The 72,089-nt window shown below is 44.1% G+C and overlaps 1 protein-coding gene across 6 annotated transcripts; it reads left to right on the forward strand.

The window, feature by feature from the left end:
• Positions 1-19,325: 19,325 nt before the first annotated feature.
• On the forward strand, positions 19,326-36,075 carry rbpms2a (RNA binding protein, mRNA processing factor 2a). 6 transcript variants are annotated; one of them, XR_001318671.3, is made up of 9 exons: positions 19,333-19,534; positions 29,411-29,488; positions 29,658-29,696; positions 29,962-30,024; positions 30,532-30,682; positions 31,432-31,580; positions 34,727-34,799; positions 35,008-35,058; positions 35,139-36,075. XR_001318671.3 is itself a non-coding variant. In XM_082957139.1 (8 exons), the coding sequence occupies exons 5-7, from the start codon at positions 30,598-30,600 to the stop codon at positions 34,790-34,792; spliced, it is 300 nt and encodes a 99-aa protein (XP_082813265.1). In that variant the 5' UTR covers positions 19,326-19,482; positions 29,411-29,488; positions 29,658-29,696; positions 29,962-30,024; positions 30,532-30,597; the 3' UTR covers positions 34,793-34,799; positions 35,008-36,075. The 6 variants fall into 6 exon arrangements, 5 of the variants coding, with proteins under 5 accessions (XP_082813265.1, XP_013979508.1, XP_013979509.1 ...); XM_082957139.1 differs by having other exon boundaries at positions 19,326-19,482; positions 35,008-36,075; XM_014124033.3 differs by having other exon boundaries at positions 35,008-36,075.
• Positions 36,076-72,089: the final 36,014 nt, after the last annotated feature.

Consider the following 72,089-nt stretch of genomic DNA (forward strand, 5'->3'; position numbering starts at 1 on the left):
AGACAGGTAGAGTGGCGAATGAGGTGAGACTCTCACGTCTATAAAAGGAATCTCCCGCCCTCTGGTTCTTCTAGCTTCTCTTCCTCATGAAGAGTGTCTACTCTAGCTCTCACAGAGTGCGAATTATAAATCAAATAAATTCAAATTGTATTGGTCACATACACGTGATTAGCAGATGTTATTGCGGGTGTAGCAAAATGCTTGTGCTTCTAGTTCCAACAGTGCAGTAATATCTAACAAGTAATATCTAACAAATGACACAACATATACAGTTGAAGTCAGAAGTTTACATACACCTTAGCCAAATACATTTTAACTCAGTTTTTCACAATGCCTGACATTTAATCCTAATAAAACTTCCCTGTCTTAGGTCAGTTAGGATCACCACTTTATGTTAAGAATGTGAAATGTCAGAATAATAGTAGAGAGAATGATTTATTTCAGTTTTTATTTCTTTCATCACATTCCCAGTGGGTCAGAAGTTTACATACACTCAATTAGTGCTTGGTAACATTGCCTTTAAATTGTTTAACTTGGGTCAAATGTTTTGGGTAGCCTTCCACAAGCTTCCCACAATAAGTTGGGTGAATTGTAGCCCATTCCTCCTGACAGAGCTGGTGTAACTGAGTCAGGTTTGTAGGCCTTCTTGCTCGCACACACTTTTTCAGTTCTGCCCACAAATTTTCTATAGGACTGAGGTCAGGGCTTTGGAATGGCCACTCCAATACCTTGACTTTGTTGTCCTTAAGCAATTTTGCCACAACTTTGGAAGTATGCTTGGGGTCATTGTCCATTTGGGAGACCTATTTGCGACCAAGTTTTACCTTCCTGACTGATGTCTTGAGATGTTGCTTCAATATATCCACATAATTTTCCTACCTCATGATGCCATCAATTTTGTGATTTGTAAAAGCAAAAGTGGGGGGGGGGGGGGCATCAATGCAAATAGTCCGGGTGGCCATTTGATTAATTGTTCAGCAGTCTTATGGCTTGGGGGTAGAAGCTGTTAAGGAGCCTTTTAGACCTAGAATTGGCGCTCCGGTACCACTTGCCGTGCGGTAGCAGAGAAAACAGTCTATAACTTGGGTGACTGGAGTCTTTGACAGTTTTTGGGACCTCTAACACCGCCTAGTAAGAAGCTTGGCCCTAGTGATGTACTGGGCCATACGCACTACCCTCTGTAGCGCCTTCTGGTCGGATGCCGATCAGTTGCCATACCAGGCGGTGATGCAACCGGTCAGGATGCTCTCGATGGTATTGTTGTGTTATTTGTTCACTCATGTTCCCTTTATCTAATATTAGGTTTTGGTTGAAGATCTGATAACATTCTGTATAAAAACTATGCAAAAGTAGGGATAATTAGAAAGGGGGAAAATATCTTCTCATGGCACTGTATGTCTAACTTTATGGCCCTGCCTTCCACTGAACTAGCCTAGGTCCTCTTTCAGAGTGTTGGGAGAAGTGACACGACAAGGGCTGTTATCTAAAAGCCCTGAGCGGCTGATAGAGGAGAGGTGCTTGGAGACATCTTTATCACAGAGATTTACCCAGTGGGAAGGACAGGATACATGCCAAGCATTGTGCCAGAGGTTGGCCTTGTGGTCAACACAGCTGACTCTAAACCACATATAGCTCCCTACAGCACTGGGTTTGAATCCCTGGTGTGCCACCTTCTATGCTGTCCATTACTTTCTATTTAGTTTAGCACGGTCTTAAAATAGAGAAAAATGCAAAATGGGAGTTTGGTTCCATTCCCCTTTATTAAATAAATAGTTAATCCCCCCCCAGCATTGGATGTTGGTTCAGCCCTGTTGGTCACCCTTTGTTATTCTGACAGCCTTTATAGGACTATTGTCTGACTTCGATGATATACTAACTCTGAACCAATGCCTGGCCAGCCAAAGTAGGATGGGCTCAACTTCTAAGGCAGGGGTCCTCAAGTACTATTTGAGAAGGTCCGGTCACAAAAACTTCCTTGGTGGCAAAGGTCCGGAAGGATATTGTCATTTATTGGCGTAGTAACAAACCCGCACCTCGCAACCCATGTGATCCCAAACTATTCAAAATGTTCACACCCCTTTTGTTGGCAGAGAATACAATTTGCATTTTGAAGGCTTATTTCCTGCGATTCTACAGATTTTGCATTGGTGCGGAGACAAAATTTAGCATTTTAAAGCTCATTTCCAGCAATTCTACATTTGACCATGTCTTATGTGTGTTCATATGATATCAGCGGTTGAGGCCCGATAGTTCCTTTTTGTCGGGACCAGCGGTCCATATTGACCCTGTTCTGGGTCCAGATCTGGACCGCAGTCCGCCTGTTGAGTACAGCTGTTCTATGGCTTGCTTCCTCTCAAGTACTTGGTCAGAAAAATGTCATAGAAATGGGATGGGATGGCTCCTCTCTCCCGGGTCCAGTGTCCGTATCCTTCCTACAGGTCTCTTGGCACACTGGTAGGGCTGAAGCCTTCGATTAGAGGGAGGGAGGGGCAGGCAAAGCTTCCGGAAGCCCTTCAGGAATTAAGGGATCAGGCTTGGCAAACAGTTGCCTCAGGGGAAAAAGGTAACTCTTTCACTCGTGTTGACTCCATCGTATCACATCAGAGAAAACAGATTGTGGCCTGAATATTAATTTGCTGCAGTGGGCAAAATCAGGGTCACACAGAGTGTTTCTTGGTAGTCTTAAATAAATCTATTTTGAAACAAAAGTATACACCTCACACATGTGGTTATGAGCTTAAAAAAATAAGACACCTGTACCATGTCAGATATACTGTGCATTTGGAAAGTATTCAGACCACTTGACTTTAAAAAAAAATGTCATTTCAAAAAATGTGCCCTTATCAATCTACACACAATACAATACACACAATATACACACAATGTGTATATATATTTTTTTAACCTGAAATATCACATTTACATAAGTATTCACACCCTTTACTCAGTACTTTGTTGAAGCACCTTTGGCAGTGATTTCAGCCTTGAGTATTCTTGGGTATTACGCTACAAGCTTGGCACATCTGTATTTGGGGAGTTTCTCTCATTATGCTCTGCGTATCCTTTCAAGCTCTGTCAGGTTGGATGGGGAGCATCGCTGCACAGCTATTTTCAGGTCTCTCCAGAGATGTTTGATCGGGTTCAAGTCCGGGCTCTGGCTGAGCAACTCAAGGACATTCAGAGACCTGTACCAAACCCACTGCTGCATTGTCTTGGTTGTGTGCTTAGGGTCGTTGTCCGGTTGGAAGAAGAACCTTCACCCCAGTATGAGGTCCTGAGTGCTCCATTCATCTTTCCCTTGATCCTGACTAGTTTCCCAGTCCCTGCCGCTGAAAAACATCCCCACAGCATGCTTTACGGTAGGGATGGTGCCAGGTTTCGTCCAGACGTGACACATGGCATTCAGGCCAAAGAGTTCAATCTTGGTTTCATCAAATAAGAGAATCTTGTTTCTCATGGTCTGAGAGTCCATTAGGTGCTTTTTGGCAAATTCCGAGCGTGCTGTGTCTGGCCACTCTAACATAAAGACCTGATTGGTGGAGTGCTGCAGAGATGGTGGTCCTTCTCGAAGGTTCTCCCAACTCCACAGAGGAACTCTGGAGCTCTGACAGAGCGACAATTGGGTTCTTGCTCACCTCCCTGAACAAGGCCCTTCTCCCCTGATTGCTCAGTTTGTCCGGGCAGCCAGCTCTTGGAAGAGTCTTGGTGGTTCCAATCTACTTCCATTTAAGAATGATGGAAGCCACTGTGTTCTTGGGGACCTTCAATGCTGCAGAAATGTTTTGGTACCCTTCCCCAGATCTGTGCCACAATCCTGTCTCAGAGCTCTACGGACAATTCCTTCGACCTCGTGGCTTGGTTTTTGCTCTGACATGCACTGTCAACTGTGGGACCTAATATAGACGTGTGTGCGCCTTTCCAAATCATGTCCAATCAATTTAATTTACTACAGGTGGAAACATCTCAAGGATGATCAATGGAAACAGGATGTACCTGAGCACAATTTCGAGTCTCATAGCAAAGGGTCTGAATACCTATGTAAATACACACACACATATATATATATATATATATATATATACTGCTCAAAAAAATAAAGGGAACACTTAAACAACACAATGTAACTCCAAGTCAATCACACTTCTGTGAAATCAAACTGTCCACTTAGGAAGCAATACTGATTGACAATAAATTTCACATGCTGTTGTGCAAATGGAATAGACAACAGGTGGAAATTATAGGCAATTAGCAAGACACCCCCAATAAAGGAGTGGTTCTGCAGGTGGGGACCACAGACCACTTCTCAGTTCCTATGCTTCCTGGCTGATGTTTTGGTCACTTTTGAATGCTGGCGGTGCTTTCACTCTAGTGGTAGCATGAGACGGAGTCTACAACCCACACAAGTGGCTCAGGTAGTGCAGCTCATCCAGGATGGCACATCAACGCGAGCTGTGGCAAGAAGGTTTGCTGTGTCTGTCAGCGTAGTGTCCAGAGCATGGAGGCGCTACCAGGAGACAGGCCAGTACATCAGGAGACGTGGAGGAGGCCGTAGGAGGGCAACAACCCAGCAGCAGGACCGCTACCTCCGCCTTTGTGCAAGGAGGAGCAGGAGAAGCACTGCCAGAGCCCTGCAAAATGACCTCCAGCAGGCCACAAATGTGCATGTGTCTGCTCAAACGGTCAGAAACAGACTCCATGAGGGTGGTATGAGGGCCCGACATCCACAGGTGGGGGTTGTGCTTACAGCCCAACACCGTGCAGGACATTTGGCATTTGCCAGAGAACACCAAGATTGGCAAATTCGCCACTGGCGCCCTGTGCTCTTCACAGATGAAAGCAGGTTCACACTGAGCACGTGACAGATGTGACAGAGTCTGGAGATGCCGTGGAGAACGTTCTGCTGCCTGCAACATCCTTCAGCATGACTGGTTTGGCGGTGTGTCAGTCATGGTGTAGGGTGGCATTTCTTTGGGGGGCCGCACAGCCCTCCATGTGCTCGCCAGAGGTAGCCTGACTGCCATTAGGTACCGAGATGAGATCCTCAGACCCCTTGTGAGACCATATGCTGGTGCAGTTGGCCCTGGGTTCCTCCTAATGCAAGACAATGCTAGACCTCATGTGGCTGGAGTGTGTCAGCAGTTCCTGCAAGAGGAAGGCATTGATGCTATGGACTGGCCCGCCCGTTCCCCAGACCTGAATCCAATTGAGCACATCTGGGACATCATGTCTCGCTCCATCCACCAACGCCACGTTGCACCACAGACTGTCCAGGAGTTGGCGGATGCTTTAGTCAAGGTCTGGGAGGAGATCCCTCAGGAGACCATCCACCACCTCATCAGGAGCATGCCCAGGCGTTGTAGGGAGGTCATACAGGCACGTGGAGGCCACACACACTACTGAGCCTCATTTTGACTTGTTTTAAGGACATTTCATCAAAGTTGAATCAGCCTGTAGTGTGGTTTTCCACTTTACTTTTGAGTGTGACTCCAAATCCAGACCTCCATGGGTTGATAAATTGGATTTCCATTGATTATTTTTGTGTGATTTTGTTGTCAGCCCCTTCAACTATGTAAAGAAAAAAGTATTTAATAAGATTATTTCTTTCATTCAGATCTAGGATGTGTTGTTTAAGCGTTCCCTTTATTTTTTGGAGCAGTATATATATTTTATAGATTTGCAAACATTTCTATAAAACTGTTTTCACTTTGTCATTTTAGGGTGTTGTGTGTAGATTGTTGAGGTGGAAAAATGATTGTATCAATTTTAGAATAAGGCTGTAATGTAACAAAATGTGGAAAAAGGGAAGAGGTCTGAATAATTTCCGAATGCACTGTAGAGTTGAAATGTATTCAATTTTGAGTTTGCATCCCAATATTACTCTTATACGTCACAGAAGCCTGAACTATAACAAAACCGTTTGACATAGAAATACCGGATTTTCTGCGTCTCTTTTAAAATAATGTTTATTATTAACTGCCTGAAACGGCTACCAAAGAGGCCAAGCCTCTGCAATAACAACTGTGTAGAGGTTGAACATTGACATCTATGAAACAATACCCAGCTTTGGGTTGTACAAGTATTTTCAGCCTGGTATCAGCATATAAGTGTCAATCTGATATGATTTTCAAAAAATATATAATTCAAGGAACATGACGTTTATGTTAATACATTGCATTCAGTGTTTAGGGAGATTAGCCTCACACTGTGGATGCCTAGCCTCACACTGATCCAAAAGATATTGTCATGGTTCTACCTGTCACCAGAGGGCGGCAGAGACCGTCCTAGAGACATTAACGACACTCAGGTGTGTCCTATTTTCTCGTTATGATTTCCCTTTAAAAGAGGTGTGTTTTCTGTTGTGCTTTGCAGAAGCTTGAATTGTTTGCTGCCTGCCTGCCTGCCTGCCTGCCTGCCTGCCTGCCTGCCTGCCTGCCTGCCTGCCTGCCTGCCTGCCTGCCTGCCTGCCTGCCTGCCTGCCTGCCTGCCTGCCTGCCTGCCTGCCTGCCTGCCTTGTCGAGACTTAGTGTTTTCCCAGTGTTACTATGATCCTTTGTTTACTGTTTCTCAGTAAAGTATTATGTTTATCCTTAACCACTGATTTCTCATCTGGTACCTTCTCTGCACCTGGGTCCAACCTCATCACGTCACAGCAAGCTTCTGCCTCAACATAGACCCAGCAGAGATCTCCCATATATCAAGAATGTTGTAACCCAACACGGAGTACTGCTGGGTGCTGCAGCAAGAACAACTCTCCAGAGACCTTCCGGGCACTTACCGACTTCCTCCAACCACAGTCCAACCCTAACCCAGGAGGAGCCAATGCCCAAGTCTCATTGCCCAGTGCTACAGGCATCGCCGTAGATCCTCCAGGGAACCTGCACCGGGAACCCAAGATCCCAGCCCCTGATAGGCATGACGGCCACCCGGGAGGATGCAAGGAGTTCCTCACTCAGTGCTCTCTGGTGTTCGAGCTACAGTCCTCCTCATTCCACACTGATCGGGCCATGATCGCCTACATCATCTCTCTACTCTCGGGCAAGGCCTTGGCATGGGCAACAGCAGTGTGGGAACAGCAGCCACCATCCTGCAGCTCCATATTAGCCTTCACTGCTGACCATCGACTGCTGAGCTTCAACCACCCAGTTGGCAGAGGAGAAGCGGGAAGCCGACTGTTTAACCTCCGCCAAGGGGCCAGACCAGTGGCTGACTTCGCCATTGAGTTCCACACCCTCACCGCCGAGAGTGGGTGGGATACTGAGGCACTGGTCACCGCTTTCTACAAGGCTCTGTCTAACTCCATCAAGGATGAACTGGCCGCTCGGGAACTGGGAGAGGACCTCGATGATAATGCTGGCCATCAGGCTTGACAACCGCATCCAAGAATGTGTAAGACAGCACCTTTTTGACACCATCCCGGTTTCTGAAGCACCCCGAGCCCAGCATTGAGGAGCCCAGGCAGCTGGGACACACATCTGATCTCACAAGAATGTGATAGGCGCATGCGCGACGGCTGCTGCCTCTACTGTGGAGGTCTCAGCATTCTACTGCAGGTTGGGGTGATCCCCTCAAGACTCTTCGTTTTCTTTTGATCACTGCTCCCGAGAACCCCCTTATGCTAGGGTACCCCTGGCTAGTGCTACATAACCCACTATTATCCTGGTCCACAGGTTACCTACTAGAACTGTCAGATTAAATGCCTAAGACCCCCACCACGAGACTTGCCGTGTTCCCCGGCATCCATTGAAGACCAAAACTTTTCCGCTCTCTCCACTGAGTACTTCGACCTCCGGGAGGCCTTCGGTAAGAGGTAATCCGCCACCCTCCCTCCTCATCGTCCATACGACTGTGCCATAGAACTCCTACCCGGCTCCACCTCTCCCTGGGGCCGTCTGTACTCCCTCTCGACCCCTGAAGCAGCAATCATGGACAATTACATCCGGGAGTCGCTGGAGGCATGTTACATTTCCTCCTCTACATTTCTTTCCTGGGCCACATCTCTACAGCCGGCATCCAAATGGACCCTGTAAAGGTGAGGGCGGTCACTGACTGGCCCCGTTCCGCTTCTCAAGTCCAGCGGTTCCTCGGGTTTGCCAATTTTTACAGGCATTTTATACCAAACTTTGGTGAGGTGGCAGCACCTCTCACGGCCCTAACCCACAAGTCCCAGAACCATCTTTTGCTGGACCCCGAGGCTGACAGGGCATTCGGGGAGCTCAAGGGACATTTCACCTCCAGACACATCCTGATCCTACCTGTCCCTTCGTGGTAGAGTTGGACGCCTCAGACACCGGAGCAGGGCCAGTCCTTTCACAGCAGAATGAGTGGGGCAAGAAACTGCACCAATGTGCCTTTCTCTCCAAGCAGTTCTCGCCAACAGAACGCAACTACGATGTAGGCAACTGGGAGCTCTTGGCAGTTAAGTGGGGCCTTGAGGGGTGAAGACACTGGCACCTCATCCTTTCGTGATCTGGACGGACCATAAGAACTTGGTCTCCATTCAAGAAGCCAAGAGGTTGAACGCTCGCCAGGCTAGGTGGGCTCTGTTCTTTAACAGGTTCAACTTCACACTAGCCTATTGCCCGGGATCCAAGAATCAGAAAGCAGACGCCCTGTCCCGCCAACATGATGTCTCTAACGAGGACAGGGACTCTGAGCCCATCATCCCCAGCTCCTGCATTGTGGACACTCCTCTAAATTAACTGGACATTGTTTTCCGTGTGCTTTTGTCTCCTGGGTGAGTTTTCGAGACTTAGTGTTTGTTGTTTTCCCAGTGATACTGTGATCCTTAGCTTACCGTTTCTCAGTAAAGTATTATGTTTATCCTTAACCACTGATTCCTCGTCTGGTTTCTTCTCTGTGCCTGTGTCCAACCTTACCACATCACAGATATGGATGAAGGAATATGATGCTTATGTGAATACATTGCATTCAATGGGGGGAGATTAGCGTCACACTGTGGAATGCTAGAGAAAGCCTTCACGGACATAACACCTAAGTGAATACCTTGCATTCAATGGGGTGAAGATAAGCCTCACACTATTGATGCCTAGAGAAAGGCCTCATGGACATGATACTTAAATTAATACATTGCATTCAATGGGAGGAGATAAGTGTCTAGGTCAGGGCTATTCAACTGGCGGCCCGTGGGCCTGATCTGGCTCGTTCATTAATTTATATAGGCCCTTTGAACAATTCTGACAAAAGATCTGAAAAAAAAATCCTGCCAAAGTCCAATGTTCAGTGCAAAAATGACAAGCACTTCTCTCCTCATTACTTTTGGCAACATTTCATTTTAAGAAAAGTGCTTTTTTTTGGAGGCTGTGTGGTTTTTGATATTTTTTTTAATATATATATATATCGCATGTGGAAATAGTCTGTCCCCCTTTTTTTCTTTTTTTTTACATCTGGCCCCCGTAATAATATAGTTAATTAGCCCTGGTCTAGGTCAATACATTACACTGCTACTGACCCCAGGGTTGGGGTCAATTCTGAATTGAGTTGCGTATTTGTTTTTAATTCCAATTCTTGAATTTTTATTGAATTTGCCACACCCCACATGAAGCAGAATTTTTATTAAAGAAAGTATTCAATAAAATTCAATAAAATTCAAATTGTTCATTTATTTCATACCTCATTATTTACATGTTTATTTTGACAATGTATGGTTACCAATACTATGTTTAACATGTTCTGGAAACATTTCATTTTTAAAACACATCCTCCTAAAAAAATGTTTTATAATTACAGTGGTCTGGAAATATTCTAAGATAAATTTGTAGGTCTCTAATAATTTGTACTTCACTTACATGTTATTAAATATTAGGGGGAAAATACATTTCTCAGAATGCATTAGATGAAACACTCCAGAATGCAAGGGAGCAGCCTAACATATCATGGCAAAAATACAAATAATATACTGTTTGACATTTTTTTATTATAATCAAGCTAATTTTAAATGGTGTCTATTCGTTGCATTAATAAGTGGCAGATGCTTTTGGCAAAATGTTTGAGACTCATGTTTCATGTCTCAGTTTAATTTATTTGAATTAAATTCTGCTTCCTTCAAATTCTGCTTCCTGTGGAGTGTGGCCAATTAGAATTTCAATTCATGGGCTGAATTGAATTAAAATCCGAATTGACCTCAAACCTGACTGATGTCTAGAAATTGTGTCTACGTCGAGGTGGGGTTATAAGGGGTGATGCATATGATAATACATTGCATTCAAGCCAAAAAAGTTGTTGATAAAGCTGCAACGGGTAAACAGACAGGCTGACAGTTTCAAGTCAATAAAAAAAAATAGTCACCAACACCTTCAGAATTCATTTTAACAAGGCTCTTTAGTTTCTTGAACTGTATAATGGAGGTTAAAAATGTTTTTGGGCCGCTTGACGTCAAATGTGATACACCATGTCATGATGGTCCTCCAGGCACAACTCCAGTTGAAGTCAGAAGTTTACATGCACCTTAGCCAAATACACTTAAACTCCATTTTTCAAAATTCCTGACATTTAATTATAGTAAAAATTCCCTGTCTTAGGTCAGTTAGGATCACCACTTTATTTTAAGAATGTGAAATGTCAGAATAATAGTAGACAGTGATTTATTTCAGCTTTTATTTCTTTCATCACATTCCCAGTGGGTCTGAAGTTTACATACACTCAATTAGTACTTGGTAGCATTGCCTTTAAATTGTTTAACTTGGGTCAAATGTTTTCGGTAGCCTTCCACAAGCTTCCCACAATACATTGGGTGAATTTTGGCCCATTCCTCCTGACAGAGCTGGTGTAATGGAGTCAGGTTTGTAGGCCTCCTTGCTCACACACACTTTTTCAGTTCTGCCCACACATTTTCTATAGGATTGAGCTCAGGGCTTTGTGATGGCCACTCCAATACCTTGACATTGTTGTCCTTAAGCCATTTTGCCACAAATTTGGAAGTATACTTGGGGTCATTGTCCATTTGGAAGACCCATTTGCGACCAAGCTTTACCTTCCTGACTGATGTTGCTTCAATATATCCACATAATTCTCCCTCTTCATGATGTCATCTATTTTGTGAAGTGCACCAGTCCCTCTTGCAGCAAAGCACCCCCACAACATGATGCTGCCCCGCCATGCTTCATGATTGGGATGGTGTCCTTCGGCTTGCAAGCCTCACCCTTTTTCCTCCAAACCTAGCGATGGTCATCATGGCCAAACAATTCTATTTTTGTTTACTCAGACCAGAGGACATTTCTCCAAAAAGTATGATCTTTGTACCCATGTGCAGTTGCAAACTGTAGTCTGGAATTTTTATGGTGGTTTTGGAGCAGTGGCTTCTTCCTTGCTGAGCGGCCTTTCAGGTTATGTCAATATAGGACTCTTTTTACTGTGGATATAGATACTTTGTTACCTGTTTCCTCCACATCTTTCGCACCAAAGTACGTTAATCTCTAGGAGACAGAACGCGTCTACTTCCTGAGCGGTGTGACGATTGTCGTAAGGAGAAGACCAAGGTGCAGCGTGGTAAGTGTTCATATTTCTATTTTATTAAACTCAGAACACTAAATCAAAATAATAAACAACGAAAAACGAATGTCACGTTCTGCAGGCTTACTGAGCTGTACAAAAACAAGATCCCACACAGAAGGAGGGAAAAGGGGCTGCCTAAGTATGATTCACAATCAGAGACAACGATAGACAGCTGCCTCTGATTAGGAACCATACTAAGGCCAAAACAAAGAAATACAACACATAGAATGCCCACCCCACACCCTGACCTAACAAAATAGAGAAATAAAATGTCTCTCTCAGGTCAGGGCGTGACAGTACCCCCCCCAAAGGTGCGGACCTGAACCTATAGGGGAGGGTCCGGGTGGGCATCTACCCTTGGTGGCAACTCCGGTTCGGGGCGTAGCCCCCCGCTCCGCCCACTGATCCCTCCGCTTTTGTGCCACCGGACCGTGGATCGTTGTTGGAGGAACCAGACCGTAGATCATTGCCGGAGGCTCTGGGCTGCCGGCTGCCGCTGGAGGCTCTGGGCTGCGGGCCGCCGCTGCAGGATCTGGGCTGCGGGCCGCCGCTGGAGGCTCTGGGCTGCGGACCGCCGCTGGAGACTCTGGACTGCGGACCGCCGCTGGAGACTCTGGACTACGGACCGCCGCTGGAGACTGGACTGCGGACCGCCGCTGGGGACTCTGGACTGCGGACCGCCGCTGGGGACTCTGGACTGCGGACCGCCGCTGGGGACTCTGGACTGCGGACCGCCGCTGGAGACTCTGGACTACGGACCGCCGCTGGAGACTGGACTGCGGACCGCCGCTGGGGACTCTGGACTGCGGACCGCCGCTGGGGACTCTGGACTGCGGACCGCCGCTGGGGACTCTGGACTGCGGACCGCCGCTGGAGACTCTGGACTGCGGACCGCCGCTGGAGACTCTGGACTGCGGACCGCCGCTGGAGACTCTGGACTGCGGACCGCCGCTGGAGACTCTGGACTGCGGACCGTCGCAGGAGGTTCCGGACTGCGGGCCGTCTCAGGAGGTTCCGGACTGCGGGCCGTGTCAGGAGGTTCCGGACTGCGGGCCGTCTCAGGAGGTTCCGGACTGTGGGCCGTCTCAGGAGACCGTTGCTGCAGGCTCTGCGCCATGGATCACCACTGGAGGCTCCGGGCCATGGATTATCACTGGAGGCTTCGTGCCATGGATCATCCCTACAGGCTCCGGGCCATGGCTCATCCCTACAGGCTTTTTGCCATGGATTATCACTGGAGGCTCCGGGCCATGGATTATCACTGGAGGCTTCGTGCCATGGATCATCACTGGAGGCTTCGGACCATGGATCATCACTGGAGGCTTCTTACGTGGAGCCGGAACAGGTCTCACCGGACTGGGGAACGTCGCTGGAGGCTCCAGACTGGGGGACATCGCCGGAAGCTCTGGACTGGGAAGGCGCACTGGAGGCCTGATGCGTGGGGCTGGCACAGGTGGCGCCAGACTGGTAACACGCACCTCAGGGCGAGTGCGAGGAGCAGGAACAGGATATACTGGGCCGTGGAGGCGCACTGGAGGTCTCGAGCATAGAGCTGGCACAACCCGTCCTGGCTGGATGCTTACTTTCGCCCGGCAAATGCGGGGAGCTTTCACAGGACGCACTGGGTTGTGAATGCGCACTGGCGACACAGTGCGCGGAGCCGGCGCAGGATATCCTGGACCGAGGAGGCGAACTGGAGACCAGGAGCGCTGAGCTGACACCACCCTTCCTGGCTGAATGCTAACTCTAGCCCTGCAAATGCGGGACGCTGGCACAGAGCGCACCGGGCTGTGAATGCGCACTGGCAACACCGTGCGCATCACCGCATAACATGGTGCTTGCTCAGTCACTCGCTCCCCAGTTGGCTCAGGTCTCCACCCTGAAACCCTGCCAATCTCCCCGTGAGCCCCCCCCCCCCCCCAAAGAATAATTGGGGGCTGCCTCTCGTGCTTCCGTCGTTGCCGTGCTAGTTCCTCGTCTCGTGCTCTCGCTGCCTCCACCTGTTCCCATGGGAGGCGATGCCATCCAACCTGGATCTCCTCCCACGTCCAGGATCCTTTTCCGTCCAGGATGTCTTCCCAGGTCCATTGCTCCGGACCACGCTGCTTGGTCTTTTTGTGGTGGGATCTTCTGTGACGATCGTCGTACAGAGAAAAACAAGGTGCAGCATGGTAAGTGTTCATATTTCTATTTTATTTAACTCAGAACACTAAATCAAAATAATAAATAACAAAAAACGAATGTCACGTTCTGCTGGCTTACTGAGCTGTACAAAAACAAGATCCCACACAGAAGGAGGGAAAAAAGGGCTGCCTAAGTATGATTCCCAATCAGAGACAACGATAGACAGCTGCCTCTGATTAGGAACCATACTCGGCCAAAACAAATAAATACAACACATAGAATGCCCACCCCACACCCTGACCTAACAAAATAGAGAAATAAAACATCTCTCTCAGGTCAGGGCGTGACAAGCGGTATGACGGCTGCGTGGTCCCATGGTGTTTATACTTGCGTACTATTGTTTGTACAGATGAACGTGGTACCTTCAGGCGTTTGGAAATTGCTCCCAAGGATGAACCAGACTTGTGGAGGTCTACAATTATTTTTCTGAGGTCTTGGCTGATTTCTTTTGATTTTCCCATTATGTCAAGCAAAGAGTCACTGCGTTTGAAGGTAGGCCTTGAAATACATCCACAGGTACTCCTCCAATTGACTCAAATGATGTCAATTAGCCTATCAGAAGCTTCTAAAACCATGACATAATTTTCTAGAATTTTCCAAGCTGTTTAAAGGGACAGTCAACTTAGTGTATGTAAACTTCTGACCCACTGGAATTGTGATATAGTGAATTCTAAGTGAAATAATCTGTCTGTAAACAATTGTTGGAAAAATTACTTGTGTCATGCACAAAGTAGATGTCCTAACCGACTTGCCAAAACCTTCGTTAACAAGATATTTGTGGAGTGGTTGAAAAAGGAGTTTTAATGACTCCAACCTAAGTGTATGTAAACTTCCGACTTCAACTCTATATATAATTTGGGAAGATTCAACCTTTTCAACCCATCCAAATCGCCCCCATGACCCTTAATTCAACGTACAGCCTCCCGGGGACACTTTTTAACGATGCTCTGTCTTTACATTAAGAATTGACTATTCTACAGAGGATGGAAGCCAGTGTTTTTGTGTAACTGCAGGGAGAGAATGAAGGACCATGTTGAGGACGAATTAAGCCACTTCCTTTTGCCACAGGAAGCTGAACCTCAACACATGGCAGCCTATAAGGTCACGATGGGTTTGTGGAAGGATGGTTAGCTAGCTCAATGGAGTTCACGGGCGTAAGGGTTATGTAAGGGTTGTAGGTAATGCTTTTCTATGGAAGAATGTTCGCTGTGGGACCAAGTTTTCACTGTGAAGAGTTAATTTCACATGGTGACGTGTAGGTTTGCGTTCATCCAGAGTGTCTGCTAAAATATTTAATACGTGAATTATTTCTAGCCTCAATCGTTCTGCCGATGTCTCTAGCTTCATGCCCGCATCCCGGGTCAACCCTAAACCTAGCCTTAACCCTGTTCCTAGCTTCAAATCCACATTCCGGCTCAACCCTCACCTAAGACTCAACACTAACCAGAGCAGGAAGTTGCAATAGGCCCGTGCAACCCAAGGCTTGATACCAGCACAAACAGAAACCCTCTTAAACCTAACCATAACCATAACCATAACCCTAGCTTCACATCCACTCCTGGTTCAACCCTAAACCTCAACCCTCGCTTCATCTTCACATCTTGGCTCAACCCTAGCTATAACACTAAACCTAAATTATTGTCCACATCCCAGCTCATCTCTAACTCCAAACTCAACACTTAACCTATGGCTAGGGTTAGGGTTGAGCCAGAATTTGGACATGAAGCTAGGGTTAGGGTAGGTTTAGGGTTGAGATTAGAGTCTGCCTGCCTGTCTGTCTGAGTCTTTCATCAATTTACCCATTGCGGGAGAATGAGAGAAGGGGGAGATTGAGGAAGGTGGGGAGAGGGTGAAGGAAGGAGGGGGATAGAGGACAGAGGAGAGAGAGAGATGGGGAGAGGTGGGAAGAGGGGTGAAATAAGAGGGAGGGAGAGAGAAGAGAAGGAGGAGAGGATAAAGAGGAGTTAGAGAGAGAGATAGGGAGAGGAAGGGATTAGAAAAGAGAGAGAGTTGTCTGTCTGTCTGTAAATGTACAGTATATGTCTGTCTGTGACTTTCTACAATTTATCCATTGCAGCTTTAACACCAACTTTTTTTGCATTGAATATAATGTATTGACTTAATTTAGGCATTTCATAACAGTAATCCTAGTGAAACTGATGTCATGAATTTGAAATGTTGTGTAACATTTGTGTAAAGGTTATTACAGAATGTGTACGAGTTTTTGTGCAACATTTGTGTAAAGTTTATGTGTAAAGTTTCAACTGCAGTAGAATGTGGTTTTATGTTTCTTGAGTAATATCTCACACCACTGGGAGAATATGACCATTCCTAATATGAACAGCAACATAAACCGTAACATAAACAGCACATCAAACCAAATAGAGAAAATAGGTAATGAATTAACAGCAAGAATAACTGAGGAGTTGTAACATTCCACAAGTATTATATCATATCACTATAACACCGACTCCTTTCCTCAACTAGCAAGGTTTTCACACCGAGATATAACATCACTGCAGCAGTTACTAAGGAGTGCTAATATTTTGCATCCCTGCCAAGTTTGATAGAAAGCTAGGGAGGGAAAAACGAAAGAGGCCCTGGTGTCTATTTATAGCCCTGGCTGTAAGAAACAACATTGGGTCAATGATTACAAAAGAACCAAATATTTCCAGAGCCCCCCCCCACCCCCCCAGAGAGCCCGGCCTTTCCCTAATTGTGTTCCCACACAAAGTCAGGAAACGGTATGCTCGTGGAGACACAAGCTAGCTCCACACTTCTGAGGAGAGGAACACTGTTTAATATATCAACGGACAGCCTCCAACGGGGTCTCACACACTAAAACAAGGCCCCCCACTTCTCTGATGCTGAAAACCTAGACTAATCTCCCCTTTTAATTAAATATCCACTCCTTCTCCGAAGCGTTTTATTCGACTGCATGTTTCTATAACATTCTGTGACATTCTTCTTTAATTGAGTAAATAGGGCAGTTTGGGATGAGCACCCACGCTTGCGTCAGAGATTGCAGAGATAGAGCGGGCCAGGCAGAGCTCTGTGCAAAACATTTTCCCCGACACCTGAGGGATTTGATGCAGGACCATAGACTTACATCATTGTATCTGTCCTATTATGGTGTTTGTGAGAGCCTGGCCTCCATTGAGGCCCTTTCCATTTTTAAGTAGTCCATTTTCTTCTTCTACTACTACTACTATGAGTTGTCAAACAAACTGAAAGGGTTCACACTGCCACCTATTGTGTGTTGGTTGAACAGGTATAAAGCCATGGTTGGCGACTTACTGCCACATGCGGTTATGGAATGTTTCCTCACAAGTATAATTAACTGTCTGATCCCCCTGGTGACCTGGATGGAATCATGTGATCCTTCCTTAACCCATAGGAAGTTGACTACTTCAAAATGGTGAAAGTCCTTAATGGCACTGGCCATGCTAAAACAGGCTTTTGGGCACTAGAGTCGTCAATCTATCTCTATGGGCAGGACCAGGGTCCATCATTGGGGAGAAATTCAGATTAGTACAGGGAGGGAGGGCAGGGCACAAGTTTCCGCCCTCTCCCCCCTTTTGGCTGAACTGGTGCTGGGGTGTTAGCTGTTGTTTTGCTCCGTATCAAGGCCTCTGGAGGTCTGGGATTCATCATCAGAGATGGAGCCTCCCCTTGATAGCTGCTAATGAAGCGAATTCTGCACCACACAGCATGCAGGGCACAGCCCAGGATAGGGTTAATCACAGGCAAAGAAAACATGAGGCACTAATTGTAACCTCTTAACTGATATGATGCATTGTCGAGATGGAAAACTTGGGAGGTCCTTATTTTGTTTTTTAGAACGTGTTTTTAATAAATGGGGGAAAAATCATACAATTATTCTTATAGAATGTATTATTCAACCAATTTGTTTTATTCCTTTTCATCCCCTGTTATATATTCTGCAAATAAAACATGTACATGAAATAAAATCTCAAAATGCATATAGAGCATTATATTATTCTATATTGTTTTCTTTCTGTATTGATATTCTTGGGCAAATTCGTCTTAACCTATAGAATTAGACAATAAAGCAATGCAACCATCTTTGAAGACTTTTTGTGAATAGAATTAAAAACAAATTGAAAAACATAAAACTTACATTTATACAGTATTCTCTAAACCTAAGCACTATTATTTTTAAGAGGTACACATAAAGATATTACATAGGCCTACTCTGCCATCAGAAAGGGGGAGCTCTTACAGTTTATTGTCTAAACTATTAATATCGACATTATAATAATCACTATTTACAGTAAATATTTTTGTTTGTTATAATATTTGTAATAGTATTCAATAATATATGAGAGTTTCTCATTATTTTCCCGTTAATCAATTATGTGCAAAGAAGCATTTTATTAACCCTCATACTGGGGTCATTTTGACGCCAAACAAAAACACCTAATTCCATCTATAGCAATTTGATAAATAGGACCTTTATTTTAATCTAGGGTTCCCTGGAGACATAATGACAAGTTATCCATACCACCAGAGGGTGGAGGGAGACCTGTATCAGTGATTTTGACCTGATCGTATGACTGTCTGCAAAACCAAAATTATCTTATTTTTGTGCATATAAAAATCTGCCAATGGTAGACAAAGTTGATACAACTGAATATACATAGAGAGCTGTATTAGTGTGTAATTCTCAGAAAAGTAGTTTTTCTAGGGTAAATATTTTAAAAAGCATATATTATAATCCAGGTTTCTCTGGAGACATACTATTAAATTATACATATCCTCAGAAGGTGGAGGGGGACATGTATCAGTGATTTTGACTAGATATACAGTCTGGCTCCCCAGTGGGTGGACCTATACCCTCCCAGGCCCACCATGGCTGCGCCCCTGTCCAGCCATGTGAAATCCATAGATTAGGGCCTAATGAATTTATTTCAATGGACTGATTTCCTTATATGAATTCTAACTCACTTGAAATTATTGCATGTTGCGTTTAGATTGTTGTTCAGTATATAAATACCAGAATTTCGATAATATCCTCCAATATTCTATATGTGCAACTTGTTGTGGTATTTGGGTTGCTATAACATTTGGTTTGAAGCGACTGGGGATTTGGGTATAATGTTTTAAGCATCCTGCCATAGACCCTACCGCTCCTGATGGTTCACTACTAGTGGCACTAAAGCTGGCTGTGGAGTAGGTAAAGAATGGAAACTGAGCCACATTTTTGGTAATGTCTCTTAGGATCAATGGATGAATCGCTTTTTTCTCTCAATAAAATTCAGTACATTTCAAATGTTGATGTACTGCCCCTTTTTACCACATAAATGTGACGAAATTAGTATGTACTTCAAAGTATGTTAAACGAAATAAGCTACTAAAATCAAATGATGCTAAATCGGATTTTTTGTAATAATGTGGATTGTACTTTGAAAAAAGAAAGTCTAGACACTCCTAGCAAAATTATTGCTTGAAAAATTGCTATTGCTAAAAATCTATTTTTGTTTATTTTTGACCAATTGAAAACAGTCGCAGTAAGGTACTTAATTGTTACACAGAAATGATTTGATGTCGAGATAAAAACGCCTGCATTGGACCTTTCATTTTCCTTTTTGAAGTAGCCCAATGATTGACCGTGGTGGAGTGGGTTGGGCTTTGTTGGACAAGCTGAGAGCCATCAGAGATGAGTGCAAGTCATTCGCTTTGGCTTTTAATGTAATTGATGAGCAAATTGCAAAGCAGAGGACAAGGGACAACGGCGTGGACACCTCACCTTAAAGATTTTCCTAGGTCGACTTTTTTTTTTTCTCCCTTATTTCATTTTGACGCAAACGAGCTTGATGTGAGCAAGGGGGAAACAAGGGCACTTGTTTTTTTTTTAACCTTTCTCTCACCTTCACAGTGCACCTATCCACTATTTCACCTCTAGTTTAACTTATTTTGTGGTTCCTCGGATACTTTTGGCTTTACAGCACGGCTTCACCTGGTCACCCTTTTACTGCAGTCTCACGAAACGGCACCAAGATTTCTTCCGCAACTTTAAAGCACTTCAGAGAAAAATCCACCAACAGGGAAAACCTACTTTTGTCTTACACAAAGAAGCGCAAAAGTCACACAATGAGTCTCAAATCCGATTCTGAGCCGAACAACAATGTTGTATCCTTGGAAGAGGAGGTAAGGGGAAGATTAGTCATTGTTTTGTTGCGCACATTTTTATTGAGCGTGTCAGTGGCGTTTATCGCTTTTTTTCCAGGTCTGAGGATTCCAAGAAGTCTTATTACATATTTAAGACTGATTTGCATAGTGTGTAAACTTGTAGCGCATGTATCTTCCTTTGTAGCCTAGGTTAGTTGTATCTTACACTTCTGTAGGCCTTGCAAATTGCGCCATATACATCCAAATGTTGGATTTGATAGTAGGAATGAGACTGCTTATTTATTTTTACTCCGAATTCACTGTTCTTTTCACACTTCAACATAGTACTTTGTTTTATTTTTGACCGTGTCAATATATTGGATAAGGATATTATGGAGCAAGTAGGCAAACATGGTTACTTTTAGCATCACATTTGGGTCTTTCGGTGGATTGACACTATGCGACACACCTGTAACATAGCCTACCTTGTGGGAAAGCCAGCGTGCGGTCAAACTACAAATATTGTTTCGGTGTGAGTTAAATTTTTTTCGTCTTGTAAAGGCAAAGATATTTTACGGGAGTTCACTACTTGCAAACGAAAGGGAGGATCTCTTAAATCGAAATATTATTTACAAACAGTGGGGGGGCCTCTGGGAATCTCGTTTTATTTAGTCACCCTTGACCTTGATCATTTCAGGAAAAAGGGTATTTCGATTCTGTGTGGGATGCATGTTCAGCTTAGTCTTCCCTTCATAATTGAGACCTTAATTGCTGAACATTTGATTCCCCAAGATTTTTAAGGCATGAATTGGCTGCAACTGCGTTTTTATTAAATACAGCATGTTTGATGGGTTTTGGAGGCTACTTCACTACTATGGGGAGGGTAATGCATAATCAAAATGCACACTGCACATAATCTACAAGTAGGCCTACTGGAACAATCTGCAATTACTGCTATTCAATGGTCATTTAAGCAATAAGGCGCACGGGGTATGGCCTGTTTTTACACACGACGCAATGCGGAATGCCTGGATACAGCCCTTAGCCGTGGTATATTGGCGATATACCACAAACCCGCAAGGTGACTTATTGCTATTATAAACTGGTTACCAACATAAATGTTTTGTCATACATGTGGTATACCACGGCTGTCAGCCAATCAGCATTCAGGGCTCGTACTACCCAGTTTATAATTAAATATACCCATAGATTCTTGAAGAATATTATTTGTAGGCTATGCCTAATGAGCTTTAATAGTACAACTATTACCCCATGAAAAACTGAAATGTTGTTTTACTCCACTGTAAACCATTTATATTACTGTTTAGCTTCAATGTGTTAAACATGAAGTCATGGATTTTCATTCTTTGCATCCATAGCTCAATATGAATTTGAGTAGTTTCTCCAGCCCAATCTCTTAGCTTTATAGTACATACGTGGTGATACTGCTGTTTGGCTAAATGAATTAGAGATTGGCTTCAATGTGATATAGTGCCTTTGGAAAGTACTCAGACCCCTTGACTTTTTCATTTTTTTTACAACACTGCCTCATTGAAAAATTGATTAAAAAATATATATATAATATATATTTCATCAATCTACACAACACCCCATAATGACAAAGCGAAACAGGTTTTTAGACATTTTTGCAAATGTATAAAGAACATACCTTATTTACATCTGTATGCAAATCCTTTGCTATGACACAATTGTGCTCAGGTGCATCCTGTTTCCATTGATCATCCTTGATGTTTGTACAACTTGATTGGAGTCCACCTGTGGTAAATTCAATTGATTGGACATGATTTGGAAAGGCACACGCCTGTCTATATAAGGTCCCACCATTGACGGCGTCAGAGCAAAAACCAAGCCATGAGGTTGAAGGAATTGTCCGTAGAGCTCAGACAGGATTTTATTTTATTTAACTAGGCAAGTCAATTAAGAACAAATTCTTATTTTCAATGAAGGTCTAGGAACAGTGGGTTACTGCCTCGTTCAGGGGCAGAATGACAGATTTTTACCTTGTTAGCTCAGGGATTAGATCTTGCAACCTTTCGGTTACTAGTCCAATGCTCTAACAACTAGGCTACCTGCCGCCCCAGGATTGTGTCGAGGTACCCTTCCCCAGAACTGTGCCAAAACATTTCTGCAGTATTGATGGTCCCCAAGAACCGTGTCCTCCATCATTCTTAAATGGAAGAAGTTAAGGACCACCAATACTCTCCCTAGAGCTGGCCGCCCAGCCAAACTGAGCAATCGGGGGAGAAGGGCCTTGGTCAGGGAGGTGATTGTCACTGACAGAGCTCCAGAGTTCCTACATGGAGATGGGAGAACTTTCCAGAAGGACAACCATCTATGCAGCACTCCACCAGTTAGGCCTTCATGGTACTGGCCAGATGGCACCTAAAGACTCTTAGACCTTGAGAAACAAGATTCTCTGGTCTGATGAAACCAATATTGAACTCCTTTGCCTGAATGTCTGGAGGAAACCTGGCACCATCCCTACGGTGAAGCATGGTGGTGGTGGACACATGCTGTGGGGATGTTATTCAGCGACAGGGACTGGGAGACTAGTCAGGATCGAGGGAAAGATAAATGGAGCAAAGTACAGATCCTTGAAGTGAACCTGCTCAGGACCTCAGACTGGGGCGAAGGTTCACCTTCCAACAGGACAATGTCCTTGCTGTGTGCTTAGGGTCAACGCAGGAGTGGTTTCGGGACAAGTCTCTGAATGTCATTGAGTGGCCCAGCCAGAGCCCGGACTTGAACCTGATCGAACATCTCTGGAGAGACCTGAAAATAGCTGTGCAGCAATGCTCCACATCCAACCTGACAGAGCTTGAGAGGATCTGCAGAGAAGAATTTGGAGGAACTCCCCAAATACAGGTGTGCCAAGCTTGTAGCCTCGTACCCAAGAAGATTTGAGGCTGTAATCGCTGCCGAAGGTGGTTCAACAAAGTACTGAGTAAAGGGTTTGAATACATAAGTAAATGTGTTATTTCCATTTTTTTATTTCTAAAAATCGGTATTAGCTTTTTCATTATGGGGTATTGTGTGTAGATTGAGAGGGGGGGGGACAATTTAGTCAATTTTAGATTAAGGATGTAAAATAATGTGGAAAAAGTCAAAGGGTCTGAATACTTTCCGAATGCACTGTATGACATGTTCTGTGTGGCGTGGCTGGTAGAGCATGTCCAGGGTTGTGGGTTTGATTCACATGGGGGACCAGTATGAAAATGTATTCAGTCACTATGGTAAGTCCTGCTAAATGACAAATGTTAATGAGGGCTGTCTATTAGTGGGGAATCCTTTTAGATATACACTACTGTGCAAAAGTTTGGGGTCACTTTCAAATGTCCTTGTTTTTGAAAGAAAAGCACTTTTTTTTTTTTTTTGTCCATTAATATAACGTCAAATTGATCAGATATAGTGTAGACATTGTTAATGTTGTAAATGACTATTGTAGCTGGAAACAGCTGATTGTTTATGGAATATCTGCATAGGTGTACAATCAGCTGTTTCCAGCTGCAATAGTCATTTACAACATTAACAATGTCTACACTGTGTTTCTGATCAATTTGATGTTAATTAATGGACAAAATGTGCTTTCAGACATTTCTAAGTGAACGCAAACTTTTGAACGGTTGTGTACAGTACCAGTCAAAAGTTTGGACAGCTATTCATTCCAGGGTTTCTCTTTTTGTATTATTTTCTACATTGTAGAATAATATTGAGGACAAACTATGAAATAAACAAATCAAAATATATTTGAGGTTGTTCAAATAGCCACCCTTTGCCTTGATTAAAGCTTTGCACACTCTTGGCGTTCTGTCAGCCAGCTTTGAGGTAGTCACCTGCAATGCATTTCAATTAACTTTGCCTTGTTAATTTGTGGAATTTCTTTACTTAATGGATTTGAGCCAGTCAGTTGTGTTGTGACAAGGTAGATGTGGTATACAGAAGATAGCCCTATTTGATTAAAGACCAAGTCCATATTATGGCAAGAAGAGCACAAATAAGCAAAGAGAAACGACAGTCCATTACTTTAAGACATGAAGGTCAGTCAATCAGGAAAATGTAAAGAACTTTGAACATTTCTTCAAGTGCAATCACAAACCATCAAGCGCTATGATGAAACTGGCTCTCATGAGAAACTGGCTCTCATGAGGAAAGACCCAGAGTTGCCTCTGCTGCGGCGGATAAGTTAATTTGAGTTACGAGCCTCATTGCAGACCAAATAAATGCCTCAGAGTTCAAGTAACAGCCGCGTCTCAATATCAACTGTTTAGAGGAGACTGTGTGAATCAGGCCTTCATGGTTGAATTGCTGCAAAGAAACTACTACTAGGACACCAATAAGAGACTTGCTTGTGTCAAATGTGGGCAATGGACATTAGACTGGTGGAAATCTGTCATTTTTGGTTCCAACCGCTGTCTCTTTGTGAGACGCAGGGTAGATGAACGGAACTCCGCATGGAGCTGTCGGGGTGCTTTGCTGGTGACCCTGTCAGCGATTTATTTAGAATTCAAAGCACGCTTAACCAGCATGTCTGCCACCACATTCTGCAGCAATTCGCCATCCCATCTGGTTTGCGCTTAGTCCCACTATCATTTGTTTTTCAACAGGACAATGACCCAATGCACCTCCAGGCTGTGTAAGGGCTATTTGACCAAGAATTTGTGATGGAGTGCTGCATCAGATGACCTGGCCTCCACAATCCCTCAACCCAATTGAGATGGTTTGGATGAGTTGGAAAAGCAGCCAACGAGCTCAGCATATGTGTGAACTCCAAGACTGTTGGAAAAGCATTCCTCATGAAGCTGGTTGAGAGAACGCCAAGAGTGTGCAAAGCTGTCATTAATGCAAAGGGTGGCTACCTTTAACAAATCAAAATACATTTTAGATTCTTCAAACACTTTGTTTAGGTTACGACATGATTCCATGTGTTAATAGTTTTGATGCCTTCATTCTACCGTGTAGAAAATATACTGCTCAAAAAAATAAAGGGAACGCTTAAACAACACATCCTAGATCTGAATGAAAGAAATAATCTTATTAAATACTTTTTTCTTTACATAGTTGAATGTGCTGACAACAAAATCACACACAAATAATCAATGGAAATCCAATTTATCAACCCATGGAGGTCTGGATTTGGAGTCGCACTCAAAATTAAAGTGGAAAACCACACTACAGGCTGATCCAACTTTGATGTAATGTCCTTAAAACAAGTCAAAATGAGGCTCCGTAGTGTGTGTGGCATCCACGTGCCTGTATGACCTCCCTACAACGCCTGGGCATGCTCCTGATGAGGTGGTGGATGGTCTCCTGAGGGATCTCCTCCCAGACCTTGACTAAAGCATCCGCCAACTCTTGGACAGTCTGTGGTGCAACGTGGCGTTGGTGGATGGAGCGAGACATGATGTCCCAGATGTGCTCAATTGGATTCAGGTCTGGGGAACGGGCGGGCCAGTCCATAGGATCAATGCCTTCCTCTTGCAGGAACTGCTGACACACTCCAGCCACATGAGGTCTAGCATTGTCTTGCATTAGGAGGAACCCAGGGCCAACTGCACCAGCATATGGTCTCACAAGGGGTCTGAGGATCTCATCTCGGTACCTAATGGCAGTCAGGCTACCTCCGGCGAGCACATGAAGGGCTGTGCGGCCCCCCCAAAGAAATGCCACCCCACACCATGACTGACCCACCGCCAAACCGGTCATGCTGGAGGATGTTGCAGGCAGCAGAACGTTCTCCACGGCGTCTCCAGAGTCTGTCACGTGCTCAGTGTGAACCTGCTTTCATCTGTGAAGAGCACAGGGCGCCAGTGGCGAATTTGCCAATCTTGGTGTACTCTGGCAAATGCCAAACGTCCTGCACGGTGTTGGGCTGTAAGCACAACCCCCACCTGTGGATGTCGGGCCCTCATACCACCCTCATGGAGTCTGTTTCTGACCGTTTGAGCAGACACATGCACATTTGTGGCCTGCTGGAGGTCATTTTGCAGGGCTCTGGCAGTGCTTCTCCTGCTCCTCCTTGCACAAAGGTGGAGATAGCGGACCTGCTGCTGGGTTGTTGCCCTCCTACGGCCTCCTCCACGTCTCCTGATGTACTGGCCTGTCTCCTGGTAGCGCCTCCATGCTCTGGACACTACGCTGACAGACACAGCAAACCTTCTTGCCACAGCTCGCATTGATGTGCCATCCTGGATGAGCTGCACTACCTGAGCCACTTGTGTGGGTTGTAGACTCCGTCTCATGCTACCACTAGAGTGAAAGCACCGCCAGCATTCAAAAGTGACCAAAACATCAGCCAGGAAGCATAGGAACTGAGAAGTGGTCTGTGGTCCCCACCTGCAGAATCACTCCTTTATTGGGGGTGTCTTGCTAATTGCCTATAATTTCCACCTGTTGTCTATTCCATTTGCACAACAGCATGTGAAATATATTGTCAATCAGTGTTGCTTCCTAAGTGGACAGTTTGATTTCACAGAAGTGTGATTGACTTGGAGTTACATTGTGTTGTTTAATTGTTCCCTTTATTTTTTGAGCAGTGTATTTAAAATAAAGAAACCCTTGAATGAGTGTTTCCAAACTTGACTGGTACTGTATATTGTTTAATCTGCATGTTTACTGTCCAGCCTTGGCCCTTGGGTGTATAGCTACAGTGATGAAACTGCACAGCTTTGGGCCATTGGAAGCTCTTGAATGCACTGCCAGCCCTGTCAAGCAATTATGCCTACAAAAACCAATGTAAAATCCTCCAGTAGGAGGCAGTATAATTTGTTTTCCACTTGAGTTCAAGCCAACCATTGTGCTGAGGCTGTTGCGACCTTGCTCATGGAAATGTTACAGGCCCTGTATGCATTTTGGATCTTTGTCTCAAGCCAATGAAGTGACTGTAGAATAATTGGATGAATACGACTATTTGGTGAGTCATGATACTTCAAAGTTAAGACCTAGATTTTAGTTCATTATGCCTTGTCTTACCGGATAAACGAAATTCAGTAGTCATCTGTCATTATATCCTCAGACCTGTCCTCGGTGATCTGAAGTCGGCTTTTGGACTAGTGTTACTGTTCTTGTTTCATAGGGCTTACTGTTGTAAATGTCCTCCAGTGTACAGGTAGTCTCTAAGGCTTCAGTACCTGTAGCCTACAGCCCAATCCCAAATAGACAACTAAACCCTACACACTTGTGGAGATCTGAAAGGATGCAAGAAATATGGTAATAGCTCCCCCTGGTAGTTTAGGTTGAAGTTTCACCGTATTGCTCATACCAATCAAATCCTTTCTCCAAGTGTGTAGGCCCTAGGGGAAAAGTCAATTTCCTATTTTAATTGAGTAGAAAATGTGTACAAAATGTCACTTGTGAATTTCTTCACAAACTGCAGTGAGATCTGTATTTTAATTTACCATTGCACGCTTTAAAGCTGGAATCCACATTACGGGTAACTGTGCACTGTTCATCCCAGCACCTTGTTTTTTTGTTTATGGAACTGAGGCGAGAACCATTTTTTAGAATTGTTTAAAAAAATAAATAGAACAGCAGATTACGTATTCTATCGCTCACACAATGATTTCTGAGGGGAAAGTCTAAGCTTTCTTTGTTGTAATATCAGAAATGGGCGTGTCAGTTTCACCATTAGTGATTCCAGCTTTAAGGTTAACTTTTTTTTCTCTCTGAATTGCTAGATGGGTGTTAGTTACCGTGCTGCTATCGTAATTACCCTTGTTAGAAAGTCAATTGATTGTGTTCTCCCAGGAACGTGTTGAGTAATTTCCAGTGTATAGTGTATTGGTGGAAATTACCCTCTGTCCTGAATAAGGAAAACGCATCTCTTGATATTGCCATTTGTTAGTCTTTCGCGCATCCTTATCCTCCTTTTTAATGTCCATGAACCTCGACCATATGCTTGGCTAGCTTCTTCTGAAATAGGTTTTCTTGATTCCTCACATCCTCTGTCTGAAAAAGCTGTGATGCCCATTTGGTCTAAAATTAGATGCCATTCACCCTTGTGTTTAATCGGCAGGTTCAATTGAACAAGTATCAGTTCCCTTTGGCTGAAGTGGCCATAATTTTCCCAAAAGGCCTGTTAATATGAGCCCTAGGTGGTGTTCACATTTATTCCTTCGAAAGCCTGGCATTCACTTGTTCTCATCCGATCTAGTGCAAAAACATTCTCAGATTAGCTGTACATTGGCAGAAGTCTCAATACCTGTATATTAAGTGTTCTGATATTTGCACATTTTGCCAAAAGCCAAAGTTAGGAATGACATGTACGTATACCAGTGAAATTTTTATGAAATTGTCTTTTTTTTTTTTTTCTTAGAAAGTAAGCCTTAGTGAAAATGCTACAGAAGGTAAGAATAGCAAACCTGAAATTAAACAGCTGGGGTGACCTTCACACAAGGCAATATACACGCTTCTGTAGCCTTTTAAGGTGCCGAGTGAGTGTTAAAGGCTCAAAGCTGTACCCAAATTAACCCTGAAGTTACACTTTATATTCATTGTTGTGAATTGAAATGGTTGTATCAATGCTGATAGTTGAAATTGCCAGATTTTCGCTTTCAATATTAAATGTGCACATCTTCTGAGGCGTCTGTGCTTCAGCTAGTAAACTCTGCATTCTAATGTGCATTGGTTGGCTTCTTCACTCATTCTGACACAAGTTGTGTTATCTGGAATTTGAAGCTACATCAGAAATAGGCTACTCAACCTATTGAGCTAATAAAGAAAGGACATGGACAAATTATAACTATTGAATATATAAACTTAGCTCAAACAACCCAAAAGTAGGGTTGTTTCTGTAAGGGTGTCAAGTCTTGCTCTTTTCATTCTATTATCCCATTTTGCCTTACTTGGGGCGGCAGGGTAGCCTAGTGGTTAGAGCATTGAGGTTGAGGTTGCAAGATCAAATCCCCGCACTGACAAGGTAAAGATCTGTCGTTCTGCCCCTGAGCAAGGCAGTTAACCCACTGTTCCTAGGCTGTCATTGAAAATAAGAATTTGTTCTTAACTGACTTGCCTAGTTAAATAAAAGGTAAAAAAAATAAATGGGCAAGTCGGTTAAGAACAAATTCTTATTTTCAATAACAGCCTAGGAACAGTGGGTTAACTGTCCTTTTTTTTTAATTAGCTCAATAGGTCAAGTACATCAGAAATAGGCTAGGTTCAAATTCCAGATAACACAACTTATGTCAGAATGAGTGAAGAAGCCAACCAATTCACATTAGAATGCAGAACGACAGATTTGTACCTTGTCAGCTCGGGGATTTGATCTTGCAACCTTTCGGTTACTAGTCCAACACTAGGCTACGCTGCCACCCCAAGTTAAAGGTAAAATAAACTCAAACATTGGTTTTTGAACCCTAAAAACATTAGTCCTGTTGCCAGGACAAAATGTGTTCAAAATCAAAGCATAAAAAATAGCATAGCCAGGTTTTAAATTGGGGGTATGCATATTGCCTTAACACTCACTCTTGGATGATCTCTTGTGATTTTTTTTGTTTTATACCCTACTATGGCAACCTAATCTGACCTTTTTAGTAGCGTGTCTGAAGTTAGCATTTTGTGTTTCTAGGTACGAACTCTCTTTGTTAGCGGCCTTCCAGTTGATATCAAGCCACGGGAACTCTACCTGCTCTTCAGACCATTCAAGGTAGGCCAGAATATTTTGTTAAATGTCTGAACTATTCGTTTTTTTCCTGATTCACTTTATTGACATGCTTAATAAGTATGTCCAGCTTGTCAAGTTCGGTGTTCTTGTGTGACCTTGCCATTTCTATGGTGACTTACAAGGTGTTTGGGGGTTTTACTTGCATTTGCAGGGTTATGAAGGATCCCTTATTAAGTTGACTTCAAAGCAGGTGAGACTATGTCCATATCTGAGGTACAAAGGGAGCGAGGATGCTTGTAGTTGATTGTACTGTAGACTTGCAATTTTATACCTTCAAATGATGCGCTAGTAGCCTAAATATTCAATGTTTCCTTTGGTTCATTGCTTCATTATTACCGCTAACAGACACCATTGTTTGCATGTGGAAATGTAACAGTGTACCTTTTAGCCAATCTAAGGGCCATCAGTCTTTCCCTGTATTGTCTCTGATGCTCTGTTCTCTCACTCTCTTCCAGCCTGTCGGGTTTGTTACCTTTGACAACCGGACTGGTGCTGAAGCTGCGAAGAACGCATTAAACGTAAGCAGTCATTCAGCCATTAATAAGTAGACGTGAGGCTAGCCCTGAATTGAGTAATCCTCTTCAACCTTTGGGGATTTGTTTTTCATGCTGAACTGCAGGTTAACAACTTGACAGGAACTGAATGTTGACCTTGACTTCAATTCCAATATGCAAGATTGTTGGGTGACGACTGCCCACTACGGAAGAAAGACTCAATTGTCTAATTACCATAATGCAGTTGGAATGTGACAGGATGGCTGTTTTTACTGTGACATATTTGACCTCTATGGTTCAACTAATGTAGTTATGTATAACCAGTCAACTGAAAGGCCTCCTTTTCCATATTGGCCAGAAGCTCTACACCACCCTCCCTATGTAAGTGTTTTCCTCAATGGGCTCTTCTCTAGAGTTACCGTGGTACAGTAATTTGACCTGCATGCATGTGAGCAGACTAAAGAGCACTTTGCACCTCTTCGCAGAGTATAGTCCCTCCACCCCCTTACAGTGTTCACCATCTCTCCCTAGGGGATCCGTTTTGACCCCGAGAGTCCCCAGACCCTGCGCTTAGAGTTCGCTAAAGCCAACACGAAGATGGCAAAGAGTAAGCTGATGGCCACACCGAACCCCACAAATATCCACCCAGCTCTAGGAGCACACTTCATTGCACGGGACCCATGTAAGTGTGCGGCTCTACCCTAGAAACACTCACCACGCGGACATAGGCTTCCCCCAATCCTCCTTTCCCCCTCTCCTTTTCGAATATGCACTACAGACAATGCTGGATCAACTAACTCACCTCTACACCTCAAGTAGATTGTAGTTTTATCTCGGCTGGTCAGGCACAACTAGGTAGTGCACAAAGTTCCACTTCAATTAAATTCACCACGATTGTTGGAACCAGGACTTGGAGGGGTCCTCAGTGTTATTGATTAATCCGCAGCACCAGGGTTTTTAATCACACACACGCACCTGCGCTTTGCTCCCCCAACACTGTTAAATCCACACTTTAAATAGTCTCGGCTCTCATTCTTCATGACGGGTCCCCCAGAAGTAAGGCACGGGGAAAGATTGTTGTAGTCAGACTAGCAGGACATGGATCCAGTTTGACTACTTGACCAATACATCCTCCTGCCCTTATTCATGGATCACTGATCTAACATATTTACACAGGTGTAAACAATTTGGTTGGGAACTTGATTTCACACATATTTCGTTAAATCAAAAATCATCTGGAGGGCCAGTTACATTTTCCAACTTTTTAAACATGGCCATAGTCCTGAGTCATTTTTAGTAGGCACCAAAAGGGAGTAAATGGGGAGATGCTAACTGATATCTCCCTAAAGTTATCTTTCTGCCTCCCCCACAAGAAATTCCCAAATTGAGATCAGAACTACTACTATGCATTTGAGCATCTTTTTTTCATAGATGACCTAACGGGGGCAGCACTGATCCCGGCCTCTCCCGAGTCGTGGGCCCCTTACCCACTGTACACCACGGAGCTTCCCCCTGGGCTCCCCCATGCTGCCTTCACCTACCCGGCTGCTGCCGCTGCTGCCGCAGCCCTCCACGCACAGGTGAGGGACCAACCGGTGGGTCTACTGCCCCTTCAACATCTCTCATTTACCATCCCTTGCTCTGTGTAGCATATGATCGTGGAACATGCATGGATGCACATCAGGATTGGAATCAATCCCAAATAAAATTGGATAATCATTCTCGATAGTTCTATTTCAATCATCTGACATCAGGAACCAGTAGTGAGCTTATCCACCCTTAAACATGCACAACCTGACACTGTATTGTTCATGACAGGGGATCCATTCTGTGTTCATTTGGGGGGCTTGTTGCCAAGCCCGCTGACTGCCTGTCTTGCATACTGTAAGAAGCCACACCAGTGGAGTAAAATAAGGTCCAACCTCTGTCTGCTTCACTCCTTTTGTAAAATTCCTCACAACAACATTCCTGTACACGGGAATCGTTGCTAAGAGATCACAACAGAGAAAATCTGTTTTTAATTGGCTCTCAGGTTGGATTATGCATTGGTCGTTGAGTGAATCTGTTGCCCATGAAGTCCTGTTAAATGTTAGCCTACAGTGGAGAGGCTTGGCTGTTTTTATTACCTTTTTAAAACGACTGAGTGGGGACAGTCTTGACAGCACTGCTCAGATAGAGCATTGTTTTATTCACAATGAACTCTGACCCTCAAGTATGATACATGGAATTATGAGGTGTCATTAAATACGGGATGTCTCGCGTTGTTTCTCGTGTATGACATCTGTTGAATGAAATTAAGTTGCTTGCTTCGCCCCTGGATATGCATCTTGATGGCTTTGTCACAATGTAAAATATCATACATTCGATTTTCTTACAGTATAAGAACGTGTCTCATCACTCTGGTGACCTAGAGTGGTATGACTCTTAATGATGTTCATTGTAAACCTTTAATCGGTTGTCCTGAGAACCAGCTCTCGGTGAGCAGACCAATCTTTTGGTTGGCTCTGGCATTCCTGCGAATTGCCGCGGCAATAACTCAATGCGAGTTAAAGGTCAAAGCGGTATAGGGGTCGACCGTTTTCTACCTGCCAGCACATATCAACCTGAATCTATGTACTTCAGGGCTACAGTGTACCTGAAGTTTTGGGCATGTTGTGTTCCCTTTGCTTTTCCCAATATTCTGGTTTAAGGGAATGCAGTTGTCTTTTCTCACTCACACCTTCAATCGCAGTTTTCCATGGGTGGCATTGTACTAACCGTTCCCTTAATAGTTGTGGTATACACACCAATTAGAAACCTTCCTGGAAACCACAGTATATCATGTTGATGGCTGGCTGCAAAAGAGACCATTAAAGGTGAAAGTGCAGTCAAATCTCAGTAACGGCTAACTGTAAAGTTCAGTGAGGTGAATGAGGGCATCCATGCATCATTCATTCCCCTCAATGTGCATAGGTAATCAAAGTCTTAGGTCAGAGGGCCTTTTGTTATGTAATGTGTAGCGCCTGCAGAGCTAAGCCCCCGAATTCCACAAGTTCACTTATGAGATGCTGTGTATTCGTAGTAGTCACCAACCTTGGTCCTGGAGAACTATATGGCGTTTGTATCTAAGGTTTTATTTGTGACATGCGCCGACTACAACAGGTGTAGACCTTACCGTGAAATGCTTACTTACAAGGCCTTAACGAACAATGCTGTTTTCAGAAAAATAAAGTTAAGAAAATATTTACTAAATGAAATGTTTTAAGTAACAAGGCTACCGGTACTGAGTCAATGTGCGGGGGTAGAGGTAATTGAAGTAATATGTACATTATGGGTAAAGTGACTATGCATAGATGATAAACAGCGAGTAACAGCCCAGCACCAAAACAACATTTTGTGAACACAGACATCTGGGGATATAGCTCACCCTCTTTTTCATTATGATTGAAAAGACAACTGATGCTAGATCTGCATTGTTTAGTGCTGGCTGGAACAAAAGCCTGCACACCCTGTAGCTCTGTTTACTGTAGTAAAACCACCTCCCACACAGTAGGTAGGTATAGAGTGAAGCTACCCCGAGATGCTGATCTTGAGCCAGTTTTGCATTTGCCCCACCAATGGTTAGGATTAGGGGAGAAGATGCTGATCCCCTTGATTTGTATCACAGGTGGCTGGTAGCACCTTAATTGGGGAGCATGGGCTCCTAGTAATGTCTGTAATGGAATAGATGCAATGGTATCAAACATATGGTTTTCATGTGATTCCATTTACTCCAAGCATTTATGAGCTGTCCTCCCCTCAGCAGCCTCCTGTGATCTGTTCCTTGGGCAGACTTCACCCTGGAGCCTGTGGCTAATAGCTCTGCTACTTGAACTTTGACCCAACAATGGTGGCTGCTCATTGACGGGCTCCCTCTCATACATTAACAGGCTCCCTCTCATTCTATTTGCATAGGAAGTTAATTGTTAAGTCTATTTTCCAAGCCCAGCGGGGCCCGAGGAATGTGGGGCATTCTGAGGGGCGCGTTCCGGGGGGAAAAAGAGAATGCAACATGACCACAGGGTATGAAGTGCCAAACACATTGTCTGGTGTTCTCCTACCGGTGCCCTTGGCCGGAACACAAAGGTCTGATGCGTGGCACTGTCCAATGGGGGACAGGAAAACGACTAATGGCGAAGTGGTGAAAGCTACAGAAATTGGGTCTGAAAACAGTAGCGTTCCTGTACAGCTCAGTGGATGGTTTGTAGAGTAGACTGACACTAATGTTGTCTGGCGTGTGGAGTTGTACTGTATGTTAAATGTCTTGTCAGTGAAAGTCCATTATTTGAACTTGGAGCACCCCCAGAATGGATCCCCCCTGTTTTGATTATTTCTGCTGGGCTCCACATTTTTAGTACCTCTGTGGCTAAAACAACATTACTTACTCCAGGATACTTCAACTGGTGACTATCCGGGAGAATAAAGAAAAAGGAGCACTCTGTTACTGTGTAATTCGGATAGATTTATTGACCGGACAATGGCTACTCTGTAACAATTGAATGTCTGTAAAGCGTCTGAAGCAATATTCACATAACCAAGTATTTGGTAACCCTGAAAGTAATTTTGTCTCTAAGGTGATCAGAAGAATACTAGGTCAGTATTTCACCTGGGTTGTGTTCATTAGGCAGCACATGGAAGAATGTGGAACATGACCCAAGCATGGGCTTTTCTGCTGGAGTGCCCTCTAAGTCTGCTTTGTATTCCCCAGATGCGTTGGTACCCGTCCCCATCTGAAACCTCACAACCAGGATGGAAATCCCGTCAGTTCTGTTAAGTGTTTAGTAAGTATGACCCATCCCAAGAACCCTAGCTAACTGTCTGCATCTGAAATGGCACCCTATTACTTACTACACAACTTTTGACAAGGGCCTACATAGGAAGTAGTGCAATGTCATTATTTCTTGAGCTTTCACATGTGAGGCTTTCAGTTGGCTAATTTCTATGGACTTGCAAAATAATGTTTTTAAATCATTTTCTCGATCTCCCCAGATCCCAGTCAGTACCTGAAGGTTTTTGTTTTTCCCTCAAAGCAGAGTAAAGGTATTCTGAACTCAATTTAATTTAAATCAGGTTTATTTAACGGACATTAAGGTGCATTACCGATGTTGCTTTCCTCGCAGAAAAATGGAGAGGAGGATTTTGAGACCGTGGAAACATGTTGCGGACGACAATCTGAAGCGGACGACAATCTGACTTTTTGGCCTTTGACGGTACAGCCCCCCCAAGCCCCCCACCCCCAATAAAAGTGTGCGCAGTCTTTTCTCGAAGTGGACCTAACTCTGTGCTGAAAACTATCAAGCTGCTCTCTATTGGATGTGGGTGGGACTCAACAATCAATCCATGTTGAGGTATTCGGCATGAATTAGAAATCCAAACATTTGTCCTTGTTTCATATTGCTTATGTTGCCGTAATAGTGAGAGGTCTCGGCGGACCCCTACAGTATGTTTTCATTATTCTTAGTCTCGCTTCTTTGAAGATTAACTTGGATTGAGTTGCTTACGATGTTACCTGCGAAGTAGATGCAGACATCTTGTTACTTGTCATTTTTGTTTTTTCTTTGTTCAGAATGGATAATGTATGCACTGGGTTTTCTTTTTCTTCCTCTGATCTTTAACTGTAAACCTGTCCAAGAGTGCTGACGCTGTCTGTAACCTTGGACCTTTTGAATGCATCCTCTAACGACCCAGTTTTGCCAAAATATCTGTTTAGATTATATTTGAACAAAAAAGTGAGTACAAGTATTTTTGTACGTTTGTGTAATGAGTATTTATGCATTTTTGTGCAATTTAAAGAAGTAATCTGTATAAGTTGATGTTTAGTCTGCCCTTGTGGGTTTCTTAGGTGTTATTTTTGATGGATGTTGAATCCTGTCTATAATATCCTGTTTTGAAGTAGTAAAAAGTGAAATTTTCTTTGGCTTGGTGTTAAATACTGAAATATTCTGACCGTGGCAGTCAGAACTGCTACTGTACATGGACTGCTAACATGAGATTGCTGTAAAACAAAATGCTGATCATTCAGAATGTGAAACTGGATAATAAATGGATTGATCTGAAGTGTTTTTCTTTTTAAACACAAGGTACTGTGATGATCAAATGTTACCTCTAAACTGAAGGATGGAACATGATGGATCTGAACATAAATGTACACTTTGAATTGGGCACTTTTGGGTTCTGGTGGTCCCCCATGATGTCCTTGGATTGTATTTCTTTCCATCCAGCCTTTGGGTCTTTGTTATGAATGCCTAGGAGCAGTTGTAGTGCTCTGGGGACTTATGTTAATGTAACAAATCTACTCCAAAACATGTACCAGTTCACGCAAAAGTTGTCATTAATAAAAACTGAACTAGATGTGAGAATGTGCTTAATGCACTGCAAACTTTAGACCGTGCATATGCGCTATGTAGTGGTTGAATTGCAAGCAGAGAATATTTTGTGAAAATGGGGGATATGCCACACTTAGGCATTTAAACTGGGAAATATAGTAAAAAGATGCTGTCATTTGCCGTTAGTGAGAAGAGTTTTTGCAATCTAAAATAATTAGCATAAATATAATTTGACTGCTTTCATACTCCCGACACAGCCAAAAATAAGAACCTTTCGTCCCATTTAATTGGAACTACTTCACAACTGTAAATGGCTACTTCAAGTATTTTGCTATCTGACCTGGACCACGGTTTAAACAATAGGCTACAGTTGAACTTCAGGACAGTTCACCTTTTCCATTGATGTATGAAGGCTACTACTGTGTGAATACTAATTTCATATTTCTGTCTTTAGACAATATTTCAGTCCAGCGTAGGTTGAGAGATTCAAACATGCTACTGACAGGTCCACAAATTATTTACATTTTCAAAACCTAACAGTCCTTTTCTAAATACCGCATAAGTTACTGCAAAGGCGAAACATTCTGCCAAAACGAGGATGCAGTGTTTCAGCTTCGGGGTTTAATAAATTATCCACACACACACATCCAACACCACTCTGACAGTAATTGTGACTGTGGTTCTGAAATGAATGAGGTAAAACTTAGACTATAGCACTGCTCTACGTGACTAACAAGGTAGCACAGGCTTGTAAATTACAGCACAGGCTATACACTGTAGCAGGAAATGTGTGTTCACATGGCAATAACCTACACAGGCTATGGAACTTGTAGACATGGTAAACTTATGTTCTAATGTAAACAGTGCAGTATTGTATGTCTACACAACATTAACACATTAAGCATGATCGTTATACACAGAAAATAGCCTACTGCATCATGAGAAATGCTAACGAACAGCTAATTGCTAACAGGCATGCTAAATACTGATTCATTCTGATAGGACATCGCCCCTAGTGGTAGCGATTTCCAAACAAGCTCAACCTAAATGGTGATTAGAACAATAGGCGATATTGTGCTCTGAAAGTGAGACACATCTTAAGTCACTTTTTGATGTATGCACAAAATATCAGACAGCAAAGGTATTGTGACCACAGGAGGGAAACATGTAGCGACAGATAGGCCTAGCTTCATCTGGGTGGGGAGCCAGGCCCAGCCAATCAGAATGAGTTTTTCCCCACAAAAGGGCTTTATTACAGACAAATGTGGAGCCGGATGTGGAGGTCCTGGGCTGGTGTGGTTACACGTGGTCTGCGGTTGAGGCCGGTTGGACGTACTGCCAAATTCTTTAAAATGACATTGGAGGTAGCTTATGGTAGAGAAATTAACATTCAATTCACTGGCAAAAGCTTTGACGGACAAGCTCCCTCAACTTGAAACATCTGTGGCATTGTGTTGACAAAACTGCACATTTTAAAGTGGCCTTTTATTGTCCCCAGTACAAGGTGCACCTGTGTAATGATCATGCTGTTTAATTAGCTTCTTGATATGCCACCTGTCAGGTGGATGGATTATCTTGACAAATGAGAAACGTTCACTAACAGGGATATAAACAAATGTGTGCTCAAAATGAGAGGAAAATAAGGTTTTTGTGTGTATGGAACATTTCAGGTATTTTTTATTTCAGCTCATGAAATATGGGACCAACACAACATCAATCAAATCAAATGTATTTATAAAGCCCTTCTTACATCAGCTGATATCTCAAAGTGCTGTACAGAAACCCAGCCTAAAACCCCAAACAGCAAGCAATGCAGGTGTAGAAGCACGGGGGCTAGGAAAAACTCCCTAGAACATGTGTTTCGATTTTTGTTCAGCGTAATTATATACCTCAGTGGTGGTACTGGCTATATGTCCTTCAGTAGGGACTACTTATGGGATGAAGATGCAACATTTTGGCAATTTATGTATGATATTTGTGAGACAGATCATGCTTTCCATCCGATCCTGCAACCTCCACTGGATACAGGTATGATCCTGCTTGCTCTGGACTCCAGTGAAGTGACAATGTGATGATATCGCTAGTTGATATTGACTGCTAACATGAAAGGTTTAAAATGCAGTTTATTTCTGTATCTTGCAGTTTGAAAATGCATCACCGTTTAGGGCTGTAATGACAGGATACATTTGCGCTGTGATTGTGCATCCATGTGCGCGTGCGGGGTTCTCAAGCTTTGAACCACATCTTTTTGGGGGTGGCGAGTCAAAGTTTGAAAACCGCTGAGCTAGTGAACAGATTGCTGATTTGTTGTAACAGCTATAGGACCGGTTGCAGTGCAAACATGAAATTGTAGAGAGAGAGAGACTGCCATAAATGAATATGCAGCTAAAAAATGGTTTGCTGATCAAGAATATGAACAGTTTACTTTGCAATATCACTGGCAATGGGGCAACAATTACTAGCAAAGGCCTACAGGTCTTTTGGTATGTCCAAATTACTTGAAATTGATTTTTACTCATGAAGCTTGCATTTGGAATTTGTTCAAATTAATTATTACGACTTCAGAATGCATGACTTGGACTTGATAATATCAATTTGGGACTCGATTTGGACCTTCGAATAATAGTGATTTGGTCCCACCTCTGACTTTTGGTTATACAACGTTATACGGTAATGCTAGTGAGCCAGGCTAGCTATGATACCACAGATTCAAGGGGAAGGACACTGTAGCTAGTTAAATACAGCAAGGTAATGTGCTGTAGCTTGTCAGAGGAAGAAGTGTATAGCGCACGTTAGCTAGCTACCTTGCTAACTGAGGCCATTAGCATTTAGGGTCAATTCAGGGCAGGCACTTGGATATTAACTTGCTAGCTAAACGTAGGATGTAGCCAGCTTGCTTTCAATGTTTCAACTCGAACAAAGACATGCTAACCAACCCGGATTTGCAAATTAGTTACACTATATGACCAAAAGTATGAGGACAGACAATTTTTTACACGCTACGTTCTTCAGCACTCTCCAGTCCTGTTCTGTGTGGCCTACCACTTCCCGGCTGAGCCGCTGTTGACCCTAGATGTTTCCAAATCACAATAACAGCACTTACAGTTCACCGGGGAAGCTCTAGCAGGACAGACATTTGACTGGTTGGAAAGGTAGCATCCTATGACGGTGCCATTTTGAACGTCCCTGAGCTCTTCAGTAAGGCCATTCTACTGCCAATGTTTGTCTATTTATTTGACCTTTTATTTAACTAGGCAAGTCAGTTAAGAACAAATTCTTATTTACAGTGGGTTAACGGTCTTGTTCAGGGGCAGAACGACAGCTCGGGGATTCAATCTAGCAACCTTCCGGTTACTGGCCCAAAGCTCTAACCACTAGGCTACCTCCCATGTAGCCATGCTGTTTGCTCGATTTTATACACCTGTCAGCAACGTGTGTGGCTGAAATAGCCGAATCCACAAATTTGAAGGGGTGTCCACATACTTTTGTATGGGGGCATCGTCTGCTAATCCAAACAAACATGCCCAGGGGGGCCATGTCTAGCCCAATGACTTTGGCTTTGGGGGTGACCAATGAGATATACCTGCTGGAGTGTGTGCTACGAGTGGGTGCTGCTATGGTGACCAGTGAGCTGAGATAAGGCGGGGCTTTACCTAGCAGAGACTTGTAGATAACCTGTAGCCAGTGGGTTTGGCGACGAGTATGAAGCGAGGGCCAACCAACGAGAGCATACAGGTCGCAATGGTGGGTAGTGTATATGGGGCTTTGGTGACAAAACGGATGGCACTGTGATAGACTGCATCCAGTTTGTTGAGTAGAGTGTTGGAGGCTATTTTATAGACGACATCACCGAACTTGAGGATCGGTAGGATGGTCAGTTTTACGAGGGTATGTTTGGCAGCATGAGTGAAGGATTCTTTGTTGCGATATAGGAAGCCGATTCTAGATTTAATTTTGGATTGGAGATGCTTAATGTGAGTCTGGAAGGAGAGTTTACAGTCTAACCAGACACCCAGGTATTTGTAGTTGTCCACGTATTCTAAGTCAGAGCCGTCCAGAGTAGTGATGCTGGACGGGCGAGCAGTGATCAATTGAATAGCATGCATTTAGTTTTACTTGCGTTTAAGAGCAGTTGGAGGCCACGGAAGGAGAGTTGTATGGCATTGAAGCTCGTCTGGAGGTTAGTTAATACAGTGTCCAAAGAGGGGCCAGAAGTATACAGAATGGTGTCGTCTGCGTAGAGGTGGATCAGAGAATCACCAGCAGCAAGAGCAACATCATTGATGTATACAGAGAAGAGAGTCGGCCCGTGAATTGAACCCTGTGGCACACCCATAGAGACTGCCAGAGGTCCGGACAACAGGCCCTCCAATTTGACACACTGAACTCTATCAGAGAAGTAGTTGGTAAACCAGGCGAGGCAATCATTTGAGAAACCAAGGCTGTCGAGTCTGCCAATAAGAATGTGGTGATTGACAGAGTCGAAAGCCTTGGCCAGGTCAATGAATACGGCTGCACAGTAATGTCTCTTATCGATGGCGGTTATGATGTCGTTTAGGACCTTGAGCGTGGCTGAGGTGCACCCATGACCAGCTCTGAAATCAGATTGCATAGCGGAGAAGGTACAGTGGGATTCGAAATGGTCGGTAATCTGTTTGTTAACTTGGCTTTCGAAGACCTTAGAAAGACAGGGTAGGATAGATATAGGTCTGTAGCAGTTTGGGTCTAGTGTCCCCCCCTTTGAAGAGGGGGATGACCGCGGCAGATTTTAAATCTTTGGGAATCTCAGACGATACGAAAGAGAGGTTGAACAGGCTAGTAATAGGGGTTGCAACAATTTCGGCAGATAATTTTAGAAAGAGAGGGTCCAGATTGTCTAGCCCGGCTGATTTGTATGGGTCCAGATTTTGCAGCTCTTTCAGAACATCAGCTATCTGGATTTGGGTGAAGGAGAAATGGTGGGGGCATTGGCGGGTTACTGTGGAGGGTGCCGGGCAGTTGACCGGGGTAGGGGTAGCCAGGTGGAAAGCATGGCCAGCCGTAGAGAAATGCTTATTGAAATGCTCAATTATAGTGGATTTATCGGTGGTAACAGTGTTTCCTAGCCTCAGAGCAGTGGGCAGCTGGGAGGAGGTGCTCTTATTCTCCATGGACTTTACAGTATCCCAGAACTTTTTTGAGTTAGTACTACAGGATGCACATTCCTGTTTGAAAAAGCTAGCCTTAGCTTTTCTAACTGCCTGTGTATATTTGTTCCTAACTTCCCTGAAAAGTTGCATATCACGGGGGCTATTCGATGCTAATGCAGAACGCCACAGGATGTTTTTGTGCTGGTCAAGGGCAGACAGGTCTGGAGTGAACCAAGGACTATATCTATTCCTAGTTCTACATTTTTTGAGTGGGGCATGCTTATTTAAGATGGTGAGGAAGGCACTTTTTAAAGAATAGCCAGGAATCATCTTCTGACGGGATGAGGTCAATGTCATTCCAGGATGTAATTAGAACAGTAAAACGTAGTTTTTTTTCTTCGTCGGTACACAGTCTGATATACAAAGGCTTTAAACCAATCAGTATTCAGGGCTCAAACCACCCAGTTTATAATTGTAAATAAGTGCCATTTGCTCATGTGCAGGAGAGTGCTGAAAGTTGGGCAGAGGATCTCGAAATCTCTGCAAGAAACACTTGAACGAACTTCAAAAAACAAATGTTAAGCTATTTTCTGGCAATTGTGCCATTATATGCCAGATGTTAAGGCTACAAACTATTATAAATGGCCTAATTGCAAGATTGATCTGTTATTTCAATAGGCATATAGGCTGACTAAAATCAGGGTTTATAATTGCAATTTAACTTTGCCACGCTTTGCTGTGCAAGATGCAGGTATAAGCCCTGATAGGCCAAAATCTCATTTCATGGAAAAGTCCACAATGATGACATTAAATGGGATAGAGCTGTGACCATGTTCACAATTGATAACTTCCAATTAATTTAACTAAACAAGGCCATCAATAATTGCAAAATAACACAATGCTACATCAACAAACTGAAGTTATAGTATAGGCTTTTTATTAAATCTGTTTGCCAGCTTCAGGTAGGCTACACAAGTGGCACAAATTGATTTGCAATGACTCCAGCTATATTGTCATTTTAAACATTTATTGTATCAAAATGTAGGCTAGAGTAGCCACGAATGGAATATAAATAAATAGCCTACTTGACGGCCAACATATGCAAATGTATCATTCGCCACATTGTCCGTTTCATTGTGGACTTTTTCCCCATAACAAGTACGCGAGGGAGTTCGATAACTTCCATTTAAAATTTCCTCTCGCGCACCGTTCGAGATCCAAGAACTGAGCATACGTAAAATCCTTCGATTGATATGGTTTTCCGTAAAGTCGACATCAGATTGCAGTTTTCTTTACACCCCCTCTGAGCGAATTTCTGTGCTCTAGTGCACCTAAAGTCATTTTCCAGTGCTTTGTCGCGGTTATCAGTTCCATATGTTTGATGGAAAAACGGTTGAAAATAGCTGTTATCATATTGACAATCTAAATAGCCTACCTATAACTGGTAAAAATGTGTCCAGATGTGCGCTTGTCCTGCTCTGTCTCCGTGACTCAGCTGCCTGCTAAAGTGCTCTCCCTTCCGGTCCTCCACTCATTCACTTACTCAATAACAGCCTGCTCACTGCCTGATAGTCAGCAGCAGGTCACAGTGAAAAATGCACTGAACAAAAATATAAGCGCAACATGTAAAGTGTTGGTCCCATGTTTCATGAGCTGAAATCAAATATCCCAGAAATGTTCCATATGTAGAAAAAATGAATTTCTCTCAAATATTGTGCAAAAATGTGTTTACTTCACTGTTAGTGAGCATTTTAGCCTTTGTTTGTCATTTATAATCCATCCACTTGACAGGTGTGGCATATCAAGAAGCTGATTAAACAGCATGATCATTACACAGGTGCACCTTGTGCTGGGGACAATAAAAGGCCGCGCTCAAATGTACAGTTTTGTCACACAACCCAATGCCACAGATGCCTCAAGTTGAGGGAGTGTGCAATTGTCATGATGACTACAAGAATGTCCACCAGAGCTGTTGCCAGAGAATTCAATATTAATTTCTGTACCATAAACCACCACCAACGTCATTTTAGAGAATTTGGCAGTACGTCCACCCGGCCTCACAACTGCAGACCACATGTAACCATGCCAGCCCATGACCTACACATCCGGCTTCTTCACCTGTGGGATTGTCTGAGGAGAGGGGGTGCTGCTGAGGAGTATTTCTGTCTGTAATAAAGCCCTTTTGTGGGGGAAAACTCATTCTGATTGGCTGGGCTTGGCTCCCCAGTGGGTCGGCCTGGATCCCAAGTGGGTGGGCCTATGACCTCCCGGGCCCACCCATGGCTGCGTCCCTGCCCAGTCATGTGAAATCCATAGATTAGGGCCTAATGCATTTTTTTTCAATAGACTGATTTCATAGTATAAACTGTAACTCAGCAAAATCTTTGAAATTGTTTCATGTTGTGTTTTTTATATTTTTGTTCGGTGTATATCATTTCTTTAAAGAGAACTGCACCGCGGCCGTTTTCACCCGCCCTGAGAACTGCTGATATGGCAACCCTGAACATGCATGTTCTCATAAGGGTCGTTCCATGTCATTTCAGCAAGCCATGATACCCACCTTCTCAGATTGTTCTGAAATCATTTATGTAGTTAAAATTGATAAGATTAGCATTCCTTCAACATTATTCTGTTGAAATATAATTATATCTCTGAGAAATTAAGCTAATTTATTGCACCCAAATTGGACATTTTAATTTATAGGACTCATGTAATATTCAATAAATATAGTACCTAACATCCGATTTGGACCAAAGGTTTTAGTAACAAAAAGTAAGAAATTATCAAAAGCCTCCCACGGACCCACAACACCTCACGCCAATCCCACCCTAACAACGAGTATAGAGTATCAGTTCTCTATGTATGACAAGTAGTATGGAGCTGTGGCTTGGAGTATTGTTTCTTCATCCTATGTAATGTATTCTCAGTGAATTTGTTAACGTTTTTTCCCCCTGTTCAGAGAAATGTATCATTGAAGTTGTTAGGTATGTGTTCCATCCTACATCCTGATATTACCAGGTACTGACCACTAGATGATACTGTTCCTACTTTTGGGTGATGGTATTTTATTTATTTTTTCAAAGAAAATCTATGTTAAAGGGATAGTTCACCCAAATTACAAAGTGACATATTGGTTTGCCAGTTTAGGGACAAAGTATAACAGTAACCCATGCTTTGGTTTTGTTTACCTGGCCAATGTTTCAAACGGGTACATTTTTGGGCATTTGTGGCACAAATCCAATGTAGATCAATGGTACCTATATTAGCATTTCCGCACTTCATATCCAAATTATCTTTAACCTGTTGGGTCTAGGGGGCAGCATTTGCACGTCTGGATAAAAAAAAATTACCCGATTTAATCTGGTTACTAATCCTACCCAGTAACTAGAATATGCATATACTTATTATATATGGATAGAAAACACTCTAAAGTTTCCAAAACTGTTTGAATGGTGTCTGTGAGTATAACAGAACTCATTTGGCAGGCAAAACCCTGAGACATTTTCTGACAGGAAGTGGATACCTGATGTGTTGTATTGACTTTAAACCTATCCCATTGAAAAACACAGGGGTTTAGGAATATTTTGGCACTTCCTATTGCTTCCACTAGATGTCACCAGCCTTTACAAAGTGTTTTGAGTCTTCTGGAGGGAGATCTGACCGAACAAGAGCCATGGAACGATGATGTCCCATTAGACACCTGGCGCGCTAGTTCATGTTGGGTACCCTCGTTCCAATACGTTATAAAAGAGTATGCATTCGTCCACCTTGAATATTATTCATGTTCTGGTTAAAAAAGGCCCTAATGATTTATGCTATACAACGTTTGACATGTTTGAACGAACGGAAATATATTTTTTCCCCTCGTTCATGACGAGAAGTCCGGCTGGCTTACATCATGTGCTAACGAGACGGAGATTTTTGGACATAAATGATGAGCTTTTTTGAACAAAACTACATTCGTTATGGACCTGTGATACCTGGAAGTGACATCTGATGAAGAGAATCAAAGGTAATGGATTATTTACATAGTATTTTCGATTTTAGATCTCCCCAACATGACGTCTAGTCTGTATCGCAACGCGTATTTTTCTGGGCGCAGTGCTCAGATTATTGCAAAGTGTGATTTCCCAGTAAGGTTATTTTTAAATCTGGCAAGTTGATTGCGTTCAAGAGATGTAAATCTATAATTCTTTAAATGACAATATAATATTTTACCAATGTTTTCTAATTTTAATTATTTAATTTGTTACGCTGACTTGACTGCCGGTTATTGGAGGGAAACGATTTCCTCAACATCAATGCCATAGTAAAACGCTGTTTTTGGATATAAATATGAACTTGATAGAACTAAAAATGCATGCATTGTCTAACATAATGTCCTAGGAGTGTCATCTGATGGAGATTGTAAAAGGTTAGTGCATCATTTTAGCTGGTTTTATGGTTTTGGTGACCCTGTCTTTGACTTGACAAACCATTACACACAACTCTTGTAAATGTACTGTCCTAACATACTCTAAATTTATGCTTTCGCCGTAAAACCTTTTTGAAATCGTAAAACGTGGTTAGATTAAGGAGATGTTTATCTTTCAAATGGTGTAACATAGTTGTATTTTTGAAAAATTTGAATTTTGACATTTATTTGGATTCAAATTTGCCGCTCTTGAAATGCACCTGCTGTTGATGGAGTGCACCACGGGTGGCACGCTAGCGTCCCACCTAGCCCCAAGAGGTAAAATTCAGTTACACAATCTTTAGATACTTTGGACATGAAGTGTGGAAATGCCAATATATGTACCATTGACTTGCATTGGATTTGTGCCACAAATGCTAAAAAGTTAGCATTTGAAATAGTGGATCACAAAACAAACACACAGATTGCTGTCATACCTTGTCAATAGACTGCTTACAGGTTAAGGAAACTAATATATGATTTTGTAATTTGGGTGAACCATCCCTTTAACATTGAGGGGGAAGGAGTGGGTTTCTTTAAAAAAGAAATCACCTCCAACAGCACCGTCTAGTGGTCAGAACCTGGTAATATCAGGATGTAGGATGGGACATAAGCAACTTCAATGACTAATTTCTCTGAACGGGGAAAAAACATCACCAAATTCACTGAGAATACATTACATAGGATGAAGAACCAATAATCCAAGCCGCAGCTCCATACTACTTGTCAGACATACACATAGAGAACTGATACTATACAGTGCATTCGGAAAGTATTCAGACCCCTTAACTTTTTGTTACGTTACAGCCTTACTCTAAAATGAATTTAAAAAAAAATTGGATTCTCATCAATCTCCACACAATTCCCCGTAATGATCAAGTTAATTCATTTTTTTATTTTTTAAATTTGTGCAAATTTATCAAATTTAAACAGAAATACCTTATTTAGATAAGTATTCAGACCCTTTGCTATGAAACTCGAAATTGAGCTTAGATGCATCCTGTTTCCATTGATCATCCTTGAGAGGTTTCTACAACTTGATTGGAGTCCACCTGTGGTAAATTAAATTGATTGGACATGATTTGGAAGGGCACACATCTGTCTATATAAAGTCCCACTGCTGACAGTGCATGTCAGGGAAGTGACCAAGAACACGATGGTCACTCTGATAGAGCTCCAGAGTTCCTCTAAGGAGATGGGAGAACCTTCCAAAAGGCCAACCATCTCTGCAGCACTCCACCAAATCAGGCCTTTATGGTAGAGTGGCCAGACAGAAGCCACTCCTCAGTGAAAGGGCCAGACAGAAGCCACTCCTCAGTAAAAGGCACATGACAGCCCACTTGGAATTTGCCAAAAGCCACCTTAACTCTTGCATCTAGACGGGAAGGCCTCACCAAACCTTAAAAATGCTATAACTTCAATTTCTCAAACATATTACTATTTTACAGCATTTTAAAGACAAGACTCTCGTTAATCCAACCACATTGTCCGATTTCAAAAAGGCTTTACAGCGAAAGCAAAACATTAGATTATGTCAGGAGAGTACCCAGCCAAAAATAATCACACAGCCATTTTCAAAGCAAGCATATATGTCACAAAAACCCAAACCACAGCTAAATGCAGCACTAACCTTTGATGATCTTCATCAGATGACACTCCTAGGACATTATGTTATACAATACATGCATGTTTTGTTCAATCAAGTTCATATTTATATCAAAAAACAGCTTTTTACATTAGCATGTGATGTTCAGAACTAGAACCGAAAACCTCCGGTGAATTTACTAAAATACTCATCATAAACGTTGACAAAATACATAACAATTATTTTAAGAATTATAGATACAGAACTCCTTTATGCAATCGCTATGTCAGATTTTAAAATAGCTTTTCGGCGAAAGCACATTTTGCAATATTCTGAGCACATAGCTCAGCCATCACAGGCTAGCTATTCAGACACCTGCCAACTTCGGGGCTCACTAAACTCAGAATTACTATTAGAAAAATTGTATTACCTTTGCTGTTCTTCGTCAGAATGCACTCCCAGGACTTCTACTTCAACAACAAATGTTGTTTTGGTTCCAAATAATCCATAGTTATATCCAAATACCTCCGTTTTGTTCGTGCGTTCAGGTCACTATCCAAAGGGTAACGCGCAAGCGCATTTCGTGACAAAAAAATTCAAAATATTCCATTACCGTACTTAGAAGCATGTCAAACGCTGTTTAACAACCATTTTTATGCTATTTTTCTCGTAAAATAGCAATAATATTCCAACCGGACAATGTTGTATTCATTCAAAGAGGGAAAGAAAAAAATGGCGAGGTCTTGTGAACGTGCATCTCCAGTCTCTCTGTCACCAGGCAGACCACTGACAAACTGTGCTGCTGTTATCTGCCCAGAGACAGGAGACGCCTCAATCCGGTTTCTGATGGCTTTAGAGAGCCAATGGAAGCCTTAGAAACTGTCACGTAACAGCACAGATACTGTAATTTTGATAGAGATGCAACAGAAGGACTACAAATTGTCAGACAGGCCACTTCCTGCTTGGAATATTCTCAGGTTTTTGCCTGCCATATGAGTTCTCTTATACTCACAGACACCATTCAAACAGTTTTAGAAACTTCAGAGTGTTTTCTATCCAAATCTACTAATAATATGCATATTCTCGTTTCTGGGCAAGAGTAGTAACCAGTTTAAATCGGGTACGTTTTTTATCCGGACGTGAAAATACTGCCCCCTATCCCAGACAGGTTAATTAACCTGTTAGGGCTAGGGGGCAGTATTGACACGGCTGGATAAAAAAACATACCCGATTTAATCTGGTTACCACTCCTACCCAGTAACTAGAATATGCATATACTTATTACATATGGATAGAAAACACCCTAAATTTTCTAAAACTGTTTGAATGGTGTCTGTGAGTATAACAGAACTCATTTGGCAGGCAAAACCCTGAGACATTTTCTGACAGGAAGTGGATACCTGATGTGTTGTATTGCCTTTAAACCTATCCCATTGAAAAACACAGGGGCTGAGGAATATTTTGGCACTTCCTATTGCTTCCACTAGATGTCACCAGCCTTTACAAAGTGTTTTGAGTCTTCTGGAGGGAGATCTGACCGAACAAGAGCAATGAAAAGATGATGTCCCATTAGACACCTGGCGCGCGAGTTCATGTTGGGTACCCTCGTTCCAATACGTTATAAAAGAGTATGCATTCGTCCACCTTGAATATTATTCATGTCCTGGTTAAAAAAGGCCCTAATGATTTATGCTATACAACGTTTGACATGTTTGAACGAACGTAAATATATTTTTTCCCCTCGTTCATGACGAGAAGTCCGGCTGGCTTAGATCATGTGCTAACAAGACGGAGATTTTTGGACATAAATGATGAGCTTTTTTGAACAAAACTACATTCGTTATGGACCTGTGATACCTGGAAGTGACATCTGATGAAGAGAATCAAAGGTAATGGATTATTTACATAGTATTTTCGATTTTAGATCTCCCCAACATGACGTCTAGTCTGTATCGCAACGCGTATTTTTCTGGGCGCAGTGCTCAGATTATTGCAAAGTGTGATTTCCCAGTAAGGTTATTTTTAAATCTGGCAAGTTGATTGCGTTCAAGAGATATAAATCTATAATTCTTTAAATGACAATATAATATTTTACCAATGTTTTCTAATTTTAATTATTTAATTTGTGACGCTGACTTGACTGCCGGTTATTGGAGGGAAACGATTTCCTCAACATCAATGCCATAGTAAAACGCTGTTTTTGGATATAAATATGAACTTGATAGAACTAAAAATGCATGCATTGTCTAACATAATGTCCTAGGAGTGTCATCTGATGGAGATTGTAAAAGGTTAGTGCATCATTTTAGCTGGTTTTATGGTTTTGGTGACCCTGTCTTTGAATTGACAAACCATTACACACAACCTCCAGGAGGTTTTCAGTAAGGCCCGCGCCACTTCACTTCCTCCGTACCGACCCTATGACTGCGGGATTGACCTTCTCCCAGGCACCGCCCCGGGGACGACTGTACTCTCTGTCGGGTCCGGAGACCCAGGATTCTTCTTGGTGGAGATGAAGGACAAAACCCTGCGCCGTGCATCGACTACTAGGGCCTCATTGACATCACGGTGAAGCACCGCTACCCGCTACTACTCATCGCTTCAGGGGGCCACTGTTTTCTTCAAGAGGGATCTGCGGAACACCTACCACCTGGTGCGGATACGGGATGGAGATGAGTGGAAGACTGCCTTTAACACGGCCAGCTGTCACTACAAAAATCTGGTAATGCCATTTGGTCTTACCAACACCCCAGCTGTGTTCCAGGCCCTGACGTTCTCCGCGACATGTTGAACCGGTTCGTCTTCGTCTACCTCAACGACATCCTCATTTTCTCCTACTCAGCCCAAGAACACATAATCCACATCCGACAGGTCTTCCAGCACCTCCTGGAGAACCAGCTTTTTGTGAAAGCAGAGAAACCATCCCCTTCCTTGGTTACATCATCGCTGCAGGGAACGTACAGATGGATCCCGGGAAGGTGAGAGCGGTGGTGGATTGGCCCCAGCCTACGTCTAGAGTGCAGCTGCAAAGTTTCCTGGGATTCAGCAACTTTTTTTGTTGCTTTATCCGGGGTTATAGCACCGTGGCTTCCCCCCGTCTGCACTCACCTCTCCCAAGTTCCGTTCACGTGGTCCCCAGCTGCTGACGGGGTGTTCCGGGACCTCAAGCACTGCTTCACCACAGCTCCCATATTTGTTCAACTTGACCCATCCCTTCAGTTCATGGTGGAGGCTGATGCTTCAGTCGTCGGTGTGGGGGTTGTCCTTTCCCAGCGTTCAGCCTTGGACCTCAAGTTAACCTGTTTGGGCTAGGGGGCAGTATTGAGAATTTTGGAAAAAATATGTGCCCATTTTTAACTGCCTCCTACACCAACTCAGAAGCTAGAATATGCATATTATTGTTCAGGTTTGGATAGAAAACACCCTAAAGTTTCTAAAACTGTTTGAATGGTGTCTGTGAGTATAACAGAACTCCTATGGCAGGCAAAAACCTGACAAGGTTTCATGCAGGAAGTGGCCTGTTTGACAAGGAGTCGTGCGTCTTGCATCTGTTTATTGAAGAGTAAGGATCTTAGCTGTAACGTGACAATTCCCAGGGCTCCAATAGGCTCTCAGAAGCCGGGAAAATCATGAAGGTTGACGAGGCAGCCTCAGGCTGAAACAGATTATCGCCTTATTCAAGTGTCCCATTAGGTGACAATGGAATGAGGCGCGTGCGCGATTAGCCCCCCGTGGAGTATTTTCATTAGGCTGTTTAGTTTATTGCAGATTCCCGGTCGGAATATTATCGCTTTTCTACGAGATAAATGGCATAAAAATTGGTTTTAAACAGCGGTTGACATGCTTCGAAGTACGGTAATGGAATATTTAGACATTTTTTGTCACGCCATGCGCCATGCGCACGACCGTGGATTACCATTCTGATAGTGTCTAGAACGCACGAACAAAACGCCGCTATTCAGATATAACGATGGATTATTTTGGACCAAACCTACATTTGTTATTGAAGTAGAAGTCCTGGGAGTGCATTCTGATGAAGAACAGGAAAGGTAAGAACATTTTTCTTATAGGAAATGTGATTATGGTGAAGGCTAAACTTGCTGGGTGTCTAAATAGCTAGCCGTGATGGCTGGGCTATGTACTTAGAATATTGCAAAATGTGCTTCATCCGAAAAGCTATTTTAAAATCGGACATATCGAGTGCATAGAGGAGTAATGTATCTATAATTCTTAAAATAATTGTTATGCTTTTTGTGAACGTTTATCGTGAGTAATTTAGCAAACTGTTAGTAAATTCCCCGGAAGTTTGCGGGGGTATGCTTTTTCTGAACGTCACATGCTAATGTAAAAAGCAGTTTTTTGATATAAATATGAACTTGATTGAACAGACATGCATGTATTGTATAACATAATGTCCTAGGTGTGTCATCTGATGAAGATCATAAAAGGTTAGTGCTGCATTTAGCTGTGGTTTGGGTTTTTGGTGACATTATATGCTAGCTTGAAAAATGGGTGTCTGATTATTTCTGGCTGGGCACTCTCCTGACATAATCTAATGTTTTGCTTTCGTTGTAAAGCCTTTTTGAAATCGGACAGTGTGGTTAGATTAACGAGAGTCTTGTCTTTAAATAGCTGTAAAATAGTCATATGTTTGAGAAATTGAAGTAATAGTATTTCAAACGATTCAAAAATCACGCCACTGGATACAGGTGGCTGTTACGTAGGTGGGACGAATTCGTCCCGCCTAGCCCATAGAGATTAAATCCCAGCACCTTTTTCTCCCATCGCCACAGCGCCACAGAGAGGAATTACGATGTGGGGAATCGTGAGCTTCTCTCGGTGAAGATGGCGTTGGAGGAGTGGAGACACTGGTTGAAGGGGGCGGAACATCCGTTCATTGTGTGGACAGATCACAAAAACCTGGAATATTTCTTCACCGCCAAGCATCTTAATTCCAGGCAAGCTCTGTCTCGGGCAGAGGGTATGGCTGTCCACTCGAGGTCTGCCCCGCCAGGTGGAGTCCCGCAAACTTTCCCTCCATTTTATCGGCCCTTTACCCATCTCCAAGATCATTAGCCCCTCTGCTGTTCGTCTTTTGTTGTCCCGTACCCTCCGTATATACAGTTGAAGTCGGAAGTTTACATATACTTAGGTTGGAGTCATTAAAACTCATTTTTCAACCACTCCACACATTTCTTAATAACAAACTATAGTTTTGGCAAGTCAGTTAGTACATCTACTTTGTGCATGACACAAGTCATTTTTCCAACAATTGTTTCCCTCGGGAAGGGAGAGGGTATCCGCCCTCATTTCGTGCCTCTTGGGGAGCTCTGGAGTGGGCTAACGCCGTATTCACCCGCCGCTTCAGGGCAGTCTTCGACCACCCGCCCGAGGGTAGAGCGGCGGGTGAACGTCTCTTCCACCTGCGGCAGGGGACGAGGAGCGCACAGGAGTTCGCTTTGGACTTTCAGACCCTTGCTGCCGGAGCGGGATGGAATGACAGGGCCCTGATCAACCACTGCAGTTTGCGCGAGGACGTCCGTCGAGAGTTGGTCTGCAGGGACACCACCCTTACTTTCGACCAGCTGGTGGACCTGTCCATTCGGCTGGATAACCTGCTGGCCACCCGCGGACGTCCAGATCGGAGTCTGTCGGTTGGCATTCATAGTGGAGGTGGACGTGTCCGAGGCTAAGATAGGAGCCGTGCTCTCTCAGAGCTCGGGTACGCCACCGAAGCTCCGCCCCTGTGCCTTCTTCTCGAGGAAGCTCAGCCCGGCGGAGCGAAACTATGACGTGGGGGATCGGGAGCTGTTGGCTGTCGTCAAGGCTCTGAAGGCGTGGAGACATTAGCTTGAGGGGGCTAAACACCCTTTTCTCATCTGGACTAACCACCGCAATCTGGAGTACATCCGGGCGGCGAGAAGACTGAACCCTCGCCAGGCAAGGTGGGCCATGTTTTTCACCCGTTTTGTGTTCACCCTTTCTTACAGACCAGGTTCCCAGAACGTGAAGGCAGACGCACTGTCCTGGCTGTATGACACAGAGGAGCGGCCCATGGATCCCACCCCCATACTCCCGGCCTCCTGCATGGTGGCGCCGGTAGTGTGGGAGCTGGATGCGAACATTGAACAGGCGTTGCGTGCAGAGCCCGCTCCTCTCCAGTGTCCCGCAGGGCGTCTGTATGTTCCGTCTGCTGTCCGTGACCGGTTGATCTATTGGGCCCACACGTCACCCTCCTCTGGTCATCCAGGCATTGGTCAGAGGGTGCGCTGTCTGACTGGGAAGTACTGGTGGCCCACTTTGGCTAAGGACGTGAGGGTTTATGTTTCCTTCTGCTCGGTGTGCACCCAGTGTACGGCTCCTAGGCACCTGCCCAGAGGTAAGCTACACCCCTTACCCATTCCACAACGGCCATGGTCGCACCTGTCAATCGATTTCCTGACTGATCTTCCCCCATCACACGGGGTGATCCTGGTTGTTGTGGATCGTTTCTCTAAGTCATGCCGTCTCCTTCCTCTGCCCGGTCTCCCTACGGCCCTACAGACTGCGGAGGCCTTGTTTACGCATGTCTTCCTGCACTACGGGGTGCCTGAGGATATAGTGTCTGATCGGGGTCCCCAGTTCACTTCGAGGGTCTGGAGGGCGTTCATGGAACATTTGGGGGTCTCGATCAGCCTTACCTCAGGTTTTCACCCCGAGAGTAACAGGCAGGTGGAGAGAGTAAACCAGGATGTGGGTAGGTTTCTGAGGTCCTATTGCCAGGACTGGCCGAGGGAGTGGGCAGCGTTCGTGCCCTGGGCAGAGATGGCCCAGAACTCGCTCCGCCACTCCTCCACTAACCTCTCCCCCTTCCAGTGTGTATTGGGGTATCAGCCGGTTCTGGTTCCTTGGCATCAGAGTCAGACCGAGGCTCCTGCGATTGACGCCGCCCATGTTCACCTTCAGCACACCGGGCTGCGCCAGAAAGTTGGTGTTTGTACCGGGGGACCGGGTCTGCCTCTCGACCCGAAACCTGCCCCTCCGCCTACCCTGCCGGAAGCTGGGTCCGCGGTTTGTGGGGGCATTTAAAGTCCTGAGGAGAGTGAACGAGGTTTGTTATAGAATACAGCTTCCCCCCGATTTCCGCATTAACCCCTCGTTCCATGTGTTTCTCCTCAGGCCGGTGGTGACTAGCCCGCTCCATGAGTCTGAGGTGCGGGAGGTTCCTCCGCCCCCTCTGGACATCGAGGGGGCCCCGGCGTACTCCGTTCGTTCCATCCTGGTTTCGAGACGTTGGGCGAGGGGAGGAGAGATGCTGGGTTCCAGTTGAGGACGCGTTGGACCCTTCAATGCTGCGGGAGTTCCACCGTCTCCGTCCGGATCGCCCTGCACCTCGCCCACCAGGTCGTCCCCGAGGCCGGTGTCAGCGTGCTGCTGGAGCCGCGAGTCAAGGGGGGGGGGGGGTTCTGTCACAACTTCTGCCGAAGTTGATGCCTCTCCTTGTTCGGGCAGTGTTCGGCGGTCGACGTCGCCGGTCTTCTAGCCATCACTGATCCATTTTTCATTTTCCATTTGTTTTGTCTTCCCTCTATGTGTTGCGTATTTAACCCTCTGTTCCCCCATGTCTTTGTGTGGTATTGTTTATTGTAAGTGGTCCCGTGTGGCTCAGTTGGTCGAGCATGGTGTTTGCAACACCAGGGTTGTGGGTTCGATTCCCACGGGGGACCAGTACGGGAAAAAATAAATAATTATGAAATGTATTCACTACTGTAAGTCGCTCTGGATAAGAGCGTCTGCTAAATGACTAAAATGTAAGTGCATGTGCACATATGTTTGACTGGTGCGCGTCGGGTTATTGTACCCCTATTTCGTATTTTCTTATGCCGTTGGTTTTTACTATTAAACTGCTCCGGCTATTTACCAAGTCCTGCTCTCCTGCGTCTGACTTTCCTGCCACCAGTTACGCACCCCTTACAATCTGGGTCTTCTCTTGAGTCTTGACACCCCCATTGTTTGCATGAGTGGTTTGTCCCATACTGTTTGAAGGTCTGATTGGTTCTCTGTGAGGATCTGTGGAGTGTCCCATTTACTGGACCCCTCTAATGAGCCAGCAATTAATGGGACCTGCTAAGAAAGGAAGGGGTGAGGAAGGGGTGCGAGGGGGGCTATGGAACCTGCCAGACCCTATTAATATCACTGGTCACTAATTGATGTCACTGGTCTGAAGGCTTGGAACACTTCTCTAGTTGAATACAACCCTTTATTAATAAACACTTCTCTGTTCCCTTCTGTTTTTTGTTGTTGTTTTAAAATAGAACTTTCCTCTCCATGAACAGCAGGAAGCAGATTGTACAGTCAACTTTCCTGCCAGTTCTTGACTAAGGTGACATCATTTATCAGAATGCAGCAGCCACTACTCTTAACTTTGGAAACATACCATAGCGCCCTTCACTTTATTACAGGTGAAAGTTTTAATACTCATCACTGCATCCTGTATCAGAAGGTCGGGTGGACTTCACTAAAATCCCATAGATCACTTCATTACTCCTTTCTTGTTTTCAAAGCTCTGATTCACAAACTTCCAACATACCTCACTTTCCTGTTGAAATATATAAATATGAGATACCTAACCCGTTCGCAGGGTTGGTTAACTGCTTGTCTCCAGGAAGTTTGGTAAATCTGCCTTTTAGTTTTAACGCACCACAGTTATAGAATACCTTACAAAACAAATTACACCTGGATTCCCTGGTGCCAATAGGGCCGTTTAAAACTCTGTAGTTAAATGAATTCACTGAAGTGTGCAGTTGTTTCAATTGATTATTAGAACTTGTGGTAATAACCTGATGTAATGTATTTATAGCTGTCTTGGAGTTTTTATCTTTTTGTTGTTGTATTGATGGAAAACATTTTGTCCTGAGGGGACCATTGTAAATGAGACACTAGTCTCAATTGTGTTCCCCTGAATAAATAAAATATTATAAATCCCTGCCTGGGCCGTGTGGGTATGGGGGGGAAAATTCCTTTTCTGTCATCTGAATTAGTCGTCTTAAGGGATTTTTAAGATCATTTAGATCTCAGACCATTTAAAAAAACATTTGTCTGGACTTTAACCCGACTCAACTGATTGCAAAACCCACAGGGATGAATGTAAAAAATGAATCCATCAAACTCCTCACGATTGACCTAATTCTGACAAATAGCCCCCACAAGTACTTGTTCAGTGGTGTCTTCGCTAATTATCTCAGTGATCGCTGTACTATTGCATGTATTAAAGATACCAAACAGATGAACACTGAGCCTTGTATAGTAATGAAGAGACACATGACTTTTCCTCAGTAAACTACATGCCTGACCCTGAATTGGCTCTAGAATTGTTCTCATCTATTTTTATCTCTCTGGCAGACAAACATGCTCTCTTTAAATGCATTAGAATAAAATATATTTTCAAAATCCTTGGTTCTCGATAGAACTTTCAGATCTTGTTATGATGAGAAATCAAGCCTGGATTAAGGCCAAAAAAAACGGACTTTGTAGCTGATTGGCAGATTTTCAGGCTATTGAGAATAAGATGCACTTCCTCAATCAAGAAAGCTAAATCTAGCTACTTTCTAATTTCTATCTCAGACTCTGCTGGTGATCCATCAACATTGTTTTGGAGAACAGTTATTGCATCCTCTCCTTCCCTGCCTAAGCAAGTTGTGCAGGGGTTAAAGCAAAAGCAAATCCCATGACTGAAATTTAAGTCGATCTCTGATCGATTGTCTGGGGCCAAGTTAACCTCCCCTTTCATGTAAGAAAGTCATGACCATCATGCTTTTTGGGAAAGAGCATTGTTTTGTACATGTATTAAACTGCAAGTTTGACCAATTCCAGTCCCCTTGCTTAGGGGGTTCCGGGGTCCTCCCCGTGATCATTTTTATGTGGAAGGACTGAGAAGCTCAGTTCTGGTGACTTTACAAAAGGACATTCTACACCAAAATGTATGAAAATAAAATTATACTGACACCATCTAAATATATAATGTCCACCTCCAGAAAACATATTGTAAACATTCATGTTAAAATATTTGGAACATATTGGAACATGCATATAGCCTATGCATGGTCTATATTATCAGATGTGCTATAAGCAATAAGCATTATCACCTGTAGCTCAACTGATGAAGCATAGTGGCTATAAAATATACAGAGGCTGAATCATGGTTTGTCCATCTGCATTTACCCCACACAACACAACATCCTGATTTATTATTTTATTGTAAATATGAAATATACACTGCTCAAAAGAATAAAGGGAACACTTAAACAACACATCCTAGATCAGAATGAAAGAAATAATCTTAATAAATACTTTTTTCTTTACATAGTTGAATGTGCTGACAACAAAATCACACAAAAATTATCAATGGAAATCCAATTTATCAACCCATGGAGGTCTGGATTTGGAGTCGCACTCAAAATTAAAGTGGAAAACCACACTACAGGCTGATCCAACTTTGATGTAATGTCCTTAAAACAAGTCAAAATGAGGCTCCGTAGTGTGTGTGGCCTCCACATGCCTGTATGACCTCCCTACAACGCCTGGGCATGCTCCTGATGAGGTGGCGGATGGTCTCCTGAGGGATCTCCTCCCAGACCTGGACTAAAGCATCCGCCAACTCCTGGACAGTCTGTGGTGCAACGTGGCGTTGGTGGATGGAGCGAGACATGATGTCCCAGATGTGCTCAATTGGATTCAGGTCTGGGGAACGGGCGGGCCAGTCCATAGCATCAATGCCTTCCTCTTGCAGGAACTGCTGACACACTCCAGCCACATGAGGTCTAGCATTGTCTTGCATTAGGAGGAACCCAGGGCCAACCGCACCAGCTTATGGTCTCACAAGGGGTCTGAGGATCTCATCTCGGTACCTAATGGCAGTCAGGCTACCTCTGGCGAGCACATGGAGGGCTGTGCGGCCCCCCAAAGAAATGCCACCCCACACCATGACTGACCCACCGCCAAACCGGTAATGCTGGAGGATGTTGCAGGCAGCAGAACGTTCTCCACGGCGTTTCCAGACTCTGTCACGTCTGTCACATGTGCTCAGTGTGAACCTGCTTTCATCTGTGAAGAGCACAGGGCGGCAGTGGCGAATTTGCCAATCTTGGTGTTCTCTGGCAAATGCCAAACGTCCTGCACGGTGTTGGGCTGTAAGCACAACCCCCACCTGTGGACGTCGGGCCCTCATACCACCCTCATGAAGTCTGTTTCTGACCGTTTGAGCAGACACATGCACATTTGTGGCCTGCTGGAGGTCATTTTGCAGGGCTCTGGCAGTGCTCCTTCTGCTCCTCCTTGCACAAAGGCGGAGGTAGCGGTCCTGCTGCTGGGTTGTTGCCCTCCTACGGCCTCCTCCACGTCTCCTGATGTACTGGCCTGTCTCCTGGTAGCGCCTCCATGCTCTGGACACTACACTGACAGACACAGCAAACCTTCTTGCCACAGCTCGCATTGATGTGCCATGGATGGATGAGCTGCACTACCTGAGCCACTTGTGTGGGTTGTAGACTACGTCTCATGCTACCACTAGAGTGAAAGCACCGCCAGCATTCAAAAGTGACCAAAACATCAGCCAGGAAGCATAGGAACTGAGAAGTGGTCTGTGGTCTCCACCTGCAGAACCACTCCTTTATTGGGGGTGTCTTGCTTATTGCCTATAATTTCCACCTGTTGTCTATTCCATTTGCACAACAGCATGTGAAATTTATTGTCAATCAGTGTTGCTTCCTAAGTTGACAGTTTGATTTCACAGAAGTGTGATTGACTTGGAGTTACATTGTGTTGTTTAAGTGTTCCCTTTATTTTTTGAGCAGTATATAAATATTTTTGTTTGTTTCTATTACAAAGTATGTTATTTCCCTTTTTAAGACGATATTGCCCCTTTAAAAGGGCTCTGTTGCGCAGCTGCACCTAAACCATGCCTGAAACTCCAGTTGTAAAACTGCATTGGTAAAACTATGCCACGCAATTATTTTTTTAACAAAGGCAAAACTGCTTTCAGAAGTGTTTACCCACAATTGCATTAACAATTGTTGTGCATTGACTGCTTGTCAGAATACATCTTTCCCTCCTATGGCATCTCCAAACCACACCCCCATCCCCCCAGATATTTTTTTTATCGAAGATCTACACTGATCTAAAAAAATGACCTCTCAAGAATCCATATGACGGAAATTGGTCGCTGTGACGGAGAACTTTAACCCCTGAGTTGTGTCAGACTCGGTGCACAATCGAGAGCAACCTGTCGGGCTGTATCACCACCTGGTACGGTAACTGCACCGCCCACAACCGCAGGGCTCTCCAGAGGGTGGTGCAGTCTGCACAACGCATCACCAGGGGCAAACTACCTGCGCTCCAGGACACCACCGATGTCACAGGAAGGCAAAAAAGATCATCAAGGACAATAACCACCCAAGCCACTGCCTGTTCACCCCGCTTCCATCCAAAAGGTGAGGTCAGTACAGGTACATCAAAACTGGGACAGAGAGATAGAAGCTGTTTTTCAATCTCAAGGCCATTAGATTGTTAAACAGCCATCACTAGCACAGAGAGGTGGCTGCCTACCTACAGACTTGATATCATTGGCCACTTTAATAAATGGGACACTAGTCACTTTGATAATGTCACTTTAAGAATGTTTACATATCTCACATTACTTATCTCATAGTGTAGTATACAGTACATATCTATTGCATCTTAGCCGCTTCTGTCACTGCTCATCCATATATTTATATATTCTTATCCCATTCCTTTACTAGATTGTGTGTATTAGGTTTTGTTGTCGAATTGTTGATATTACCTGTTAGATACTGCTGCACTGTCAGATCTAGAAGCATAAGCTTTTTCGCTACACTCGCAATAACTAACCATGTGTATGTGACCAATAAAATTTGATTTGATTTGAGACTCTGGCATCATTATGGAGAGAAATGCGATGTGATGATTTTAGTCAGCAATTTATCTCAGCGGGCTTTTATGTGAAAGAACTGTTGGTTTAATTGACCTTGGTCAGCCAGTCAACTGCCGACCCTATCCCAACCTCTAGTTGGCTCAATTTCTAGTGAGTCTTTGTTTTCATTTCAACAACTTTCTACTTGTGATGTGCTGTACACATTGCACAAGATTTCTTGTAAAAAAAATGTTTTTTAAATCCACTGAGGTTGATTTTCTTAATCCTTTCTTGCCGCAGCTTTCTGCTCCTCTGATTGCAGAATCTTTAACACACGTTTAACCTTAAAATGATTTCCGTTACCATCCCCAGGGTCTGGAAGACAGCCGCTCCACAAAGGTTAACGTTTTTAATCATGAATCTTATTCTGGAGGCAGCACTGCAGAGTGGTCACTAGCTGGGATAGCCACAAAGTCATAGGGTGGGTTGCAGCAACATGGATTAACTCAAACGGGGTTAAATCAAGGTTTATCTATTAATCTTGTTGCACCAAATGTTAAACCTAGTTTTAAATGAATTGCAATTAAATCCATCCTAAATTTAGTTCACATTAAACCTAGATTAATTTTAAACCTGTTGCTCAATTTAAGATGAACTTAGATTGGAGATTCATTCTAAACTTGAGGTGGTTTAACTGATAAAATGGCAGCATATCTACTGTGGAGAGACCAAAATGACAGAGTTCCTCAGATAATATTTTTAGACACTGAATCCTGTTGAGTTTTATGATAATGAGTTTTCAAGCAGATACCGCTTCTCCAAGGACTCTGTAACGCAACTGGAAAGAAAGGTTGGACCAACCAGTAAGCATGGGAGTGATAGGAACTTGGCTGTACCCCCACCACTTCAGCTCCTGGTGACCCTACGGTTCTACTCAACTGGATGATTCCAGATGGTGGATGGGGACTTTTCTGGACTCCACAGGTCAACTGTCTACAGGATTGTAGTCAGAGTGACCAGTGCTATTGCCGGTCTGAAGAATCAGTACATTAAGGTTCAATCCTACAGAGGAAACAGCAGCTAGATTTTACAGGAGAGCTAAATTCCCAGGTGTACTAGGGGCAATAGACTGTACACACATTCCTATTCCCAACCCTGGTGGTGAGAATTGAGAACTATTCCGTAATCAGAAAGGTTACTTCTCCATCAATGTGCAGGCTGTCTGTGATGACAAAGGTCAGCTCACCAACATCGTAGCTAGATGGCCAGGATCCATCCTTGACAGCAGAATCTTTGACAATAGTCAACTGTGTGCAATGCTGGAAATGGGGGCAAATGAAGGCCACCTATTCAAATCAAATTTTATTGGTCACATGCACATGTTTAGCAGATGTTATTGTGAGTTTAGCGAAATGCTTGTGCTTCTAGTTCCGACAGTGCAGCAATATTTAACATGTAATCTAACAATTACACAACTACCTAATTACACAAAAATTGAAGAAAAGAAATGGAATAAGAATATAAACATAAAAATATATATATGGAAGAGCAATGATAAAGTGGCATAGGCAAGATGCAATAGATGGTATAAAATACAGTGTACACATACTGTATGAGATGAGTGATGCAAAATATGTAAACATTAAAGTGACATTATTAAAGTGACTGGTGATCAATTTATTAAAGTAGCCAATGATTTCAAGTCTGTGTGTAGGCAACAGCTTCTCCGTGTTAGTGATGGCTGTTTACCAGCGTCAACCCTTACAGTTAGAGACAAGAAGCAGGTACAGGGAGTGAACATTTAATGGCGATGGACATGGAACAGGACAGGACTGCGTCTGGACGTGAACACATGACATTAATGCAGACAGGCATGCTGAAGCGTGACGTGGGGTGGGCGCCTGCCGAGCCCACAGAGGCAATACAACCTCTCAAGCCAGCTAAGGTGTGGAAGACCAGACCCGACGTCACCAACCAACACTCCCTGATGCTTGTTTTCGTGGTATCTGCATTCTGTAAGAGTCGACTCTGATTGAGACAAGAAGCAAGTACAGGGAGTGAACATTTAATGGCAACGGACATGGAACAGGGCAGGACAGCATCTGAACGTGAACACATAACAACATTAATGCTGACACAGGGAACAAACGGGGGAGCAGACAGTTATAGATGGGGCAATCAACAAAGGGAAGGAGTCCAGGGGAGTCCAATGAGCGCTGCCTAGTGTAATGACAGGTGTGCGTAATGAAGGGCAGCCTGGCGCCCTCGAGAATCCAGAGAGGGAGAGCGGGAGCAGGAGTGACATTAACAGTCTGATGGCCTTGAGATAGAAGCTGTTTTTCAGTCTCTCGGTCCCAGCTTTGAGTGACAATGGATATGCATGTCGTGGGTACCTTTATGACTCCCCTTTTAAACCCCCAGACACCTGAAGAGAGAGTACAGCCTTGTTCTAAAATGGATTAAATAACAAAATGTGGAAAAAGTCAAAGGGTCTGAATACTTTCCAAATGCACTGTAGCTATCAGATTTCCCTGACTCTCCCTCAGCCCGTTGAATTTCCCGCCTCCCTTTGCTTTGGTAGCTAACTCAGCCTGCACTCTTTTAAAGTTTTACCATCGCATGGGCCCCAACCATCTATCTGTAAGTCTCTGCTCTCTGTTTGCTTTTAAAATGCGTTATGTTTTAGTTGTGTTGTGTTAGTTGTGTTCTAGCTGGTCTTCAGTAGTTGGGTCTACCTTGACAACCATAACCATGGTGGCTGGCTAAGCTAATAGTTAGTTGGCTAAATAGCTAACATTAGCTGGCTGGCTATCTTGCCGGCTAAGATAACTGCAAATAGCTAACGTTCCTTGATAACTGATTAGATGGTGTTGTGTATTTCCAAAATGTTGGTTTACTTTAATGTAGCTGTAAGCTAGATGTTAATAGCAGCTGGCTAATTAATGCAGTGCCAACGTAACATTAGCAGGCTATTAGGGATAACGTTAGCAGGCTAGTTGGCTAACAACCTTGCAAGTGCATTTGTAACAATAAATTCATAAAGTATTTGCCTGTAAGTTGGCTGAAAATATCATTGAAACCTGTAGTAATTAGTGAACATTATTTTATTTAATTTGAAGTTATAGATTTGAAGTTATTTCTATTGGAGTTTACATTATAGGCAATAGGCTAGCTTGTCGGGTCCTCCATATTACATCACACCCTGAAAAAACATGATCGGTTTTATGTATTAACTTGGAAAATAGAAAAGTGAGGTGTAACTTTGCAGTGTAACTTTTGATGTGTCTACTAATGCAAATCCATATGTTACATGTTTGTTACATTTATGTTACCTAAATTTAAGTTTTAAAAAATTATCTAATTTCACCAGATGTTGTCGAGGTGGGTCGCTAGCGGAACGCCTGTGCCAGAAAGGTTAAGTAAAAACAAAATAATCTGATCTGATCACAGATTACTAAGTGGACAGCAAGGTGTGCATTTGTAAATCAGTTGGAATATACTGTTGCCAGAAATTCTGCCCATGAATTCCATTTGCACATCACCCAATTCCTCATACTTTCTGGACAGCAACCTTACAAGAGCCTGCAGAGAGGCAACAGTGCCTGCAGAGGCAACACTGCCGATTCCTAGACTGTGCCTATTTATACAACTCCTCCATCTCCTGGATTGAATAACTGCTACTCGCATACTTCCAGCTATGCTATGAGTGTTACAGGCTTTGGTTTTCGATTTCAAGGTTGGTTCAATTTGGGTGTGATTGGAGTCTTCCTCGTTGGTCAGGATGTGTTGCACCTGTCGCCTCGTTTAGTCAGTTAGTTAAGAGCTGCAGAGCCAATGCTCCAGTTGGCATGAGAGATGTTGGAAGTGCTAGACTGCTGTTTACTGTAGCTTGCCCTTTTTAAGTTGTGAAACAAAGACTTTAATCTTGTCTCACCTGTTTGGTTTACACCACATTTACACCACATTTATTTGTGCTCCTTTACCTAAGCGTCAGGCAGTCTAGCGGTTAAGAGCATTGGGCCAGCATTCCCAGAAAGCATGGATTATTGAGTCATTGTTAGTTTTGCACTTAAGACATGACTCTGCCATTGTGCTGTAGAATTTGTGAATTGTGTCAGTTGTGTAATAAATTCTATACATTAGTTTATACTGGATTAAGCGTACATTTTCGATAACTGACGAAATTACAGTTATGTTCCACAGGTGAGAAGAAGGCAGGCCCCTAAATGGCAGGTAACCCAAAGAAAGAAGACAGGTAGGTGGCTGGTATGTTGCAATTAACCTTAGTGAACTAAGAACATAATATATTTACAAAATAATATATATGGGAGCAGTCAGCCTAGTACATCCGGACGGACAACTGCAACGCGCTTCGACTACTAGTCTTCATCAGGCAGCGTTCATTAGAGTTACCAGCCTCAGAAATTGCAGCCCAAATAAATGCTTCACAGAGTTCAAGTAACAGACACATCTCAACAATCAACTGTTCAGTGGAGACTGCATGAATCAGGCCTTCATGGTCGAATTTCTGCAAAGAAACCACTACTAAAGGACACCAATAAGAAGAAGAGACTTGCTTGGGCCAAGAAACACGAGCAATGGACATTAGACCGGTGGAAATCTGTCCTTTGGTCTGATGAGTCCAAGTTTGAGATTTTTGGTTCCAACCGCCGTGTCTTTGTGAGACGCAGTGAACGGATTATCTCCGCATGTGTAGTTCCTACCGTGAAGCACGAGGAGGTGGGGTGGGGGGTGCTTTGCTGGCGACACTGTCTGTGATTTATTTAGAATTCAAGGCACACTAAACCAGCATGGCTACCACAGCATTCTGCTGCGATATGCCGTCCCATCTGATTTGCGCGTAGTAGGACTATAATTTGTTTTACAACAGGGCAATGACCCAACACACCTCCAGGCTGTATAAGGTCTATTTGACCAAGAAAGACAGTGATGGAGTGCTGCATCAGATGGAGTGCTGCACCTGGCCTCCACAATCCCCCGACCTCAACCCAATTGAGATGAGATGGACCGCAGAGTGAAGAAAAAGCAACCAACAAGTGCTCAGCATATGTGGGAACTCTTTCAAGACTGTTGGAAAAGCATTCCAGGTGAACCTGGTTAAAAGAATGCCAAGAGTGTGCAAAGCTGTCATCAAGGCATTTTTTTATTTATTATTTAACAAGGCAAGTCAGTTAAGAACAAATTCTTATTTACAATGGCGGCCTACTGGGGAACAGTGGGTTAACTGCCTTGTTCAGGGTCAGAACGACAGATTTTTACCTTGTCCGCTCAGGGATTTGATCCAGAAACCTTTCGGTTACAGGCCCAACACTCTAAGCACTAGGCTACCTGCCACCTCCCCCAGACAATGGGTGGCTACTTTGAAGAATCTAAAATATATTTAGATTTGTTTAACAGTTTTTTGGTTACTACATGATTCCATATGTGTTATTTCATAGTTGATGTCTTCACTGTTATTCTACAATGTAGAAAATAGTAAAAATAAACCAAAACGCTTTAATGAGTAGGTGTTTCAAAACTTTTGACTGGTACTGTATATATATTATAGCGTATATTCTCCGAATTAAGATGCAATGATGTCTGCAGAAAGAATGGGGCGTCAGCTGTGACATAACACATTGACTTTGAAAAAATATATTTTGGTTATTGAACTACAGTAAGTGAAGTGGATTTACACCCGGTAACAAAACTGTGGTAATGGAATTTCATCATGGGTCCCTGATCTCTTGTCAGGGATTTCGTCGTCGGCAGACGATATGGCGAAATCATCGTCGGAAAAGGAGGACCAATATGCAGCAGAACTGGTTTTGTTCATTTTGAACATTTATTAACTCAAAATGATTACCAACAACAACAAAACAAACTCACGATATACTGACAGTCTTCTCAGGCTCATACATGCTAGACAAAGAACAATCTCCCACAAATGACAAACACACCCTAATATATGGGACTCTCAATCAAAGGTAAAGAGAAAACACCTGCCTTCAATTGAGAGTCCCAACCCCATTTAATCAATCATAGAAACACACTCACTAGACTCCACATAGAAATACATAAACATAGACCATAAACCAAAAACCCGGAAATACTAAATCAAACGCCCCTTTTACCAAAACACCACCCCGAACCACATAAAACAAATACCCTCTGCCACGTCCTGACCAAACTACAATGACAATTAACCCTTATACTGGCCAGGACGTGACAGTACCCCCCCCCCTCCCCTAAAGGTGCTAACCCCGGAAGCACCTCAAGAAAAACTAAAACCCCAAACAACAACAAAAATCCCCCTAAAGTAAAGGGAGGGAAGGGAGGGTGGCTGCCGTCACCGACGGCACTTGTGCTACACCCCCCCTCCCCAACCCACCTATGCAGGTGGTGGTTCAGGCTCCGGCCTATTGTCTTCCAGAGTGCCGACCCCGAGCAGCCTCGGACTGTAGGCAGACTCCCCTTGCTCTGGATCCTGGGCAGACCTCCTCCTCTCCACACTGTATACAAGCTCATTAATTGAAAGGTTAATCATTTTAAGTTCTGGATTGTCAGGCTTACTCAGTTCAGGGTTGCTGCTCAACTCCCTTGGTTCTTCGTAGTCTGGCAGCTCCGGGCAGTCTGGCCACTCTGGCAGCTCCGGGCAGTCTGGCCACTCTGGCAGCTCCGGCCAGTCTGGCCACTCTGGCAGCTCCGGGCAGTCTGGCCACTCTGGCAGCTCCGGGCAGTCTGGCCACTCTGGCAGCTCCGGGCAGTCTGGCCACTCTGGCAGTGTCATGACGTTGGCCTGTGGGTAAGGTTTATGACCCCCCCCATAAATACCTTTCTCCCTTCCCCTCTCTGACCCTACTGAAGGACTTGAATAGCCTGTGTTAAATATAGAGAGTCTGGGAACATCAAACAAATGGGGAAAAGGAACCATATTTTGGTAATAAAACCTGTTGGAAATATGCTTGGGAACGTAATGAGTATGTATGTCAGTTCAGTTGTCATCTGAGACATTATGACTGATGACAGAACGACATAAACTGTACCTGAGAAAGTATACACCCTCTAGTTATCAGAGTAACATGGAATTGTTATGCAATTGAAATGTTTGATATTGAAATTGTTTGTTAGGAGATTAAATGTAATTTTAGCTTCCAAATGAGAGATTTGGGTTTTCATAAGGAAAGTGCCCTGCTTGATCAGTGGCCCACCCCTGTGAAGAGGAGGGGTTATAAACGATGAAACACATCCTTCCCCCTCTCCACTATATAAGCCCTTGACGAAAAGATAACCACGTTGTTCCAGTACGTGAGGTCTGCAGCCTCATACGTTAGAAGGACACACGTCAAGTACAGAACTAAGCCAACCTCGGCGTGAGCTTTGGTGGCGAATGGTATGAACTTTGAGCTTATTCACTACAGAAGTGATACTTCCTAGCCGTTGAGTTAGCAGCGGCCGCTGTAGACGGGGGCTAGGAAAGGACGGACGACGGATCCAGTCTAACAGACGGACGAAGATACCACCACGTATCCAATTTACCACCAGAGACATTCTTCCGAGGACAGGAAGATCTGTTGGCCAACCCGGCCAGCATCTACGACCAATATACCGAAGAGCAGCTCAGAGTAAATATTTATTGCATTTTCCTTTTCCAAATGGGCAGTAATTTAGTAATGCATAAGATAATGTATTTACGATAGCATAGCTGCTGTTTCTTTGTTCCTAAATCTTCCCGCTCTTTCATTCAAGCCCAACCCCCTTTCCTTTATGTAACCAGCTTTCATACAGGTTCCGTCCACCAGGACGTTTTCTGTATGACATCATTTGTATTCTGTGTATATGTAATTCTGTGTGATTAGTTTAGGTATTTAGTAAATAAATAATTAAACCCAATTTGGTATTGCTGATTCAACTTGTTAGCCAGGGTTCGTGAAGATAGCCAAGAATTTACAACTTTCATTATGAGACTGAAAATAAGATAAGGGTTAATATTGACTGCTACCGATGTAAAGTATTACTAAGTATTTTAAGAGTTTATTCGGAAGATAACGGCTCTATAAACGTTCTTCCGTGGTGCCCCGACTTTCTAGTTAATTACATTTACTTGATTAGCTTAATCAGGTAATATTAATTAGAGAAATAATTTTATAGGTTAGCATGTCATATCACTTAATCCGGCATAGCCAAAGACACGACAGCAGCTCCGGGCAGTCTGGCCACTCTGGCAGCTCCGGGCAGTCTGGCCGCTCTGGCAGCTCCGGGCAGTCTGGCCACTCTGGCAGCTCCGGGCAGTCTGGCCACTCTGGCAGCTCCGGGCAGTCTAGCCACTCTGGCATCTCCGGGCAGTCTGGCCACTCTGGCATCTCCGGGCAGTCTGGCCACTCTGGCATCTCCGGGCAGTCTGGCCACTCTGGCGGCTCCTGACTGACGGCGGCTCTGGCGACTCCTGACTGACGGGCGGCTCTGGCGACTCCTGACTTACGGGCGGCTCTGGCGACTCGTGACTGACGGGCGGCTCTGGCGACTCCTGACTGACGGGCGGCTCTGGCGACTCCTGACTGACGGGCGGCTCTGGCGACTCCTAACTGACGGGCGGCTCTGGCGACTCCTGACTGACGGGCGGCTCTGGCGACTCCTGACTGACGGGCGGCTCTGGCGACTCTTGACTGACGGGCGGCTCTGGCGACTCTTGACTGACGGGCGGCTCTGGCGACTCTTGACTGACGGACGGCTCTGGCGACTCTTGACTGACGGGCGGCTCTGGCGACTCTTGACTGACGGGCGGCTCTAGCGACGTCGGACTGAGATGACGCACTTGAAGCCTGGTGCGTGGTGCTGGTACTGGACGTACCAGACTGGGAACACGCACCTCCAGGCTAGTGTGGGGAGCGGGAACAGGACGAGTCGGACTGGGCTGACTCACTTCCGGGTCCGCACGAGAGACAGGAACTGGAAACACCGGGCTATGGAGGCGCACAGGCGGTCTTGATCTTACCTCCTGCACAACCCGTCCTGGCTGGATGGAACGAGTAGCCCTGTACGAGCGGGGTGCTCGTACAGGGCGGACTGGGCTGTGCAGGGGCCTGATGGTTGCCGTGCGTAGAGCGGGAGTTGGGTAGCCTGGTCCTAGGAGGCTTACCGGCGACCAGATGCGCTGCGCAGGCATCCTCCCACCAGGCTGGATGCCCACTCTAGCACGGCACCTGTGAGGGGCTGGAATAACTCGCACCGGACTGTGCGTGCGTATGGGTGAGATAGTGCGCTCTTCAGCGAAACATGGCACCCTCCACCTCATACGCTTCACCATATAACCACGGGTAGCTGGCTTCTGGCTCTTCCTTGGCCTAGCCAAACTACCCGTGTGCCCCCCCAAAAAAAATTATTGGGGGTGCCTCTCGTGCTTCAACGCCAGTCGCGTTCCTCGGTAACGTTCCCGGTCCTTACCCGCCTTTCTCCATGGGCCCTCTCCGGCCATAACTTGCTCCCATGTCCATTTCTCCCTTTTGCTCAACTAAAATTCCCTCTGCTCCTTCCTCTGCTGCTTGGTCCTGGTTTGGTGGGAGATTCTGTCAGGGATTTCGTCATCGGCAGACGATATGGCGAAATGATCGTCGGAAAATGAGGACCAATATGCAGCAGAACTGGTTTTGTTCATTTTGAACATTTATTAACTCAAAATAACTAACTAGCCATTTCACATCAGTTACATTTAGCTATTTACAAAGCAAAAGGTACATAAAATATTGTAGCCTGCACCTCATGGACTGCTATGTGTTCCACAATAATTCACCACATCGTTTCTTTCAAGGTAGGATTACAGCAATATTTTGTTATATTTAGGCCTATTTACATGTATATTTCTAGTATTGTACCTAATGTTGGCTGTTAGGCTAAATGTCTTTTTTTCTTCTCCAAATGCAAAAATAAATAATTAAATGACCTACAACACTACTCAACACTAGTGAGACTCATGTCGCTTACGGTAGACCTACAGTATATCGGTCTACAGTATATCTAAAAATATTTTTTTCATCTCTACATGTAGGTCTCCTGATTTAAACCTGATCAAACTTGTTTGGCATCAACTGAAAACATTAATCCGTAACTCTGCCAAGCCTACAAGGGAAGATTAACTGGTTAAGGCTATCAAGACGTTTTGGCTTGAGAAATTGACAATACAACAACGCAACAAATGCATTGATCATCTCAGCAAGGTTTTACCCGTAGTCGTGGAGCTGGGAAGGAAGTGCAAATAAAATGTAGTTGAAATAAACATCTGTATTTTAAAAGTATCTTTTTCTCGTTATTTTATTAACGAAAGCATAAAGATGTTTCATGAACAGATACAGTACAGTATACTGTATCCGACAGTTTGGGGTTGCATGAGGTTTTGAGTTAGAAATGTAAAACTTAGAGTACTTAAGCATCGAATACATTGCAAGTTCGGGGGATTTTCACACCTACAATAGCCAGGCTATGAAGAGTCTATTGTCCTGCTAATAGCCCATCATGGAAACATTGTTTGCATGATGGGCTACACCTGCTACAGTACTACAGTAAACTTGTGAAAAACAAGTGTTTGAAAACATGTTTTCAAAATGCCTCCAGCTGTCCCTCACTACTGTAAATAAAAACACAGCATCTAAAGTGGTACAGATATATCCAACCATTATTATTATTATTAACCCTGTATTATAATTATATAAAAGCCCCTTAGATATTCTCACAGACCAGATTTGCCCTAACGAAAAATGTCCCTTAGATATTCATTTAGAATTCTCCAATTGTAACGGCCGTCGTTAGAGAAAGTCCAAGGTGCAGCGGAGGACGTGTTCATCTTGAATGAATTTTAATACAAAAAAGAGAACACTTGACAAAATAAACAAAATGACAGTTGACAGTTCTGTCAGGTACTAACAACGAAACAGAAAGCACTAAACAGAAACAATCACCCACAAAAACCCAAAGGAAAAACAGGCTACTTATGTGTGACTCCCAATCAGCAACAACAAACTACAGCTGTGCCTGATTGGAAGCCACACGGCCAAAATCAACGAAACAAACCAACCTAGAAAAAAGAACATAGAACGCCCACCCAATGTAACACCCTGGCCTAACCAAAATAAAGAACAAAAACCCCTCTCTATGGCCTGGGCGTTACAGTACCCCCCCCCCCCCCCCCAAAGGTGTGGACTCCGGCCGCAAAACCTGACTCTGAAGGGAAGGGTCCGGGTGGGCCTTCTTACGGCGGCGGCTCAGGTGTGGGACGTGGCCTCCGCTCCACCCTCGGCGTCACCCACTTAGGTGGCGCCCTTGGCCGCGCCGGAGGACTGGTGGGCGACCCTGACTGCGCCCAGTTGGCGGGCGACCCTGGCTGCGCCCGGCTGGCGGGCGATTCTGGTTGCGCCCGGTTGGCGGGCGACCCTGGCTGCGCCCGGCTGGCGGGCGTCCCTGGCTGCGCCCGGCTGGCGTGCGACCCTGGAGGCTCCGGGCTGGCAGGCTGGCACTGACCCAGGATTCACCAGGCTGGGGAGACATGAAGGAGGCCTGGCCCTGGGCGCAGGCACAGGACTCACCAGGCTGGGGAGACATGAAGGAGGCCTGGCCCTGGGCGCAGGCACAGACTCACCGGGCTGGCGGGCGACCCTGGCTGCGCCCGGCTGGCGGGCGT

Source organism: Salmo salar, chromosome 10, assembly GCF_965601325.2.
Source record: "Salmo salar chromosome 10, fSalSal1, whole genome shotgun sequence".
Taxonomy (NCBI): Eukaryota; Metazoa; Chordata; class Actinopteri; order Salmoniformes; family Salmonidae; genus Salmo; species Salmo salar.

Excerpts from the sequence above, each read along its gene's own strand:
- rbpms2a (XM_014124033.3), top strand. The coding sequence starts at position 19,415 with ATGAGCAAATTGCAAAGCAGAGGACAAGGGACAACGGCGTGGACACCT. Across the intron at positions 29,697-29,961 it reads TTAAGTTGACTTCAAAGCAG|CCTGTCGGGTTTGTTACCTT; the intron begins GTGAGACTATGT and ends ACTCTCTTCCAG. Across the intron at positions 30,025-30,531 it reads CTGCGAAGAACGCATTAAAC|GGGATCCGTTTTGACCCCGA; the intron begins GTAAGCAGTCAT and ends ATCTCTCCCTAG.